The sequence below is a fragment of the Glycine max genome, chromosome 4 (assembly GCF_000004515.6).
Source record: "Glycine max cultivar Williams 82 chromosome 4, Glycine_max_v4.0, whole genome shotgun sequence".
Taxonomy (NCBI): Eukaryota; Viridiplantae; Streptophyta; class Magnoliopsida; order Fabales; family Fabaceae; genus Glycine; species Glycine max.
This window is the reverse complement of record NC_016091.4, coordinates 9,425,534-9,497,622: the sequence shown is the minus strand read 5'-3', so window position 1 is coordinate 9,497,622 and position 72,089 is coordinate 9,425,534. Positions and strand designations below refer to the sequence as shown.

General features: G+C 32.0%; 4 protein-coding genes across 4 annotated transcripts; all 4 read left to right on the top strand.

The window, feature by feature from the left end:
• The first annotated feature begins 2,141 nt into the window (after positions 1-2,141).
• LOC100784921 (mRNA-binding protein puf3) lies at positions 2,142-5,896 on the top strand. Its single transcript, XM_003523772.5, has 5 exons — positions 2,142-3,597; positions 3,717-3,879; positions 4,709-4,872; positions 5,235-5,490; positions 5,585-5,896. The coding sequence occupies exons 1-5, from the start codon at positions 2,324-2,326 to the stop codon at positions 5,687-5,689; spliced, it is 1,962 nt and encodes a 653-aa protein (XP_003523820.1). The 5' UTR covers positions 2,142-2,323; the 3' UTR covers positions 5,690-5,896.
• A 6,531-nt stretch (positions 5,897-12,427) lies between these two features.
• Positions 12,428-18,238, top strand: LOC100818222 (sugar transport protein 5). Its single transcript, XM_003522752.5, has 4 exons — positions 12,428-12,705; positions 14,077-14,393; positions 16,321-16,950; positions 17,419-18,238. The coding sequence occupies exons 1-4, from the start codon at positions 12,570-12,572 to the stop codon at positions 17,857-17,859; spliced, it is 1,524 nt and encodes a 507-aa protein (XP_003522800.1). The 5' UTR covers positions 12,428-12,569; the 3' UTR covers positions 17,860-18,238.
• Positions 18,239-21,356: 3,118 nt separating this feature from the next.
• On the top strand, positions 21,357-26,964 carry LOC100817692 (sugar transport protein 5-like). The gene is made up of 4 exons (NM_001255056.3): positions 21,357-21,603; positions 23,461-23,780; positions 24,943-25,572; positions 26,378-26,964. The coding sequence occupies exons 1-4, from the start codon at positions 21,465-21,467 to the stop codon at positions 26,816-26,818; spliced, it is 1,530 nt and encodes a 509-aa protein (NP_001241985.2). The 5' UTR covers positions 21,357-21,464; the 3' UTR covers positions 26,819-26,964.
• Positions 26,965-30,926: 3,962 nt separating this feature from the next.
• On the top strand, positions 30,927-35,730 carry LOC100817162 (sugar transport protein 5). Its single transcript, XM_003522750.5, has 4 exons — positions 30,927-31,333; positions 32,635-32,954; positions 34,266-34,895; positions 35,104-35,730. Exons 1-4 carry the CDS (start codon positions 31,195-31,197, stop codon positions 35,539-35,541), a joined length of 1,527 nt encoding a protein of 508 aa, XP_003522798.1. The 5' UTR covers positions 30,927-31,194; the 3' UTR covers positions 35,542-35,730.
• The last annotated feature ends 36,359 nt before the right edge of the window (positions 35,731-72,089 follow it).

The following is a 72,089-nucleotide window of genomic DNA, read 5'->3' as shown; positions in this document are numbered from 1 at the left end:
TAAGGAAGGTTCTTTAGGTTTTGAACCCCAATTCCAACTCTAATTCTCATAACATATCAAATCTCTACTCATGGTTACTTGTTTGCTTCTTGGATCATACAATTTATAGCCACCAATAGCATGGTAACTAATCAATATGACTTGCTCACCCTTGTCATCCAGTTTCCTTCTCAATTAGTCAGGAATATGTTTGTAGCAGATTGAACCAAACACTCTAAGGTGAGCTACACATGGTTTCACACCAGTCCAAGCTACTTCTAGTGTCATACCTGTAAGTCTCTTGGTTGGAGATCGATTCAAAATGTGCACTGTTGTTGATACAGCTTCATGCCAAAGATAATTTGGTAGGTTTTTAGACTTTAACATGCACCTTACCATGTTCATATTGGTTTTGTTTTTCCTCCTAGTTGTTCCATTATAAAGGGGTGTGTAAGGTGGTGTAATTTCATGAATCAACCCCTCACTATCACATAATTGCTGAAAACCTTGACAGATATATATAATTAACATTATAAAATAAACTATCAATGATAATATTGATTTCGTAGAATGAGTTTAACCTTTTCCTACTGATACAACTATAGGTCAAATACATCGAGGGACTAGCGAAGGATTTTCCAGCCCTATCCATAAAATAATCCACAATGAAAATTATATTTTTTTTAGAAAGAGGAAATAACAATCATGGACATAGATGATATTCAAAAAGAAAATAGAAAACAATGAAAATAATATTGTATCATATACAAAGGAATAAATGAGAGTTCTTTAACAGAAAGGTTATTAGAAAAATAATTTTAGCAAAGAAGAAGAAGGAAAAAAAAAAATAAAGAAGAAGAAGAATATACCTTAATTGTAAAAGTGGTCGAGGGGTGAATCGTATATAGTTAATAATAAATTATTTGAAATTTGAATTTTATCAAATAATTAATGCTTGTAAGTTTTTGTACTCGCATTTTTATTGTGCTATTGTGTCAAAAATTAATATGTTACAATGATTTTTAATTACAAATTTTGAATTTTATTTAATGAATGACACACTCCAAATAAAAAAATTAAAAACCAATTGAACAACATAACTAAAAATAAAAATATTTAATTGCTAAAAAATTACAATAATCTTGATTTTGAAAAAATATTCTCCCTCTCCTTTTTTTCATCAATTACCTCCTTGGCAATGACAGTTTCCAACCTCATATCCCGGGAAAGGCATGCTAGATTAATTAAACAACAATTAGTAAAAAAAAAAAAGAAATAAAATATACAAAAATGTGTACGAATGAGTTAAAATAAAAAAAAAATTAATTCTTTAAGACTTTGTGCCGTACTTATGCCATCCACACTCACAGCAAAAATCAACTATTCCTCCCTTCCACGCGGCAACCCTTCTTTAATTTCAATTTTCAATTTCTCAAGTATAACGGTAGATAATTGTATCTCCTTTATGCGTTGGTATAGATATTATACGGTCAATATTAATGGTATTTTAATGACAAAATCAATATAAATTTTGTGCAACTAATCTTGTTATTACATGACAAAATCAACTTATTAAATTAAGTGAGATCTATTTTAATCAATGCTTGACACTTATATTGACAAACAAAGTCAGTAAATGTGCTTTGTATAATATATTGATATTGATTGATTGATATTACTCATATAATTTTTTTTCTTCTTGACGATTTTTTACTTTCATTATATCTTATTATTTGAATAAATTAACCATTCCATTTTTCTTATTGTTATAAGTATATTCTTGTATATCATACTCTCCTTTATGGGATTACTTTTGCCACATTCAAACGCACGTTTTAATGAATTGGCAGATATTTGCAAACCATAAAGTTGTGATAGGAATTTTCTATTTTCCTTTTTTATATAAACTTTATGACTTTTGAGAGCAAACCAAAAGCTTTATGATTTACTAGTAGCATCAAATATTTATCAGTTTTAACAGAACAAAATAAGATTAAATTAAAGTAAATTCAAATAACTGAAAAGATAAAATAAAAAGAAAATATAAGATTGAAGTAATTTTTCCCTAATTTCACGATATCACCCTAGCATACAAATAGTGGTAGGAATGGAAGAGTGAAAGCTGTTGGCTGCTGATTTTGTTAAACCAGTGTCACCGAGTCAATACTCAATAGTGTCACAAACAATTTCACAATCAAAAACCCTCTCTCTCTCTCTCTCTTCACAAATCCCCATGGAATCAAAACCAGATTCATAGGCTACGCCAAGCTCATTGCCGCAACCGCCGTCCTTTCTAATTCCGTCCCACTTTTTCACGTGACAACAAACAAACAAACCCCGAATCATGGATTCCCCCATGCTGAAGATGTCAGACGACAACAACAAACGAAACGCAGCAGAGGACGCAGAAACAAGGTTCGTTGGGATTCCCACAACACCATCACCATTCCTTCACCCTGACCATGTGGCCGTTGGGTCCCCCATCACCAGGGTCCCTCTCGCTCCTTCTCCCGCACCACCACCTCCCTCTCCCTGCAGATTCTGGTTGGACCCTGCATACCCCGTTTGGGGCCATGATTTCTCCAGAATCAACTTCTTCGATGCAACCCAAACCGATAACATGCCTTTCGAACCCTACGCTTCTTATTTCAATGAAACAGGAACCCTCCCATATGTTAACAACACCCAAACCAACATGGGTCTGGACCCTTACGCTTTTTGTTTCAACGAAACAGGAACCTTCCCATCCCTTCCCTATCATCAGCATGTCAACAATGTGCCTTTATTCGATAAAGGTTACACTCTTGGCACCCCAGATGATCACGACAACCTCGTGTATCATCACCTCGTCGATCAGAGGAGGAGGCAGCTAGAGGGTACATCTGATAATAACTATCAGATTCTCCGTGATCGTTACATGGCGGCTTCACAGTCTCTCCACGATGGAGGAGGAGTCAAAAGTCCCATTAGGTTTTCTCAGATAACGCCTCAACATCAATATCCTCCCAATGCCAATATTACCCCATCACATTATTACGTTGCTGCAAAACAAAAAGCTGAACTTTCCCCTTTTCTATCTCCGAGGAGAATCGGGGGAGACCCTGCTACAGCGTTTAGGTATGACAACAATGACGTTTTTCTACAAGGGAGAGATGCAAAACACTACTTTGAGAATGGGTACGGTTCTTACAGAAGGAGTCCTCGCGATGATGATGCTGCTGCAATTCATGACGTGGGTGGGAGTGTTGTTCCTAAGAACTTTTATTCTGCTGCTGCTCCTTCTGGTCAAAGAAGTGGTGGTGGTGATTTCTCATCACTGCCCATGCTGCTGGATTTTTATTCTGTGCCTGATGCGCAGTGCTACATTTACAACCTGGCAAAGGATCAGAATGGTTGTCGTTTTCTGCAGCGGATGGTGGATGAGGGGACCTACCAGGATATATGTATCGTGTTTGAGGGAATCATTGGGAATGTTGTTGAACTCATGATAGACTCTTTCGGGAATTATCTTGTGCAGAAGCTGCTCGATGTTTGCACCGACGATCAACTCCTGCAGATTGTGCTCTTGTTGACCAATCACCCAACCCAGCTCGTTAGAATCTCTTTAAATACTCACGGGTATGTATATATTTCTTCCCATTTAATTAAAAGTTCGTGCTTTATATATATATATATGAACATAATAAAGCATTTTGATTTGTTTGTTTTGTTTGTTTACTGAGTTGTCACTGCAACAGCACACGCGTGGTGCAGAAGTTGATCGAGACCCTCACCTCCGATGAACAAGTTTCACTGGTGAAGTCTGCCATTCAACCGGGTTTTCTTGATCTTATTAAGGATTTGAATGGAAATCACGTCATTCAACGTTGCTTGCAATGCTTTAGCTGTCAAGATAATCAGGTATAACACTCATATCTTTTCGCTTTTTTACTCTCCTTTAAGTTTTTACGGTCCATTTTTTCTTCTTCTTACTTTACTTGTGTTTTGTTACTTGTTGAACATTTTGAATTATTAACATTATGACGCAAGTAATTGGCAATGCAGTATTCATGGGAATCAAAAAGTGGGAATAAGAGAAACTACTTTCTGAGACCATTCTATGTTACGCATTTCTGACCAACTGTGATCCTCGTGTTAAAGAAAATAAAAGTATTGTTAGACCACTCATATATCATAATACTAACCTTGACAGTGCCGCGTCTAGCATGGGAATTAGTTTTATACCCCCGTTCTCTTTGCTTGAGTATATCAAAAGAAGGAATAGGTAGGTAAGCTTTTTAACTATTCTTCATAAATGAAGCAAACTTACAATGTCATGTTAATTAATATGTCATATCCATGTCAACTTTTATTTTGATCAACAGTCTAGCACAAACTTGTATTTAATCTACATTGCAAGCAGTGGTCATCATTCATGTGATATTCATGTTGTAGAAACATGTTTCAACGATGATTTAATTCATGTTTAACTTCTTATAGTATGAACACTTGCATACTTATTAAACCAAACCAATGTCAACTTGATTAATTTTTTGCGTGATACTTCCTGCTCTATGCTTACTAACCTTATTTATATATTGTTTCTCGGATTTGCTTATTTACAACTTATGCTTTTACATGAAAAGTTAGCTCAGACGTATCACAAATTCTGTTATTTGTTTTCTCATGGACCTATTAGTTTAAACAAAATTGTGCAGTTGCTTATTGTTTCTCTTTATCATCATGGCAGTTTATTTTTGATGCTGCTGTGAAGTTTTGTGTTGAAATAGCTACTCATCGGCATGGATGTTGTGTATTGCAATGTTGCATTCATCACTCAACAGGAAAGAATCGGGATAAGCTGGTCACAGAAATATGCAAACATGGACTTCTCCTCGCTCAGGATGCATTTGGGTAATAATATACATCTGATATTATTGATATAATAATTTGTCAATTTACTTTTCATCCTTTTGTTTCATAAGGACAGTAAGTCTTTAAGTCATTATTCATAGAAAGTTATGTCATAGATATAATCTGTGGTAAATGATACATTGAGTTTCTTATTTAATTCATCTTCTCAGTGCTTAATTTTGAATTTGATAGTTTTTTTTTTTGCTAGTTACAAATATTTTGTTGGCTAGGTATTGGTCTCCATCTTGTGACATGATGTTGAAAATACTTATATATGTTTATTGATTATTACTTATTTACTTATTCTTATTTTGTTGCCTACGTTAGGAAGAGATTCACTATCTCACAAATTGTTCTTGCAGAAATTATGTTGTTCAGTATGTTATAGAATCGGATACCCCAGCTGTCTCAGTCAAACTGCTTAGCCAGTTCAAAGGAAGCTTTGTAATTTTGTCTACACAGAAATTCAGCAGTCATGTGGTCGAAAAATGCCTTAAGCATATCGGAAACAGCAGGCCAAGGATAGTTGGAGAGTTAACGTCTGTTCCTCGCTTTGAACAGTTGTTGCAAGACCCATATGCCAACTATGTCATTCGATCTGCTTTACTTTTTACAAAGGTTTGAAAAATAATGGATGGCTCTTCTTGCACAACTAGCATGCCTTGATAGTTAAAAGTTGTTACTAAGTATATAAAGGTTGTGTGTAACACAGGGCCCTCTGCATGCATCTTTGGCTGAAATCGTTCGTGCTCACAAAGGGTTGCGCACCAGTCCATATTGCAAGAGGATTTTCTCGGGAAGCTTGCTCAAAAAGTGATGCCTATGGTCATATATGTTGTTGTTCTCATTAGTATTTTTATATCTAAATCAGCTGCTAGTCTAAGTATGTATCTCTTGTATCTCTGTGTACGAACGAAAGGCAAGCCTTGTTTTTAGATGTTTACTACTTTATTAGGTGCAGCTTGCCTTGTATTATCTTGTTGTGCTATTGTTGTGTGTTATGTATGGCACTTTTCTTGTGGTGTTTTCACGTTTCTAGATCATCTATATGTTCTAGATTCTGGTTTTTAATAATGATTGTAGGATAAACTATTGATATTGCATTTTTTATATTCTAAATGCTAATGTAGATTTTGTTGCTATAATTCAGAATCAAAATGATTTTAATTTTCAAGCCTCTTTATGTATACAACCTGGGGAGTGTTTAAAACAGTTTTGGATAGCTTTTATTCGTGCTATAAGTTTTGGGATGGTTGTGTGATCCCTTTGGGGCATCCATGTCCTAGGGGCGGTTGCTTCATATTTATAGTAGTTAATATTAATATTCTGTAACCGTTATTTTCCTGAGTCAGTAGGGTAGCACACAGCTTAACACTTGTAATTTGTTTCGTGGGGTATTTCTTGCATACTGTTATTTATCATTAATATACGTATTATGCAGATAAAAAACAGTTCTAAACATGTCATATTTGATTAGTAGCTAGCCAATTTGTAACATGAGAATGTGATGCTACTTGAGTGTTTATATCCAGCTCAATTTTTTTAGAGGGTTTTATTAACATTAGTTCTAATATTAATAATACAGTAATAATAAATTGAGTACTGCCTATATCAACTCAATTAGGATAATCCCGTTGGATGATAGACAATTTTGGGGATTGAACTATAATCATCGACAATTTTACCTCAAATATAATACGGTAGTGGCTCTTAGAAGAAAAAAACTAAGGTGACTAATTAAATTTTTTTAGGGCATGTTCACGAGTAAGGCATTGGAAAGAAAAGAAAAGGAAGATAAATATAATTAACAAAGAGGACGGGTTATTCTATATATAAGTAATTCAGTGTGAAGTTGCTCCTCTTCAATATTGTTGAATATTTTGATGTTAATTCAAGGTTTATTCACATATTAACTCAGAGAAGACAATATTTATGCTAATTTATTATTTAAAATGTTATCAAATTGATTTTTTATTATTGAATAAAGAACTATAATTTGGATAAAAAAATTGATTTTTATTAAAAAAATTATCTTCTCTTTTTCTCCAAGCCCCTACTCATAAACATTTCTTCAGTTTCTATTAGTAATTCAAGCCTAATTCATTTGGAAGTTGGGTTGTTGGCAAGTAATTCATGCGTGAGCCCAGTAATCGTTATGTTACAGTGACGGTATCAAAACGAGTAATTCATGCTTGAACTCATTATGCTACAATGACAATATCAAAATAACTAATTCCTGTGTGAGGTTATTCTTTTTACACACAATAAAAATAAAAAATAATAATAATATAATCTATAGAAAGATTTTTTTTGAACTCCAAAATAATATATATATATATATATATAATGCTACTGGAGAGCCACTTGTTTTTTAGAAGGTATACTTTAACAAATTATAATTATAACTAATGCATTCGGGTGTATCTTGCTAACATAATCCTTTTAAAAAATAAGTGGGTATTAGCAAGTAACATTTTAGCTAATAAATATTCGTTTGTCATTTTATTTTATTTAATGAGATTGCTTGTATCTTTTTTGTCAACTTTGTTAGTTTGATCGATAAAAATAGATATTTTTATATCGATTTTCAGTGTAATTGACTTTAAAGAAGAAACTTTAATTTTGTATTGATTGTCAATGTAATCAATATAAAACTGAAATTCTTATTAAGATATGTTATCGATGGAAATAGACATTTTTACATTTGTTGTCAATATAATTGATGTAAAAATATTTATTTGCACAATTTTTTATGATCAAACTAACAAAGTTAATGGAAATGGTATGACTGTAGTATTTTTAAATAATTTAAGAATCTGATTGAACTTTTTGATAATTGAAAGACCCAATTAAAGTGTTTTAAGCAATTGGAGGACTTGTTTGTACTTTTTAATAATTAAGAGATACAATTGAATTTTTAATCATAATTAAGGAATTGATTATATAATTAAGCCTATTTAATGCTTATAAGCCAATTTTTATATTAGTAAGAATTAAAAATAAGCATAAAAAATAATAAGTCACTGATTAACTCAGATAAAACCTTTGTTTTTGCTAATACTTATCAGCTAGTTTAATGACTTATTCTATTTATCAAGTAGTTTATTAACTTCCAATAATTTTTTTCTTAATTTATCCGTTAGTTTTGTCATGTACAATTGTTATCTGAAATGAATAAACACATATTATTTTACAGGACCCGAGGATTATCAACAAAATTCCACTTATATATGGACTACGCACTTAACTAGTCTTGTATTTATTGTTTGGTACTACAATTTATTGTTTTTTCATAGCACGCTAGTTATGTTGGTCATGCCATATTTATTGTCTTAACTTTCAAGTAATTTTTGTTGTTGTTGAAGTAAAAAATCACGAATGTGATTAATTTTTTTGAAACATGATAATCACTGACTTAAAAGATTTATTTATAGTGTCCCACACAAATCTTTTAGTATACAATAAGAATTTCTCACCGGAACTTAGGTTATAGAATTCAAAAAAACAAAAAATTGACCTAGGAATAAAGAGGGAGAAGACTTAATAGAGACAAAGAAAAAATAAAGAGAAACAAAGAAGAAAAAAACAAAAACAAAGTCAATAACCTCATTTCCTTTTAAAATCATTTTTTTTAACTTCAAACCATTTTTTTTTCTCTTTTATCACTAATAATAAATCTATAATTGTCATTATTCCCCTCTTAATTTTCACTTTTATGGGCATTAATAGGAAATTTAAATTTCAAAATTTGAATTTAAATATTATAACTTCTCCATATAATTAAGTATATTTTAAGAAAAATATTTTGAAATAATTATTAAAATTACAACACCTATTTGCAAAAGCTTCCTGTTTCCGCCACATTTTTTTCCTATTTCCTGTTCAGGAACTATGTGTAAGTTGGCTCAAGGGTAGCTTCAGTTCGGAGAATAATGCAATTCGGATTTCAACTTTGATCCAACCCCATCGACGACTTGATTTATTTAGGCAATTAAATTTGGTTGATGCATTTTTTCTTCTTCTTCAAATATCTGTTGTCACAAACTTTTTCCAATTTCCATCCATAATGACAATAGTGGAACATTTTGAACAAAGAAATTGAATAATAAATTTTTGACTATGTTGTATGTACCCTTAATGGACTTTCCCTAGTGCCCGCACAAATCAGGCACTCCGCATATTAGTTGACCAATTGCTTTGACCGGTCAATTTGTATCTGTAGGGAGGCCTGTTGTTCAGCACAGAAAATTAAATTAAATTGAAAAACAATTTTTCCGAATTGAATCAAACTTGAGAATAATTCATCCAACTGAACCAACCTATTTGTTTAATTAAGTGCACTGTTGAAGATGGTTCAGCATTTTAACTCCGGGTTCAATTTGGTTTATAGTTTAGTTTGGTTCACAAATACTTTTTGAACAATCATATGGTTGATTTAGCAAAAAAAACTGAAATGAAAAATGTTTCTGTCCAAATTAAACTGCAAAACCGAATTAAACCGTGCTTTTTGTTCGATGCAGGTTGAAAATGGTTTAATTAATTTTTAGTTCAATTCCATTCACTAGTATATATTTTTTTCAACTTCTCTATCTCTGTATTTTTTATCTATCAGTATCAATGATTCATACGCCACACTCTAGGAATTAATATCAATGGTGGGTTTTTTTTTTTTTTACTAAAATGGAGAAGTTATTATTGATACGGGTGATTTAATAAAGTATTTATCTATGGGTGATTTTATCACATTAGATTTGGGTAGTCTCAATTAAAATAACACCACGGGTTTATCATTTAATGGATGATATCACCTTTGTTTCATGTTAAATATAAGGTATTATTTTGCAAGTTGACTCATTCTTTATATTTTTTTACTGCACAAGATGCGTCAGGAAACTTTGTACCACCCAGCAAGCATTAGTCAATAATTTTTCACCCAAGTGATGCCTAATAAATTTAAAAAATTATCCAATAAAAAACAAACAAATATGTCACTACTACATTTTCCTAATAAAATATCAACAAATAAAACTGAAAAAAGACAAATCAAACATGAGCTACCAAAATATAAATAAAGTAAAATATAAAATCAACTAAAGTATATACGGCATTTTAATAAAATTTAACAAATAAAATTTACAAATAAAACAAAATAACAATATAAAAAATAAACAGTAAAAATACGAAAAAAAAATTTATACATCATACAATTTTTTATTTCTAAAACTCAACAAATAAAAAATTAATAAAACGTTAAAATATTTAAACACAAATAAATTATATAATATAAATGGTAACGGTAGACAAAATTAAAAATAATAATTTCCTACATCGTATTATAATTTTTAATTTCTACAACATACAAGACAGCTTAAAAAAAGGAGCTAGCAAAACATAAAAAAATACACAAATATAACCTCAACTATATTATTTTCTAATACGTTTTCTTAAAATAATAACAACTTACTAAAGTATACAAAAATAAGATCCCTACCTCTTTCTAAAGCATACAAAAAAATTAAAATATTATTAAAACATAAAAAACAACAATTTCCTAATAAATTTTTAAAAATTAACATAAAAGACAAACAAATATTTTCCTAATACATTTTCCTAATCAAATATCAACAAATAAAACTGAAAAAAGACAAAAAAAAAAAACAGCTACCAAAATATAAATAAACAAAATATAAAATCATCTAAGTGACAAATTGTTGACTGACATCATCTGACCTGTTATGCAATGAAAAAAAAAAAGAGACAACTTATAGAATGATATCTCATGTATAATATAAAACATGGTGGTTTCAGGTTGTTGCGACAAGCCACTCCACTTGAAGGTGTAACATAAAATCAAATGATACCATCCAAATTTGATGTGACAAAAATCACTCATAACAACTAAATATTTTGTTGAATGACCCCTATCAATAATAACTTCTCCAAAATCATTTTGGTCAAAAACTCATAATGGTGCTGCATAAGTAAACAAGAGGTACCTTTCATTAATTTCCCTTTTAACTTTGCAATGATAATACCTGGAATATTGGAATTGTATCAAGACTGACTCTGTTCACACCACATAAATATCGTATGTCTGATCTCATAGCTAGCTCTCATGCTTTGAATCAAGTGAGAATAAGTGTTAGGTGAGTAGTTGTGAATTGCTAGTACCAGCAAAGCTTCTTACCACTCACACACAAAAAAAAAGAACGAAAAGAAAAGGAGAGTACGTGACCAAGTAAAACGCAAATAATACTATCGTCAATTGATAAGGCATGTGCGTTGACCCAAAGTTTTGATCCGTACTTAATGCATTCTTTAATAGATTTAGATAAATAATTCAAATATGTACCAAAAAAATTATAAAAGAAGCAAATGATTCAAATGAGCAAATGTTTGTATTACTCCCTCATATTTCGAATATAAGGAAAAATGTTAATTAAATTTTTATTCCTCAATTTTTTTTCATATTTAATCTTTAATTAATCGTTGAACAAAAATTTGATTGGTTAAGATGTCTTAACTTTTATTATAAGGTTTTTAGTCTCTTAATAAATTTTTAAACTTTTAAAAATTCAATTTTTATAAATCTTTGAACAAGCGTTTGAACCTCAACATTTATAATAATTTGGAGTTTTGTGTAAGTTTTAAAATTAAAAATATGCATCCATCGAAAAATAAAATAAAAATATGTAATAAACAAAAAAAAGAAAAGATGCTGAATAATTAATTTGCTTTTAATTTTTCATGCATTAATTCAAGATGTTTTGAATTCTTTATCATTAACAACAATGTACTTAATACTGTTGAGCTGGGTTGGTGGATTCCAAAAGCAGCAACATATTAAAATGTTAATATAAATTTAAAGATTAATTAAGATAAGAGAAAAAAGATCATATATGCTCAATTTTATATTATTATTTAATTACAAATAATTATATATGATAAACCATATCAATCATGATTTATGATTACATAACAGGATAAATTATGGAGTTAAAAAAAAAACAGTATAAATTATGGAGTATCATTATATGATCATTAAACGATCATAAGATAAATTCCTAAATTTGTAGTATCATTTTGCAAAAACTCAAATAGAAGGATATTCAACATACTTTTTCCTTGATAATGTATATATTGACGGGGGGATCTATAGAAACTTTATTTTATGAAATGTTTGATGGGGAATACTATATGACAGCAACAAGAAATTCCTTCACACTTAATCATGATATTTAGAAGGAACAGATTGTTCAATGCTACAATGATTTATTCTAATTAAGGTTAGTTAAAAGAATGTATCATATTCAACTACTACTAAAATAAATTAATTTAACCAAGATTGCAGTGGATTATTGCTAAGATAGTCAATATAGATAATGACATTAAAACGAGATTGGATCTAACCGAAAAGATTAGTGCATTTTTTTTATTAAAAAAAAAACGAAGAGATTAGTCTTCTATATATAATATGAACAACCAAGTTTCTAATCTTGGCTAAGAGAATTGTCCAGAAGAAGTAATACATGAAGGAAAAAAATTGACATGATTAGGATCGGAAAAGTAAAGGAAATTAATTTGTTTCTTCGATGTGGGGCCATTTCCTTTTGCGAAAAAGTCTATAAATTAATTAGTTGCCACGAGCTCTTAGTTTATGTGGTTCTCCTCTACACAAGTTAGACTGAACTGTCTAAATGGCCGGAGGGGGATTAGCCGTCGTTGATGCACCGCCCTGTGGCTTCGACGGCAAGATAACACTCTCAGTTGTCATCACTTGCATCGTTGCTGCATCCAGTGGACTCATTTTCGGATATGACATCGGTGTTTCAGGTTTTCTTTATATTCCTTCATTGTTCATCAATCTCTTTAGCAATATTCGCGCTCAACATTTTTTTCTTATCAAAACAACAAAGTCCGTCTTACATAACTACTTCCTTTTTCTCTAATTATCATTTTTTCAGAAATTTATCTATTTCTTTTCATAAGATTTTTTTTATAATTTTTAGATCCATTAATTATTTTTTCTCTTACATATTTTTACTTATTTATTCTCTTTTCAAACATTAATAAGAACAATTAAATAAATATTATTAACAGATTTAATATAATTAATTATTTTTTAAAAAACATATATTAATTAAAAAAATCGTATGATTAGGGACAGGATATACCAATACCAAATGTTAACACCACCAACTTACCAAGACAAAAGAAAAAAAAAAAAAACCGTCTTTTTGGGGTTTGTGCGATTAAAAAAACCGTTTTAACTAAGTAAGTATGTAACTGATGCTAATTTGTTTGCATTTCAAAGTGGAAATGGCTTAACACGCCTTTTTCAATAATTGAAGCTATGTATTACTATATATTGAAGCTATGTATTACTATATATTGAAAACCGTCTTTTTGGTGTTTAATCACAATAATTGAAGCTATGTATTACTATACATTGAAGAAGATGGCTTATTTATGACTCGTCAAGGCGTCAATTAAAAAAACAAAAAAAGTCCATGATGGAAAGCAACAGTCAGCAAATTCCAGATGGAAAATTATGCCGTCTCTAAAAAAATATCTATAGTACCAATCAATATTTATTTGGCACGTATTTAAATTTTTTAATTTTAAAAAAATTAATAACCTTTGATTACTCATAATGTGATAATTAATTACGGATCATATAGTCTATGGTCACTTCATAATTTTTTGGTCTTTTGTGATATGCATGCAGTAATTAGCTACTTAGCAGGGTGATGATAAAAGAATTATATTATTTATATAACATTTTAATACTTTTTACAAATATTATTTTAATTTTTCTTTCACACCCCTCTCTTTTGATGCTGCGGCAACTGCTGCACATGTGGATCCCCCTCCATTCTGATCATGCAAGCTTTGAGTGGTCCCCTTCATTTCTAAAGTAAACAACACATCTCTCACTCATTCTTACATGAATTAGTATTTTATTTTTTTTAATATAAATTAATGAGTTAGCATATTTAGGTATTAAAACTTATAATCCAGCTTAAAATTTAACGGATTTGATAACTTATGTTTGAAGATAAAAATTATTCAACTTAAACGAATTGTACTGAATTGAGTCAATTCACATTCACGGGATAACTCATACCCACTTACATCCCTACAAATATTAATCTTAACTATAGAATTGAAGGTTAATTTAACGAAAATATTATAAAATTCCAGGAGGTGTCACAACGATGGTACCGTTTCTTGAAAAATTCTTCCCATCAATACTGAGAAATGGAGCTGGTGCGAAGAACATGTACTGTGTGTATGACAGCCAATTGTTGACGTTATTCACGTCTTCTTTGTACCTTGCTGGGTTAGTGTCATCTCTTGCGGCTAGCCGAGTCACGGCGGCGTTGGGTCGGAGAAACACCATCATGTTGGGCGGTGTCATTTTTTTTGCTGGTGGCGCTCTTAATGGAGGTGCGGAAAATATTGCTATGCTCATTTTGGGTCGTATCCTTCTGGGCCTTGGGGTCGGTTTCACTAATCAAGTGAGTATATGTCTGAAAATATATTTATTTAGACTGAAATTAAAGAGTACTAATGTTATATATAGTAGTATAATAATATTTCATTCATCTTAAAATAATTATCGTCTTAGATTATTTTGTATAGATAAAATAATAAATAAATAAATAAATTAATAAATAAATAAATAAATAATTTTATAAAATCAACCTTGCATCATCATTATTGATGAATAAATAGTCATTTTTATCCCTAAAAATATATAATATTGATAAATCCGTCCCTAAAAGATAAAAATATAAAAATTAGTTTCTGAAAATGTAAAAAAATGAGACAAATCTATCTTACTGTTAACTTTCACCCGTTAGCGTTACGAAATTCTCATGAACAAAAATGTTGTGAAATAATTGTTCATGTTGTTGTAATAAGTACTGATTACTAATTTGTCATCACTAAGAATTTTTTTTTATCTCTTCTCCTTTTGATCATTATACTTGTAACAACTACTTATTATTCTTTTATCTTATATATTGTTCTTCATAAATCAAGGAATGTGCTTCTTATTCTTCCTCCCTTTTCTTTCTCCTTGAGTGTTTACTTTTATTTTTATATCATGATTATAATTATTATAATTAATTAAACTCTCAATTGCATTGTAGAAATTAACTTTAAATTTGACAATAAGATTGAAAGACAAAAGTCATGACTAAGGAAATTTCAGGAACTTTGTAGTAATTATTATGCTTATTATACTTCCTTAGTCATGACTTTTGTCTTTCAATGTTATTGTCAAATTTAAAGTTAATTTCTACAATGAATTGGAGAGTTTAATTAATTATAATAATTATAATAGTGAATATATCTATCACTAAGTTATGTCTTTGAAGGATAAAAATATCCATAAATTGTTTAATTTAAGGATGGATTTGTCAATATCTTAAATGAATGGAGGTGAGATAAAAAATAAGAAACACTCAAGGAGGAAGAAGAGAGAAGAACAAGTAACTTAGTGTTTCATTTATGGAGAACAATGTATAAAATGGAAGAATAAGAAGTAATTGTTGTAAGTCTAACGATCAAAAGAAGAAATGATAAATGAAAATGTATTGACAAATTAGTTCTATATGTTCACATTAGCAATTATTTCATGCCATTTTCGTCCCTGCGTGTCGCATAGACAAATTTCATAACGTTAACGGATAGTTAACAATGAGACAAGTTCGTCTCACTTTTTATATTTTTAGGAATTAATTTTTGTATTTTCCTCTTTCAAGGACGGATTTATCATCGCCACATGCTTTCATAGATAAAAAGACCATTTACCCTTAGTTCATTTCTAGATTTTGTAATTCATCATTAATATACAAGGAATATGAGTGAAAAAAATAATTAATGTTATATTTAAAAACTAAACAATTTTTTTTTCTCTTACACGATAATTATAATGGGATATAAATAGTAGTTTTTATTTATAATATTTTTATAATAATTTATTAAGAAAAAAAATTATACATGTAAAAAATTTTATCCAGGCATTCAATCATAACCATTATCTATGATAAATTTGTTTGACTTTTGAAATAATTATCTTAAAATAATTTAATAATAATTTATGATTGAATGATGATAAAAATTTACCTTATCAATTCATAAACATTAAACCCTAATTTATTTGACACTTTTCTTTCATATTTATTCAATTTTTTTTTATATAATTTTGTGTAAAAAAATTACACAATTTAACAATTATATTTCAAATACTAGTGCAACAGTTCTAGTTGGCTAGTGTAGAAGTGTGGTCAGTGCCAACCTTAAACATCAATACTCTGTTCATACACACAATAAAAACAACTTAAACACCATCACCGTGACAGTAAGCACCTTAATTTGTACTACTGTATTTCATATTTTTCATCAGTAACAGTATGATGTTGCATTAATTTGAAAAAGGCTGCGCCACTATACCTCTCTGAAATCGCACCACCAAAATGGCGAGGGGCTTTCAACACAGGCTTCCAATTTTTCCTAGGAGTTGGAGTGCTTGCCGCCGGCTGCATAAACTACGCCACCGCGAAGCACCCGTGGGGGTGGCGAATCTCCCTTGGCCTCGCCGTGGTGCCCGCAACCGTTATGACAGTTGGCGCATTCCTCATAACCGACACCCCCAGCAGCTTGGTTGAGCGCGGGAAAATAGACCAAGCCAGAAACGCCTTGAGCAAAGTCAGAGGGTCCAACATCGACGTTGAACCCGAGTTGGAAGAGCTAATTAATTGGTCGCATAATGCGAAATCTATGGTGCAGGAGTCCTTCATGACCATATTTGAGAGACGCTATCGACCCCACTTGGTCATGGCAATTGCTATCCCACTTTTTCAGCAGCTTACGGGCATCAACATCGTCGCATTCTATTCACCTAACCTCTTTCAGTCTGTGGGTATGGGACACGATGCTGCTTTACTTTCAACTGTAATACTTGGAATTGTCAACCTTGCTTCTCTCATCTTATCCACTGCTGTTGTTGATCGCTTTGGTCGAAGGTTCTTGTTCATTACTGGTGGCATTCTCATGCTTTTCTGTCAGGTAATTAATTAAGCGACTTTTTGACCTAACTGGTAAAAAAAAAAACAACAATTTACCTAGATGTAATATGAAAACAATTTTTATGACATGATTTTTTTTCGCTGTAAGAGATACCACTCTGAATATCATTTTCTGCCTTCAAATGTAAGAAGAGGTGTCATTTTCTACTTTTTATAATCAATGTAAAAAATCTAAAAATCTATTTTACATCCATTATATATATGGTTGATGTAAAAAGTAGAAAATGACAAACAAATATATTTTGTTACGGGATAAAAAAAAAAACAAAAAATGTCACTTATCTGCAAAACGTCTAACTAAACATTCTCATCTCCTACTTAATTAATCGTTTATTTTTTATCGTGATTTACCTCAGTTACATTCATGCAAGACACTCAGTATTTTATAAACTAGTTCAAGATCAGTGTTAAACTATTAATAATCATAATTTGTGTTGGCATGTTGAAGATTGCGGTGTCTGCTTTGCTAGCTATGGTGACTGGTGTTCATGGTACAAAGGACATATCAAAGGGTAACGCAATGTTGGTATTGGTCCTACTGTGCTTTTATGATGCAGGTTTTGGTTGGTCATGGGGCCCTCTCACCTGGCTAATTCCAAGTGAAATTTTCCCCTTGAAAATCAGAACCACCGGGCAAAGCATAGCAGTTGGGGTGCAGTTTATAGCACTATTTGCGTTATCCCAGACATTTTTGACAATGCTGTGCCACTTCAAGTTCGGCGCCTTCTTGTTCTATACTGTTTGGATTGCAGTGATGACTCTCTTTATTATGTTTTTCTTGCCCGAGACGAAAGGAATTCCATTGGAGTCAATGTACACCATATGGGGCAAACACTGGTTTTGGGGGAGGTTTGTTGGAGGAGCAGTTAAGCAAGATAATCTTCCATGACTACATTTTGGGCACTCCCTTCTTAACCTTCTGTTTGTAAGTCTCAAAAGATGATCATTAATCATTGGAACTCCCTGCTTACAACTACGATGTTTTATTTGGACTTGTACTTTACTTTTACCACAATAATACTATATCAGAATATCCTATGTACCAGTAGTAGTTTTTTGTAAGTTCGTATGTTAAAGTGTACTACATATCACTTTAATTTTAGTTTATCTAGCAAGTCTATTCTCCGAGTTAGTTAGTAGTTAGTTACACACAATTAGTAATAGCTACTCTCCTCACTGAACTCAGATTCAGATATAAAATTTCATCGATCATAAATACTTGAAATGTCGTCTTCTCAATACAACAATATACAAGTTATTCTCTCTTCTATGGCGACTTCTCTTTCTTTTTTTCTTTCTCAAGAGCAACATCGATCGTGCTCACTATCACCTTGACATGGTTTCAGAACTCTTTTCTCAGGGACTTTTTGTCGCTGTCTCTCTATCTGATCTTCCATTCTTCGAACCTTCCGATCCATACCCAACGTGGATCATGGCAGAGGCTATTGTTAACAAAGTCATTGATGCATCAAGTCTAGACTTCATGCATCCGAATGAAGAACCCTGGATTTGTGCTAGTAGTATTTGCTTTGTTAAATGGCGATAATTACCATCATTGGTCGAGGGCAATAAGCATGGAGCTAAAGTCCAAGAATAAAATGTCAGAAAATAATTTCTATAAATTCTCTTGAGCTGGAATCAATTGTCACCATTTGTTAGGGAATCATCCTTCAAATCGTAATAATTAGTTAAATTGGTTCTTACAATTAAAAAAAATGATCTTTTAAAATTGTACACTATCAATTAAATTTAATCCTTAAAATTATAATACACTATCAAATTGGTCCTTCAAATAAATAAAATAACAAAATAGTCCACAAATTATAAACTATCAATCAATTTAATCACTGAAATTATAATGATCAGTCAAATTGATTCCTAAAATTAAAAAAGTTCAATTGCATGTTTTCCCCCAACTATTAAAGTTTAAATTATACCCCTAAAATTTTTCTCAGGCACATTTTGATTCTAAACTTGCATGATTTCACAAATTTTATCCAAACTAGTTAACTATGAAATTTTCCCCCCTGTAATTTCAAAATTTCACACATTTTACTTCTAAGGTACAACTAAACAGTCTAAAAATGGTAAAATATTAAAGGTGTGATTTAAACCCTTCACCCTTTCCTTCTCCTTTCTCACCAAAGCCTATAAGTCATTTTTACTAATTAACTATTTAAGGGTGAGAATCGTGGATTTATTCTTGCCACAACCCGTCCTGAAATTTTAATCAGACCATTTATTTAAACTGAAACTCAACTAGATAAAAACCTGAAATATATGGAGTAATACCAGATCATATTAAACAAAATTTTGACTTGAAATACTAAATTTAACATTATGTATAGTTATCATAGAATAAAGTACAAAACGTAAATGAAGGTTTATTTTACAATATAAATTTTAAAATAAAATTATTTGATTATAAATATAATATCATGTTAACTATGAAATAAAAAAATTATTATTGATACACAATTGCTCAAAAAAATTATACTTTTTAAGAGAGTATTAGACATTAAACTAGATTAATACGACTTGAAATATAACATAAATCATCCTAATTAATTAAAAAATATACCAATCTATTTTCAAAACCTAAATTTATTTAACTATTTATTAAAAAAAGCCTAACTATTTCGGGACGAGTTAACGGGCCAGGTTGGGCCATATCACCCCTAACTATTTCTACTGCCATTGAGCTCACCAATATATTGTGCAGATTCTGTAAGACAGCCATGCTACTGTTTCTTTTCTGTTTTTTACTTTATTGTTGTTAGTGTTATTTCCTAATCCAAATCTGCATTACATCACACCTTGCTTAATATAGTGCTGTGTCTTTATCTTGAAAACTAACATTTAACAGTGACTATTTAAATAAAATGTCAATTTTAGTTAATTAATAATATTAACAATATTTATAATATTCTATTTAAAATTTTCCCTTCACATAACTATCGTAATTAAGTTTGTCTTTTTGTAGCTCTGACTTTGGAAGATAACGTTAGGTGACTGCTTGCTTAGCTATATGAGCAAATTAAAGCCCCTTATTAAAAAATTATTGTACTTGACCAAGTAAACACCTTTTTAAAAAAATAAAAAATAAAATTGATGCGTACTACGAGTTGGACCGTTTTCATTGATCCATTCGTAATTCATTATGGTAATGATATATTATCAGATCTTACACCAAACGATATTGGAGGACTGGGTAATGCAGTTTGGTCTGTCTACAGATTAAATTGTGATTGATAGTAATTTAATTTAATCGAGATTGATTATCAAATTAAGTAGCAAAGAGGTTACATTCGATAACATTCCATTAACGGTTGTCTTTTTTTCGTAAATATTTTTGTCAAAAAGTAATTTTTATCACCAATTTTTTTATTAGAAAATGGTTACGATCTAATTTAACACATCTTGCTAATAAAAAAAATTCACACTTGGACGCAAGCTAACTTGTAATGAAGTAGGCCAGCTATAACCTATCGTAATTAATTAAGTTTATCTTTTTTCCAAAATAAACATTCTTGTTTTTTAAGTAAACATAATTTCAAATACTTAATATAAATTAATTAATTTTTTATATATAAGTTAATTAAATAACGTATTTTTTTCTGTACAATTAAATAACGTATTTAAAATTTCATTATATAAGTATTTTTTTAATAAAAAAAATACGGACTTGATTAACACAGGTTGCATAGCTGCACAAGGGTTGAGTACTTGAATATGAAGTTGACTAACAGTTATTAATTTGAGTTGTGATTAGCCACATACAAATTAACCTGAATTGACATCCTTTATTTCCAGTTCAATTTAATAAACATAGGTGGTACTGTGCTTGCGAAGACTAATAGTAGCATATCCATCCCCATATCGAAACAATGAAGAGTTAACTACTTACTACCTGGCTAAAAAATGATAAGTAAAGATTGAACAGTTCATTGCTAATTAAGACATGACATATGGTGTGTTTGTCGTACTTATCTTATGTATAAAGTCAAGCTTAGCTAAAAGAATGTATCACAGTGAACAAATACTAAAATAAATAAATTTGATTAACTTTGGCGTGTAGATTAACAAGAGCCAGTAAGTCTAACGTAATTGATAAATGATTAAAATTTTTTAAGTATACAAATAGAGATTTAATTTCCTCAAATGTTAATCTCATAAATTTGGGTCATCAGAATACCTTCCTTCTAGGGGAAAAAAATACATCTGTATATAATATAATGACAATTTTTTTATAGGAAAAAAAATACATCTGTATACCTTCCTTCTAGCCGCATTTCTTTCATTAATTTGGGGCAACTTGCGTTAGACTGCGTCCAAACAACTCCACCCTTAGCCTATATAAATTAGTTGCCAGGCTCTCATTACTATGAGCACCATTGCGCAGAGTTAGACTGAGTAACACAAATATATAGCATAGCTGCTGCTTAGAAACTGAGGAGCAGATATACACAATACACAGAGAGGTTCACTTTCAAAATGGCCGGTGGGGTGGTTCCTGTCGATTCATCACCATTTTCCAATGGCTTTGCTGGCAAGATAACGCTCTCAGTTATCATCACTTGCATCGTTGCTGCATCCAGTGGACTCCTTTTTGGATATGACATCGGAATTTCAGGTTAATTTGTTTGTTTTTGTTCTTAATGATCACTTTCTACAGCTTCTTATTAGAGCATGATATTTGCTCTTAAGAAGTCTCCTACAAGTTCTCAACCATAATTTGACTCTCGTGATCTGACACATGGTTGAAAGTTATGAAGTAAAAGATATAGCAAAATTAGGAGATACCACGATCTTACTCTTAAATAACATTATTCATAGAATTTGAGAATCATTATATGGGAATTCTATAAAATTATTTATATTATAATTACACCTGAATCTTACTTATTTTAGAAATTATATCTACATTCCTTCCAAGATAAGTGTTTTATTATTTTTAATAAGGATGTCTTGCATTGTTTAGTTTGCATATGAAAATGATGGATAACTTGTAAGAACTTTTTGTAAATGATCATTGAGTCTTTGAGATTCATTATGATTACTTTCAAAACATAACTCATTTAATCTTTTTGGTTTTTTTTTAGTAAATACACCTTTTTTATCTTGTTTTTTTTCAATCTACACTATTTTGCAATTTAATTCCCAATATATATTACTTGGGACTTTCTCTCTCCTTTTTGTTTTTTTTTTTAATTTAAAATATTATATTATATAATTTTTTAATTGGTTTTAAAATTATTTATTTATTAAATTAAATTTTATAATTTTATTTTTTAATTTTTTAAAAGAAAATGATAAACAAAAAGGAGAGAAAGTGTTAAGTAGTATGTATTGAGAATTAAATTACAAAGTAGTATAGATAGGAAAGAGAAGGTGTATTTACGAAAAAAAACCTATTCTTTTTACTATAAAAAATATTATTCATTTGTAAGTAAAAAAATTCTGTAAATATTTCTATTTGTGTTTATTAAGTCTTAAAAATATATTTTGATCTTAATAAATCCTAAAGATTTAACTCATCTAAACTTTTTAGTACAAAAAATAGCATATGGTTGCAAATAAAAAAATAACATGTTTATTTTTTTTAATAAAAAAATAAGGGTGTTAATTAATAGTGTAAGTACACTTATGTTTTATGATTTTCTAGTAAATTTTTACTTAAGACTAATCTTTGCCCAAAAGGATCCACAAGGAAAAGAAAAATGACTTTTTTTATATATGGATGACAGTTATATTTTATTGGAAGTAATTTCTAAGCATGAGGCATTGGTGTTTAATCAAAATAGTTCACCCATCACGTATTTGTGGTATGTCATTTTTTATTATCATATTATAAGAATAAAGTATCAGTTAACTTTGTAATAAATCTTTATCCACAAGTCTGATTAATTAGTGAAATCTCACTTTTTAACTTCTAGTTATATCTTTTTTATTTATAAAATTTAAATTTAAGATGTTAATTAAAAGATTAGAAATTAGTTCCACTCAGAACAATTAACACACTATTGATCCAATTTATATTGCTTACCAAAGGAAAACCTAATTTTTAAAAACTAATAATAATAATACTTTATCCTCTTATCTTATGTAACTATATTTAATATCTTCATATATAAAATAATAAAAAAATTAAGAAGAAAATATTTTTAAAATATTCAAATTTATTCTTAAAAGTAAAAATAAAAAAATATTCTTAAAAAAGAAATTTCATCGTGGATAGTAATAGCAAATGCCAGCGGTCACACGAAGTCAAACAACCGTCCTTAAATTTGCACATTAACTGTATATGCATGTGTGCCCAGAAACTAAAGTCTAGCTTAACAAACCTTTAATTTTTAATTGCAGTTCGCGATTTTAAGAAGCAAATTAAACACTAGTATTTGCTTAAATTTATACAGTATTGAAGGTTTTAAATAAATTGGACGTGTAAAGCTCACCCATTTCTTTCAACGAACATGTCAAAAATTTCCAGGAGGTGTCACAACAATGGTACCATTTCTGGAAAAATTCTTTCCACATATATTAAGAAAGGCTGCTGCCACCGAAGTAAACATGTACTGTGTGTATGACAGTCAAGTGTTAACATTGTTTACATCTTCTCTGTACCTTGCCGGGTTAGTGTCATCTCTTGCAGCTAGTCGAGTCACGGCGGCATTGGGTCGGAGAAACACCATCATCTTGGGTGGTGTCATCTTTGTTGTTGGTGGTGCCCTTAATGGAGGTGCTGAAAATATTGCTATGCTCATTTTGGGTCGTATCCTACTCGGGTTTGGGGTCGGTTTCACTAATCAAGTGAGTCAAAGCATACATGTTTCATACACTATAATTACTTGTCAATAATTCACAAATCAATTATAAAAAAAAAAAATCATAAATCATACTTGGTGATTTGTATCTTTAGTATTAAACACATGTTATGGATATAGAAATTTTATGTTAGGAAGACAATACTCGTATACATAAACTTGTGGAAGGCAAATACTCTATGGATTAATATTATATAATATATCAAATTAATTATGTCATAATCTGTTAATGGGTGCAATTACCCCAAAACTCACCGTCTAGACCCACCCTGGTACCAGGTCCCATGGGTAAAGGGATAGGAAGTCCCGCCATAAAAATATGTGGGGCAAAAAATATCGCACTACGATTCTGGGAAGCCTTATTAAACGAAAACACATTCCTACTGATTTTATTATTCTCACACATTTTTTTATATAATAAGTACTTTTTATTCAATTTTTCTCCATCACATAACTTATTTAAATTTTTTTTTTATCATTTTCCTAATTGTAAATATAATAATAGAAAATGGTTGTAAAAAATGTAGTTTCTCTATTCATATTCACACGTACCCTACCAAATAACTGAAATAAGCAAGAGCTCGTCAGCATTTAGTGTTTTACTTTGAATATTCCAACAAGTAGGCCAGTTAATTTCCATTCTATATTGAAATAAAATATAGAACCACCACAATCATCCAAACGTAAACGAACTATATAATAATTAAGTAGTCTCATCCTTCACTTTATAACAACCAAAATATTAAAAACGAGTGATATATATAAGGACATCTAATAACTTTCAAAACTAATACCATCTTCAAAAACCATTTTCCAAAAAAAAACAGGAACAACGTATTGAGTCCAACCTTCTATCCCATCATTGTCTTTATAGCGTACATACACATGCACAAACTAAATTACTCCGCAAATAAAGAAAGTCAAAACTAGAAAAGTAAATGAGAACACGTTTTCCGCTTCATTTATTATTTGTTTTTGTAATCATAAGCTTTAATCTTTTCGATGGGTTATTAAGCTAGGTCTTGTCATAAAAATTCAGCATTGCCAACTCAGCAATACTCATGGGTATTTCATTTGGATTCTTTTTTGTTTATTTTAATGTAGTCATTTTTAATGATTACTAATTAATTTGATGACGTTGGGCAAAGGCTGCGCCGTTGTACCTTTCTGAAATCGCACCACCGAAATGGCGAGGAGCATTCAACACAGGGTTCCAATTCTTCCTATCACTTGGAGTGCTGGTTGCAGGTTGCATCAACTTCGGAACCGCAAAGAAAACTTGGGGGTGGCGTGTCTCTCTGGGCCTTGCAGTGGTGCCTGCAGCAGTTATGACAATTGGTGCTTTCCTCATAACCGACACCCCCAACAGCTTGGTTGAGCGTGGCAAAATAGAGCAAGCCAGAAAAGCCCTACGCAAAGCAAGAGGATCCTCCATCGATGTTGAACCCGAATTGGAAGAACTCATTAAGTGGTCACAAATTGCTAAATCTGTGGAGCAGGAACCCTTCAAGACCATATTTGAGAGGCAGTATCGACCCCACTTGGCCATGGCAATTGCTATCCCATTTTTTCAGCAGATGACAGGGATTAACATCGTTGCATTCTATTCACCTAACCTCTTTCAGTCTGTGGGTTTGGGACACGATGCCGCTTTACTTTCTGCCGTTATACTTGGAGCAGTCAACCTTGTTTCTCTCCTCGTCTCTACCGCTATTGTTGATCGCTTTGGTCGAAGGTTTTTGTTCATAACCGGTGGCATATGCATGTTTGTTTGCCAGGTAAGCAAAAATCATTTAACTTCTTTAAGTCCATTCATAGGAGTTTGTTCTTTAACAACGGTATTTTTAAGAGTTATACTACTTGTCATTCTTATTAATCGAATCACATGTTATATCCTAATTTAGTATATTGACTGATTTATTTTATTTTATTTATTTATTCTATACATTACATGTAAGAATTAGGATAAATATATTGGGCCGTCTACATGCTAATTAACACCTAATAATAAAGAAAAAATATATAGGTATTATAAATGATATGAAGTAAAGCGATAATATTAATTTCGAACATCTCAAATTCATAAACACTTTATCAATATTTTTTATATCTTTCTCTTTTTATTATATCATATTATTATTTTATCAAAAAAAAAATATTTTTTATACTAAAATGTTGACACCTTGAATCACAAAGAAAGAGAAGAAAAATAAGTAATTAAGAAAATTTATGTATAATATGATAAGAAGAAAGATAAAAAAAAAAAAAAAAAGATGTTGATTGGATGTTAATAAATTTGATATGTTTAAATATTACCGTTCTTCTTAGAACATTTGTTTTTTTCTTTTTATTTTTCTTAAGATGTTTACATTTAAGTGTCAAAATTATTTTTCTATTATATGATAGGAAGAGAAATAGAGAAAATAATAAATATTATTGGAATATTTAAAATAATTGGACGCGGAAATATCATTATTTTAAGAATTGAGTTTAATGTTGAGGTAAATTATTTATTGAAATTATTTGACACGTGGCTGGTACAAATGATGACAATTTTTTTGTGACTACTGCTATGAATTGAAGATTGCGGTGTCGGTTCTGCTAGCAGCGGTGACTGGTGTTCATGGTACAAAGGACGTGTCGAAGGGCAGTGCAATTGTGGTGTTGGTGTTACTCTGTTTCTACTCGGCAGGTTTTGGTTGGTCGTGGGGGCCTCTGACGTGGCTAATTCCGAGTGAAATTTTCCCCTTAAAAATCAGAACCACTGGACAAAGCATAGCTGTTGGTGTACAGTTCATAATTGTGTTTATATTATCCCAGACATTCTTGTCAATGCTATGCCACTTTAAGTTTGGTGCCTTCTTGTTCTACGGGGGTTGGATTGTAATCATGACAATCTTTGTTATATTCTTCGTGCCAGAGACTAAAGGAATTCCTTTGGAGTCAATGGACACCATATGGGGTAAACACTGGTTTTGGCGCCGGTTTGTTAAAGGAGAAGTTGCCCAAGAAAATCTTCCCTGAACTAAATAACAAGTTAGGTGCTGTTGTTTGTAAGAAATAGTACGTTGAAAAATACTAGCTTTCCCCTCCTATATACCCTACAAGTTTTTCTGTATATGTAGAAAAATTAACATGTTATCTATATAGTACTTATAACTATTTGTATGGCAGTGGCCTAGTCAGCGAAGCTTAATGTATCTGTTCTTTACTGCAACAACTTCTTTGAAGGTACAGGGATATGACCATTTCATTAATCCACTAGATCTCTTAATAAGTAGTGGTGGGGGATTGATATAAATGTATAATTAATTAGGACTTAGATTTTATGACTCTCATTATATTTGTGTGTGAACTTCACAATGTAATTCTATAGCTGTCGGGGAATACATTACATCATTAATTAGCTGCGTGGTGAGATCTATTATATGAATCTAAAATAGGTTTGACTTTTTAATTAATGATATAAAAAAATTAACATGTTTAAAAATATTGTCGATATATTTTATAAGTGGAGGAGACCCTAGCCCCCGGCTTTTAGCTTTAACTCCTCAGTTCCATGTTCGGTCTGTCCTGTTGTAAAGCTCTCAAATCAACAAATTAGCTAGATAGCATTTTTGGAGTTGATTGGGTTTTGGGGTGAGTTTTAGAATTACCTTCTATGTTGCAAGTTGTGCTGTCTAGTATGCTGCCCTCTTCCCGTCGTTGTTGAATCTATTACTATGTTAGTGTGATAGTGTCTCTTTTGAACAAATGACAACATTTTTTATCTATATTTTTTGTTTGACATTTAATCATTTTCTTCACCTATTTGGCATCACCCCTTACAAATATAGATAATTAAGGATCATAAGCTCACATTGCTGTGGAAGAATCTCTATAATTATCACGTTTTAGGCAAGTAATCTTAATAAGCATGAGGAGAGATGTGGTAATAAGATATGTTAAAGTTTCATATCGAATAAAGATAGTGTTAAAATAAAATTATATAAGTGAAAAGTAATCTTCACCTTACAAACTGATTTAATAGAGTTAAATTAAGCTCATGAAAAACCCACTTTCTCATATGACATGGTATGAGAGCTTCGTTGTTATCGTATTTTATTTTATGTGGCTTTTTTAGTTTCTTTCATCTCACGTATGTGTCTCAATGGTTGCTCTGGTCTTTCTTTTTTTTTAACTGATATTTCACTGACTTGTTTGTCTCGATATACTTCATCAATTCCAATTTCCATAAAATGACGTTCCTAATTTTGAATACGTGATGGCTCTTATCTTAAATTAATTAAGGGAATATTGTAGGATCTGATTGTGTTTTATTGCTTTCGGAAGTGTTATGTAGTGTCAAGTGTCAACTAATCCATATGATGTTTTATTATTGTTATTTTGTTTTTTTTCTGATTATTATTTCCACGTAGACAACTGGATGTGATGTTCTTGTTGTTATAGTGTTATAGCTTTATTCATTGTGAGTTGACTTTCGTATTCAATAATTCATGGGTTGATTAGGATAGAGTTTCCTTTTTTATTCATTTTGATCATGAAATGGCTGTACAAAGATGCGTATATTATTCATTTTTTTAAGGAAGAAGGAAATAAAACAGGAAGAAACTTCTTGTTGTTTTCTTATTTAAAAAAAAAGGTTAACTTAAATAAATTCTTTTACAATCAAAGATAAAAATAACAGGATTTCCAATAATAAAGTGAATTGATTAGATATATGACATTTTTGTCCCTTCAAAAAAAAATTAAAGACACAAGAATTGTGAGTACTCTTTTATTGATAAATTGTGACTACCTTGTGTACTCAAAAACAATAATTTCATTCATATATAATAAAATTCTTCAACAATGACAACCGTTAAAATAATAATACAATCTTAATTTAGCTAGATTTAAATTTAACTAATACTAATAAAGTTACAGTAGTGAAATATTTTAATAAAGAAAATGGAAAATTGAATGTAACATCTTTTAATACATAGGTTTTAAGATTCATGTTTTGATAACTTGAGGTCTTGAAACTCCTCACCAAAGTAAAAGTGTTAAATCAAAATTAAAATTGCTTAAAAAATTATTTAGGTGTACATCTTGATGAACTTTATATTTTAGGATATATGAATTTTGACGGTTCAGAAATCTTAAAATTAATAAAAAAAAATTAAGAATAATACTACATAATTTTTTTATAAAAGAATTATGTAATTTTCATTTTTCATTACTCCAAGAGATATGTAAGAGTAGGAACCACTTCTGTTGAGACAAAAAATAATTGAATAAATTAAATCTTTATGAATCAATTAGTTGTGATTAATTATTGAGTACTATAGGGCGCGGAAGAGATAAATGTTTTAAAATTAATTTATAATTTATTAATTAGAGGTGACCATTATTTAATGGATGTCATAAGTTACTAACAAATTTCCTACTACTTTATCAAATCCAAAAGTTAGTTTCAAAAGTCTTCTACTTTTTCAATTGGCCTAGTTTTTTCAATATTTTCTTAAAAAAACCTTGGCTATGACTCTGTTTTCTAAATATTTTTGTCAGATCACCACCATCCTCATTGTGACAATGTAATTAAATCACAATTTATTATTATTGAATGTATGAGTTAACTAATATTTAGTTATTTAAACTTATTAATGATTTCAAATTTAAACTTTTGTATGTAATTAGTTAAATGTTTAAAGGAAAAATTCTATCGTCAATAAGAGTTATATTATACTTAATTCGAGTAGGATTAGCTCTAAGAAGAATATGCCTGAACTTGTAAAAAAAAATCGTGATTGATTCTCAAATTAGGTTGCAAAGAGGTTGTACTTGATAACATCCATCAATTGTTGTTAATTAATTTTCGTAAATAATTTTGTCAAAAAATTATTTTTATCATCAATCTTTTTTTAGAAAATGATTTTGATCTAATTTGACACATCTTGTTTATAAAAAAATGACTTATCTTGATCGCAAGGCAACATACAGTGGATTAGGCCAGCTGTATATAACCTTAATTTAAGTTATAGTAATAATTAAGTCTACCTTTTTTTCAAAATAAATATTCATATTTTTCAGGTAGAATATAATTTTAAATATTTAAATTTAATTACTTTAAATTTTTATATAAGTTAAGACCAAATAATTTATTTTGAATTTCATATATAAACAAATTTATAAAAATATGGACTTGAACAACACAGCTGGCATAGGGTTTTTTTTTTTTTACTGAAGCTGGCATAGGGCTTTCTGTTTTTGTACTGAAGCTACCATAGGATGAGAGACGCTGAGTACCTTATTTGACCAACAATTTATTAATTTGAATTGTGATTAGAAGCCACGTACAAACCCGAATTGGCATCCCTAATTTGCGGTTCAATTCCTCGAAAAAAAAAATTGCGATTTAGTTTAATAAACACTGTTGTACTGTGCTATATATAGAAGACTTTTATACTACATGGCTAATAAATGATAAAGTAAATATTGAAAAATTAATTATTATCACGTGGCATATCGTGTATCTGCCTATTTGTGTATATAGTCAACTTGTTGGTTATATAATTCTCATATTTTAAAAATAGTGATTTTATCTTTTTATTTGGAACGTGTTAGATTTTATTTTTAGTAAAGTCCGTACAAAGCTAAAGACAAAATTCACTATATTTATTAATACAAGAAACAAAAACTGTCATTTTTAAACAATAATACACAAGATAAAAAAATTTATATAAGTTTTATAATAAAAAAATATTTTGTAGATGTATAAATTATATTATAATTAAAATTTGTAGTAAATAAATTTGAACATAATAATTATATATTAGATTTATGATAAACAATTTAATTATATTATGATACAAGATTATTTTTCACTATTGATAATATTTTCCAATAATATTTAAATTCAATTAAGAAATAAAGATGAGAATGATAAATTAAAAGTAACATGAAACCAAGAAAAAAATCATTAAAATGCTCTCTTAAAAAAACATTTAAAAATACCCTAATTCCCAAATTTACTAAAAAAACACTAGCTGAAAAAATAACTCAACGCTCTTCGAATATAATTATTCTAATTAATATATATAAAAGATGTTGAAATTAAAACCAACTCAAAGTAACTTAGAACACATTTCATCCTGAATTTAGTTAACGTTGCCGTGTATAATTAACTTAATCAGTATATAATAATAATAATAAATTTATAGTCATCACCGTTCGATCCACTTGCAAAAGACAGCGTCCATACAACATGGTTAGGCCTATAAATCAATTGGCACTTGCCACTCTCTTGAAATTATATAAGAGTGGTATTGCACAGAGAGAAATAATACACATATAGCAGAGTTAGAAGCTGAGCAGCTATCAGAAATATCCACAACACAGCTGAGAAGTTCATTTTCAAAATGGCCGGTGGGGTGGTTCCTGTGGATGCATCACCGATTGGAAATGGCTTCGTTGGCAAGATAACGCTCTCAGTTATCATCACTTGCATCGTTGCTGCATCCAGTGGACTCCTTTTCGGATATGACCTCGGAATTTCAGGTTCATTTGTTTTCCCTCCTTTTCTTATTCTTCTTACAGCTTGCATATATCATATGTTTCTTATGAAAGCAAACGCAAACTTGGCTTTAATTTGTGATCATAATTCCTTTCTAAAGCTTCTTATATATACAAGCATGATATTTGCTTTTAAATTCTCAAGGATAAATTGACTTCGGTGATTTTAGACATATGGCTGAAAATCAAGAAGAACAAGATATAGCAAAAATAGGAGATAACACCGATTTTACTCTTAAATTACATTATTATTCATAAGACATGTCTTTTTTTAAAAAAATAAATAAATAAAGGGTGTTAATCTAAAAAAGTAACATAAAATTAAATATGTAAATATAATTTTTGAATCAAGTATAAAATTCAAATGTAATTATCGCTAAATTCAAAGAGATCAGTTTCCACTAAATTTTTACTGGAGACTTGTCTTTGCCCAAAAGGAACCTATTGTTTCTAAAAATAGAGAAGAAAATTTGCATTTTTCAACCATGAACATCGATGCTTAATTATACCTACCAAAGACAAGCCTAGCCTAATATTACTGTTATAATAATAATAATGATAATAATAATAATAATAATACTGTTTTCTCTTACAATATGTTTTATTAATTATTATTTTATAAAAAATTAAATATATTTAATATTTGAAAATAAAATATATTAACTATAAGAAGGATTTAAAAGAAGGTATTTTAAAAATATTGAAAAAAATTCTTAAACAAGTAAGCGTAAAAAATACTTTTAAAAGAGAAATTCCGTCGTAGATAGTAATAGTAAATGTCAAATGGTCACACGAAGTCGAAAGGCCGTCTTTGTGTGGTTCACACGGGGTTTGAATTTCAAAGTATTGCAATCATCTTTAAGTGTATATATTGAAAAATAAAGCCTTACATCGGCAAAAATGAATATAAGAAAGTTATATATAAGTTGGGTTTCTGAGTTTAAGAATATTTTTAAAAAATTAGACCAGTCCTTACATTTGTATATAATTTACTGAAGTCTGCATTCGTCACATTGGGTTTGTGCTGAATTAAGCATAGTATTATAATCCACCCAATGCCTAGCAACATGTATTGATCCAAAAAAAAAAAAAAAAAAGTGAATTGAGTCTATGAGACTCGAGTACAAAGGAGCAAAAGCGCCTAGATAAGAAGTCTTGAGATATTTTTTAGAACAAGAGACGTTTAACAAACATTTGCATAGATATATGTAGTATTGAAGGATCCGATTAAATTTGATGTGTAAAGCTCACCCTTTCCTTTCAATAAAAATGTTAACAAATTACAGGAGGTGTCACAACAATGGTACCATTTCTGGAAAAATTCTTCCCAGATATATTGAGAAAAGTTGCTGGTACTGAAGTGAACATGTACTGTGTGTATGATAGTCAAGTGTTGACATTGTTCACATCTTCTCTATACCTTGCTGGGTTAGTGTCATCTCTCGCAGCTAGTCGAGTCACAGCAGCATGGGGTCGGCGAAACACCATCTTAATTGGTGGCGTTACATTTCTTATTGGTGGTGCCCTTAATGGAGGTGCTGAAAATATTGGCATGCTCATTTTGGGTCGTGTGCTACTTGGTTTTGGGGTCGGTTTCACTAATCAAGTGAGTCAAACCACTACATTTTTTAAATTCCATACACTACTAGTACTACTGCTTTTTATTAACGAAATGCTTATCATTACCAATTCATACACCTGAAAATCGTATGTGTAGCCCTAAGTTTCTTTATGTTTTAATTGGATGATTAAAGATTTTGAGAAGAATGAAGTGGAGTAAAAAGAAGTAGAAGAGAATAGAAAATGAATAGAAACGGGTAGATTTTTAAGTAGATTTGGTTTGAGAGAAATAAAGAAGTAGAAGAGAAAAAAAAGTTAGTGTGTGTTATAAATATATATTTTCCCCTAATAATATATTAATTTACATAGTCTAAAATAAAAGAATATATGTCATTTTAGTTTTTTTAATGAATCTTTCTAACACATAATTTAGGCAATTGCATTTTTTCTCCTCAAATTTTCACAAATTTTGTCTATGCAAAATACCTGATTTTTTTCTCACAGTAAAAAATGTAACGATTATGATATTTTGTGATGGCTTTTTCTTTAAACGATCAATATTAAGATAATTTTGTGATGAATTTTATTGACTGTAGAGCGTTTTTAATTAACTTGGGAACGAAATTCATGATATTTTATAAATTGGGAATAAAATTAAAAAAAATATTGTGAACAAAACTTATCACATGGTGAAAGTTTAGGGAAAAAATAAGCATGTATTTTATGATCTCTTCTTATTTTTTCTGAATTATATAAAATGGATTTTAACAATATATTTTCTCTATTCATATTCATAATAGAAAATACTTAGCATATATATATATATATATATATATATATATATTATTTTTTATCTCCCTTTTACCTCATTTTTTTATTTAAATCTTGTCTCTTCTGTCTCACTATTTATAATATTATCACTTTCTTTTTCAATCTTTCTCGCCTTCTTCCCCACACTCCAAAATAAGTGTCTGTTTATCAATTATCAAGTTCATACCCTACCATATATATCCGCGTTCAGTGTTTTACTTTGACTGCTAACAAGTAGGCCATTATTTTTCCATTTTATATTGGGAAAAAAATATCCCACATATAGAGCCGGCACAATCATGCAACCGTAAGCTAACTATGATTGATGTAGTATTGTCCTCAAAATTTATTACAACCAAAAAGTCCAACCTTCCATCACATCATTATCTTTATAGCGTAATAGTAAAGAACACATGCACGAAATTAAATTACTCCGCAAGTCAAGAAAATAAAAACTAGAAAAACAAAGATGGTCATGCCACCTTATTAATTTATTAACTAGTATATGATATGATATTGACATGTTGCATTAATCAATTTGGAAAAGGCTGCACCGTTGTATCTCTCTGAAATCGCACCACCGAAATGGCGAGGAGCATTCAACACAGGCTTCCAATTCTTCTTAGGAGTTGGAGCGCTTATCGCTGGCTGCATAAACTTCGCAACCGCGAAACACACGTGGGGATGGCGAGTCTCTCTTGGCCTTGCAGTGGTGCCTGCATCAGTTATGACAATTGGTGCATTGCTCATAACTGACACCCCCAGCAGCTTGGTTGAACGTGGCAAAATAGAGCAAGCCAGAAAAGCCCTACGCAAAGCAAGAGGGTCCTCCATTGATGTGGAACCTGAATTGGAAGAACTCATTAAGTGGTCACAAATTGCTAAATCTATGAAGCAGGAGCCCTTCAAGACCATATTTGAGAGGCAGTATCGACCACACTTGGTCATGGCAATTGCTATCCCATTTTTTCAGCAGATGACAGGGATTAACATCGTCGCATTCTATGCTCCTAACATCTTCCAGTCTGTGGGTTTGGGACACGATGCGGCTTTACTTTCTGCCATTATACTTGGAGCAGTAAACCTTGTTTCTCTCCTCGTCTCCACTGCTATTGTTGATCGCTTTGGTCGAAGGTTCTTGTTCGTAACCGGTGGCATATGCATGCTTGTTTGCCAGGTGAACAAAATTATTTAATTATCTTCTTTACATTATGTGTCTAATCAATCTCTCTTAGAGAAATTATTGGGATCACCGCTGACGTGATGGTCCAGGATGACAGTATAATTTCTCATAAAGAAAGATAAATCTTAATAACATATTTTCTATTTCACTCTTTGACACGTGTATGGCACTAATGATAATTTTTGTGATGGCTACCGTGAAGATTGCGGTGTCAATTTTGCTAGCAGTGGTGACTGGTGTTCATGGTACAAAGGACATGTCTAACGGCAGTGCAATTGTGGTGTTGGTGCTACTCTGTTGCTACACAGCAGGTTTTGGTTGGTCGTGGGGACCTCTGACGTGGCTAATACCAAGTGAAATTTTCCCCTTAAAAATCAGAACCACTGGACAAAGCATTGCTGTTGGTGTGCAGTTCATAATCATATTTATATTATCCCAGACATTCTTGTCTATGCTATGCCACTTTAAGTTTGCCTCTTTCGTGTTCTACGCGGGTTGGATTATAGTGATGACAATCTTTGTTATATTCTTCGTGCCAGAGACTAAAGGAATTCCTTTGGAGTCAATGTACACCATATGGGGCAAACACTGGTTTTGGCGTCGGTATGTGAAAGATGTTGAGCAAGAAAATCTTCCATGAACTATAAATATCACTTTGTTTGTAAGAAACCACTAAAAATTATTGACTTTCCCTTCCTACAGATATATAAGGTGTTGAGTATATGTAGAAAATCTCTACCATAATAAACTCTTATAGTTATAACTATTTGTATGGCACTCCTATAAGGGAAGTTTAATGTATGTCAGTTGTGCCTCTATTTTTCTTTAATGCGAGTCTGCAACAACTTTGTAGGGTTATGAGCATTTCATCGTTTCACACCTGATGCATATGTTTCGCGTCAATCGAATTTTTCTAAATTTAGGTAGAGTTGTAAGTCAAAAGACAAGATGCATTTAAATGCAAAGTAAAATATTACATATTCCTATATAAAACTTATTTGAATGGACGCATTGGAAGTTGTTTTTGTTTCAACTTTCAAAATAATTTATTGATTATAATTTGTGACAATTTTTATTATAAATAGAGAAGAGAATTAGTGGAGAAAATACACATAAAGAGAGAGTGTGTGAGAAGAGAGATTGTAAAACAAAGTCACTTTGTTGAGAGAAAAGTATCTTTGTGTGAGAGTGTTATCGTTTCTTATAATCATTGAGTGTAATACTCGGATTTGTATAGTGACACATTATTTGGGATGAGTTACAATCTCGTAATTAGTTTTGTGATAGAAAAATACTTTTGACACGATTTTGTGGATGTGGGTAAGAGGTATCGAACCATGTTAAATTTTTGTGTTTATTATTATTTTTTTACGGTGTAATCTTAGTTGTGTTCTCAAGATCCTTTGTGGGTGTAAATAATTTTGTTTGTGGAAGCGTTGATTACCCAACAGTGGTATCAGAGCTAAGGCCAAGAGCACACAAAGGTTCAAGATACCGTTGTTTGATGAAAAAATAAATTTTATGATTTGACAGAGTACTATTCAAGACCTTTTGGTGCAGCAAGGTCTTGATCAAGCGTTAGAAGATGAAAGGCCAGCTTTTATAAATGAAACCGAGTGGACTAAGATCCCAAGAAGGACTGTAAGCATGATTCGATTAACCCTTGTTCCCGAGATAAAACACAACGTGTTGAAGGAAACAATACCGAAGGCATTGTGGGAGAAGCTCGAGAATATCTATGTGTCAAAGTCGCTAACCAATTGTCTTTAGTTGAAGATAGAATTGTATCAACTCAAAATGGAGATGGAAGGAGATCCCCATGACCACATCAACAAGTTCAATCAGCTAGTAAGTCAATTGTTGAATGTAGATAATAAATTCTCTAATGAGGAGCAGGCATTGTTGTTGTTGGATTCACTACTAAGGTCCTTCAAAGTTTCGGCTCAAATGTTGCTTGTGGGAAGATTGATGCAATCCTACCCCGCAAGGGCATTGGATAGAAAACTCCAAGTAGATTGGGCCAAAGATGCAAGAGAAGGCCCTAGGGTTCTTATGAGCCTTAGGGTAGATTTCAGGCCCATGGGCTAAGTATGAGCCCACTTATCTTTGTAAATATTAGATTAAGGTTTCATTATTTTTGGGCCTTGTATTTAGGGCTTCATAATGTAGGTAGGGTACCCTAGAAATATAGGATTTTTCAGCCCTTGTATTTTAGGGCACCTAGACTAGTTTTTGTATTAGGGGTAGTTTTGTAATTTCACATGCACTAAGTGGATATTTGATGTGTGTGGTTGAAAATAAATTTAATTGAATTGGTAGAAGCCCAATCCAATTAAATTTTAGAGGGGGAGGTGAGCGTTTGCTTACTACACCCCATTGCCACATCATATAGTCACACTTTGTGCATGTCCTTCATGCTTTTCATGCCTCATGACACCTAAGCACACTTAGTGGAGAATCTTGGAATTGATCTTGGATTAGTGGGCTGAACCATAACTAAAATTCACTAATCATAATTAGTTAAATTTTGGCTCCAAAGTTTGGCTCCACAAATTCAATTTCAAATTCAAGTGAAATTTGAATTTCCCTCCAATTTTGTGTGACACTTAGGCTATAAATAGAGGTCATGTGTGTGCATTTTTTTCAACTTTGATGATTTGAATATTAAACTTCAGATTTCAAAGCTCATTTAGAGCACAAAATTTCGTGCTCTTCTCTCCCTCTCCCTTCATTCATCTCCTTCTTCCTCCAAGCTCTTATCCATGGTCTCCTATGGTGGTGAGCTTCTTCTAGACTCATCTTCTCCTTGAAGTGGCGTCTCCTCTCTCTCTTCCTTCTCCATTCCGCTGCCATTTATCTTCCAAGAAGCAAAGGAATCCATTGATGAAGAAGATCCTAGGCCTACAAGCTCCAATGGAGCTTGCACCATGTGGTATCAAGAGCATCTTCATCTAGGTGTTGAGGGAAAAAGCCCAGAGTTTCAAGAACCTCGGGATTTGAGGTCAAATCCTTTTCAAGGGGGAGGGAATGATGCAATCCTACCCCGCAAGGGCATTGGATAGAAAACTCCAAGTAGATTGGGCCAAAGATGCAAGAGAAGGCCCTAGGGTTCTTATGAGCCTTAGGGTAGATTTCAGGCCCATGGGCTAAGTATGAGCCCACTTATCTTTGTAAATATTAGATTAAGGTTTCATTATTTTTGGGCCTTGTATTTAGGGCTCCATAATGTAGGTAGGGTACCCTAGAAATATAGGATTTTTCAGCCCTTGTATTTTAGGGCACCTAGACTAGTTTTTGTATTAGGGGTAGTTTTGTAATTTCACATGCACTAAGTGGATATTTGATGTGTGTGGTTGGAAATAAATTTAATTGAATTGGTAGAAGCCCAATCCAATTAAATTTTAGAGGGGGAGGTGAGCGTTTGCTTACTACACCCCATTGCCACATCATATAGTCACACTTTGTGCATGTCCTTCATGCTTTTCATGCCTCATGACACCTAAGCACACTTAGTGGAGAATCTTGGAATTGATCTTGGATTAGTGGGCTGAACCATAACTAAAATTCACTAATCATAATTAGTTAAATTTTGGCTCCAAAGTTTGGCTCCACAAATTCAATTTCAAATTCAAGTGAAATTTGAATTTCCCTCCAATTTTGTGTGACACTTAGGCTATAAATAGAGGTCATGTGTGTGCATTTTTTTCAACTTTGATGATTTGAATATTAAACTTCAGATTTCAAAGCTCATTTAGAGCACAAAATTTCGTGCTCTTCTCTCCCTCTCCCTTCATTCATCTCCTTCTTCCTCCAAGCTCTTATCCATGGTCTCCTATGGTGGTGAGCTTCTTCTAGACTCATCTTCTCCTTGAAGTGGCGTCTCCTCTCTCTCTTCCTTCTCCATTCCGCTGCCATTTATCTTCCAAGAAGCAAAGGAATCCATTGATGAAGAAGATCCTAGGCCTACAAGCTCCAATGGAGCTTACATTATGTGGTATCAAGAGCATCTTCATCTAGGTGTTGAGGAAAAAAGCCAAGAGTTTCAAGAACCTCGGGATTTGAGGTCAAATCCTTTTCAAGGGGGAGGGAATGATGCAATCCTACCCCGCAAGGGCATTGGATAGAAAACTCCAAGTAGATTGGGCCAAAGATGCAAGAGAAGGCCCTAGGGTTCTTATGAGCCTTAGGGTAGATTTCAGGCCCATGGGCTAAGTATGAGCCCACTTATCTTTGTAAATATTAGATTAAGGTTTCATTATTTTTGGGCCTTGTATTTAGGGCTCCATAATGTAGGTAGGGTACCCTAGAAATATAGGATTTTTCAGCCCTTGTATTTTAGGGCACCTAGACTAGTTTTTGTATTAGGGGTAGTTTTGTAATTTCACATGCACTAAGTGGATATTTGATGTGTGTGGTTGGAAATAAATTTAATTGAATTGGTAGAAGCCCAATCCAATTAAATTTTAGAGGGGGAGGTGAGCGTTTGCTTACTACACCCCATTGCCACATCATATAGTCACACTTTGTGCATGTCCTTCATGCTTTTCATGCCTCATGACACCTAAGCACACTTAGTGGAGAATCTTGGAATTGATCTTGGATTAGTGGGCTGAACCATAACTAAAATTCACTAATCATAATTAGTTAAATTTTGGCTCCAAAGTTTGGCTCCACAAATTCAATTTCAAATTCAAGTGAAATTTGAATTTCCCTCCAATTTTGTGTGACACTTAGGCTATAAATAGAGGTCATGTGTGTGCATTTTTTTCAACTTTGATGATTTGAATATTAAACTTCAGATTTCAAAGCTCATTTAGAGCACAAAATTTCGTGCTCTTCTCTCCCTCTCCCTTCATTCATCTCCTTCTTCCTCCAAGCTCTTATCCATGGTCTCCTATGGTGGTGAGCTTCTTCTAGACTCATCTTCTCCTTGAAGTGGCGTCTCCTCTCTCTCTTCCTTCTCCATTCCGCTGCCATTTATCTTCCAAGAAGCAAAGGAATCCATTGATGAAGAAGATCCTAGGCCTACAAGCTCCAATGGAGCTTACATTATGTGGTATCAAGAGCATCTTCATCTAGGTGTTGAGGAAAAAAGCCAAGAGTTTCAAGAACCTCGGGATTTGAGGTCAAATCCTTTTCAAGGGGGAGGGAATGATGCAATCCTACCCCGCAAGGGCATTGGATAGAAAACTCCAAGTAGATTGGGCCAAAGATGCAAGAGAAGGCCCTAGGGTTCTTATGAGCCTTAGGGTAGATTTCAGGCCCATGGGCTAAGTATGAGCCCACTTATCTTTGTAAATATTAGATTAAGGTTTCATTATTTTTGGGCCTTGTATTTAGGGCTCCATAATGTAGGTAGGGTACCCTAGAAATATAGGATTTTTCAGCCCTTGTATTTTAGGGCACCTAGACTAGTTTTTGTATTAGGGGTAGTTTTGTAATTTCACATGCACTAAGTGGATATTTGATGTGTGTGGTTGGAAATAAATTTAATTGAATTGGTAGAAGCCCAATCCAATTAAATTTTAGAGGGGGAGGTGAGCGTTTGCTTACTACACCCCATTGCCACATCATATAGTCACACTTTGTGCATGTCCTTCATGCTTTTCATGCCTCATGACACCTAAGCACACTTAGTGGAGAATCTTGGAATTGATCTTGGATTAGTGGGCTGAACCATAACTAAAATTCACTAATCATAATTAGTTAAATTTTGGCTCCAAAGTTTGGCTCCACAAATTCAATTTCAAATTCAAGTGAAATTTGAATTTCCCTCCAATTTTGTGTGACACTTAGGCTATAAATAGAGGTCATGTGTGTGCATTTTTTTCAACTTTGATGATTTGAATATTAAACTTCAGATTTCAAAGCTCATTTAGAGCACAAAATTTCGTGCTCTTCTCTCCCTCTCCCTTCATTCATCTCCTTCTTCCTCCAAGCTCTTATCCATGGTCTCCTATGGTGGTGAGCTTCTTCTAGACTCATCTTCTCCTTGAAGTGGCGTCTCCTCTCTCTCTTCCTTCTCCATTCCGCTGCCATTTATCTTCCAAGAAGCAAAGGAATCCATTGATGAAGAAGATCCTAGGCCTACAAGCTCCAATGGAGCTTACATTATGTGGTATCAAGAGCATCTTCATCTAGGTGTTGAGGAAAAAAGCCAAGAGTTTCAAGAACCTCGGGATTTGAGGTCAAATCCTTTTCAAGGGGGAGGGAATGATGCAATCCTACCCCGCAAGGGCATTGGATAGAAAACTCCAAGTAGATTGGGCCAAAGATGCAAGAGAAGGCCCTAGGGTTCTTATGAGCCTTAGGGTAGATTTCAGGCCCATGGGCTAAGTATGAGCCCACTTATCTTTGTAAATATTAGATTAAGGTTTCATTATTTTTGGGCCTTGTATTTAGGGCTCCATAATGTAGGTAGGGTACCCTAGAAATATAGGATTTTTCAGCCCTTGTATTTTAGGGCACCTAGACTAGTTTTTGTATTAGGGGTAGTTTTGTAATTTCACATGCACTAAGTGGATATTTGATGTGTGTGGTTGGAAATAAATTTAATTGAATTGGTAGAAGCCCAATCCAATTAAATTTTAGAGGGGGAGGTGAGCGTTTGCTTACTACACCCCATTGCCACATCATATAGTCACACTTTGTGCATGTCCTTCATGCTTTTCATGCCTCATGACACCTAAGCACACTTAGTGGAGAATCTTGGAATTGATCTTGGATTAGTGGGCTGAACCATAACTAAAATTCACTAATCATAATTAGTTAAATTTTGGCTCCAAAGTTTGGCTCCACAAATTCAATTTCAAATTCAAGTGAAATTTGAATTTCCCTCCAATTTTGTGTGACACTTAGGCTATAAATAGAGGTCATGTGTGTGCATTTTTTTCAACTTTGATGATTTGAATATTAAACTTCAGATTTCAAAGCTCATTTAGAGCACAAAATTTCGTGTTCTTCTCTCCCTCTCCCTTCATTCATCTCCTTCTTCCTCCAAGCTCTTATCCATGGTCTCCTATGGTGGTGAGCTTCTTCTAGACTCATCTTCTCCTTGAAGTGGCGTCTCCTCTCTCTCTTCCTTCTCCATTCCGCTGCCATTTATCTTCCAAGAAGCAAAGGAATCCATTGATGAAGAAGATTGGATAGAAAACTCCAAGTAGATTGGGCCAAAGATGCAAGAGAAGGCCCTAGGGTTCTTATGAGCCTTAGGGTAGATTTCAGGCCCATGGGCTAAGTATGAGCCCACTTATCTTTGTAAATATTAGATTAAGGTTTCATTATTTTTGGGCCTTGTATTTAGGGCTCCATAATGTAGGTAGGGTACCCTAGAAATATAGGATTTTTCAGCCCTTGTATTTTAGGGCACCTAGACTAGTTTTTGTATTAGGGGTAGTTTTGTAATTTCACATGCACTAAGTGGATATTTGATGTGTGTGGTTGGAAATAAATTTAATTGAATTGGTAGAAGCCCAATCCAATTAAATTTTAGAGGGGGAGGTGAGCGTTTGCTTACTACACCCCATTGCCACATCATATAGTCACACTTTGTGCATGTCCTTCATGCTTTTCATGCCTCATGACACCTAAGCACACTTAGTGGAGAATCTTGGAATTGATCTTGGATTAGTGGGCTGAACCATAACTAAAATTCACTAATCATAATTAGTTAAATTTTGGCTCCAAAGTTTGGCTCCACAAATTCAATTTCAAATTCAAGTGAAATTTGAATTTCCCTCCAATTTTGTGTGACACTTAGGCTATAAATAGAGGTCATGTGTGTGCATTTTTTTCAACTTTGATGATTTGAATATTAAACTTCAGATTTCAAAGCTCATTTAGAGCACAAAATTTCGTGCTCTTCTCTCCCTCTCCCTTCATTCATCTCCTTCTTCCTCCAAGCTCTTATCCATGGTCTCCTATGGTGGTGAGCTTCTTCTAGACTCATCTTCTCCTTGAAGTGGCGTCTCCTCTCTCTCTTCCTTCTCCATTCCGCTGCCATTTATCTTCCAAGAAGCAAAGGAATCCATTGATGAAGAAGATCCTAGGCCTACAAGCTCCAATGGAGCTTACATTATGTGGTATCAAGAGCATCTTCATCTAGGTGTTGAGGAAAAAAGCCAAGAGTTTCAAGAACCTCGGGATTTGAGGTCAAATCCTTTTCAAGGGGGAGGGAATGATGCAATCCTACCCCGCAAGGGCATTGGATAGAAAACTCCAAGTAGATTGGGCCAAAGATGCAAGAGAAGGCCCTAGGGTTCTTATGAGCCTTAGGGTAGATTTCAGGCCCATGGGCTAAGTATGAGCCCACTTATCTTTGTAAATATTAGATTAAGGTTTCATTATTTTTGGGCCTTGTATTTAGGGCTCCATAATGTAGGTAGGGTACCCTAGAAATATAGGATTTTTCAGCCCTTGTATTTTAGGGCACCTAGACTAGTTTTTGTATTAGGGGTAGTTTTGTAATTTCACATGCACTAAGTGGATATTTGATGTGTGTGGTTGGAAATAAATTTAATTGAATTGGTAGAAGCCCAATCCAATTAAATTTTAGAGGGGGAGGTGAGCGTTTGCTTACTACACCCCATTGCCACATCATATAGTCACACTTTGTGCATGTCCTTCATGCTTTTCATGCCTCATGACACCTAAGCACACTTAGTGGAGAATCTTGGAATTGATCTTGGATTAGTGGGCTGAACCATAACTAAAATTCACTAATCATAATTAGTTAAATTTTGGCTCCAAAGTTTGGCTCCACAAATTCAATTTCAAATTCAAGTGAAATTTGAATTTCCCTCCAATTTTGTGTGACACTTAGGCTATAAATAGAGGTCATGTGTGTGCATTTTTTTCAACTTTGATGATTTGAATATTAAACTTCAGATTTCAAAGCTCATTTAGAGCACAAAATTTCGTGCTCTTCTCTCCCTCTCCCTTCATTCATCTCCTTCTTCCTCCAAGCTCTTATCCATGGTCTCCTATGGTGGTGAGCTTCTTCTAGACTCATCTTCTCCTTGAAGTGGCGTCTCCTCTCTCTCTTCCTTCTCCATTCCGCTGCCATTTATCTTCCAAGAAGCAAAGGAATCCATTGATGAAGAAGATCCTAGGCCTACAAGCTCCAATGGAGCTTACATTATGTGGTATCAAGAGCATCTTCATCTAGGTGTTGAGGAAAAAAGCCAAGAGTTTCAAGAACCTCGGGATTTGAGGTCAAATCCTTTTCAAGGGGGAGGGAATGATGCAATCCTACCCCGCAAGGGCATTGGATAGAAAACTCCAAGTAGATTGGGCCAAAGATGCAAGAGAAGGCCCTAGGGTTCTTATGAGCCTTAGGGTAGATTTCAGGCCCATGGGCTAAGTATGAGCCCACTTATCTTTGTAAATATTAGATTAAGGTTTCATTATTTTTGGGCCTTGTATTTAGGGCTCCATAATGTAGGTAGGGTACCCTAGAAATATAGGATTTTTCAGCCCTTGTATTTTAGGGCACCTAGACTAGTTTTTGTATTAGGGGTAGTTTTGTAATTTCACATGCACTAAGTGGATATTTGATGTGTGTGGTTGGAAATAAATTTAATTGAATTGGTAGAAGCCCAATCCAATTAAATTTTAGAGGGGGAGGTGAGCGTTTGCTTACTACACCCCATTGCCACATCATATAGTCACACTTTGTGCATGTCCTTCATGCTTTTCATGCCTCATGACACCTAAGCACACTTAGTGGAGAATCTTGGAATTGATCTTGGATTAGTGGGCTGAACCATAACTAAAATTCACTAATCATAATTAGTTAAATTTTGGCTCCAAAGTTTGGCTCCACAAATTCAATTTCAAATTCAAGTGAAATTTGAATTTCCCTCCAATTTTGTGTGACACTTAGGCTATAAATAGAGGTCATGTGTGTGCATTTTTTTCAACTTTGATGATTTGAATATTAAACTTCAGATTTCAAAGCTCATTTAGAGCACAAAATTTCGTGCTCTTCTCTCCCTCTCCCTTCATTCATCTCCTTCTTCCTCCAAGCTCTTATCCATGGCCTCCTATGGTGGTGAGCTTCTTCTAGACTCATCTTCTCCTTGAAGTGGCGTCTCCTCTCTCTTTCCCTTTCTCCATTCCGCTGCCATTCATCTTCCAAGAAGCAAAGGAATCCATTGATGAAGAAGATCTTAGGCCTACAAGCTCCAATGGAGCTTGCATCAAAGATCATCTTTGAAGTTGGATGAGGTGACCGCCGCTCTTAGGGAAAATGAGAGAATGATGAAAACTGAAAATATGATGATGAACACAATGCAATAGTTGTGGTGGAGTCTGAGCGAGGGAGAAATCATTCAAGGAGACATGATGGGCCAAGAGGAAGATCAAAATCGCAATCGCGTCCGCACGATATATGAGTAACATTTAATGTTACTATTCTAGTGAGAATGGTCATGTGCAAGTGAGGTGCAAACAAATGAATGAGAACTTGAAGAAATTAAAAGATATGAACAAAGATGGCACCAACTTCCAAACTAATGTAGTAAAAAGTGTTGAAGATTAAGATGATGTGTTTTTTTGCAACAAATGATGAGGTTGCTAAAACAAAATGGGTGATGGATTTTGCTGCCTCAAAGCACATTTGTAGAGATTGAGGGGTGTTTGATACTTTGAAAATCGATGGAGAATTCGACCATTTTAAGTTAGGGAATGGGAGAAAAATTAAGGTTGAAGGGATAGGGATCATGACGATGAAACTCCATGATGGCGTTATCCGGACTTTCTCAAATGTGAGGTTTATACCTTTTGTTGTTGTCAATATGATTTCTATGGGGCGGATGACATCACAAGGTGATAACTTCTAAATATGAGTTATTTTTTATAATAAAAATATAATGGAAATATCCTTAAAATGTTTATTTAGCAGTTATTTATGCTTAATTGTTAATAAATGATGTTTTTTCATTCATGACTTGTAGATATGAAAAGGAGGGATTAAAAGACAAAAAGATGCAGAAAATAGAAAAAATATGAAAATGGCTCAACCCAAGACGCGCTTAGAATGCAACATGTGCCCAATGCGAATACAGGTACCATTGCTAAGCGAGAAGAGGCACGCTAAGCATGAAAACACGCACTGGCGCTAAGCGAGAAGAGTCACACTAAACCCGAAAACAGACACTTGCGCTAAGTGAGTAGCGCGGGCTTAACTCGAGTATGCAAGCCCAAGTCCACTCCAGCAACTATAAAAAGGGAGTCAAGCCAAGGAGAAAAGACACACCGAGTCTCAGAGCACTCTAATACACACCTAAAGCCTGAGAACTCTCCCTTAGGAAATTATTTCTTCTCTTTCATTATTTTCTATTCCCTTTTCCATCCCTTCTCCTCCATCAGTTTTTATACTCATTTTCAAGTGTAAGGTTCTTATGGGCTAAACCCTTAGTTAAGGTCTAGCAGACCTAAAAAGCTAAAAGATATATTGTATGTTTCATATCTATCAATGCAAACAGGTGTTTCCTTAACTATTATCCATTTTTATTTTAATTTCATGTATCATTCATCCTTACATCATCTTTAGGGGTTAGGTACTCGACAGAGGGTAATCCTTAATAGAAATACAAGAAAGGTCTTACATGCATCAATTTTAGGGATTAGTCGCTTAACAGAGGGTAATTTCTAATAGAACTAAAAGGAAGAGGTATCTTAATAAGATCATTGCTAGACATAGAGTGAATGCGGTATGCCCATGCATCAAAGCAAATTTTATCTATTGAGTCTTTGCAAAAACATTTGGGTGATAGATATGTAAAATATGTTTGTCATCGTGAGACATCAGAGCAAGTATTCTAATAGATGTGGGTAGGAAAAATTTACCTGATTGGTAGAGAAAAATATAAAATATACATCTTAGACAAATAAGGCATGTTAGGTCCTAACATTCTCATCTCATTGAATTCCCTATTATTTCTTGTCTTCTATTATTAGCTATTATTTTCCTATTCTTTTAAACTCTTATGTCATACCTCATCTCATCTTCTATTTATATAAATTGGAAATTATCCAACACAAGTACAGAACAAAGTCCATGTGACAATCGACACTTGGACTTCCGATTCTTTACTACTTTGACATCTTGGTACACTTGTCAAATGGTCAACAAGGGTACAAGTATGTTGGTTCAAAGTAGAGATGCAAGGTGTACAAAGGGAGACATTTGGTGTTGCGAGGACAGAAAAATAAAGATAATTTTTGCTATTTGGATGGACAAGCCTTGAAGAGCAACCATGATAGCAAAGTGAAGAAGAAAGTGAAGTTTTCTAATGTTGTAGAAGTGTTTGGAGAGACTTCCGTTGGAGGGAAAGTTTGTTCACTTTCAAATTGATCAAATGATATTTCTCTTTTGGCTTGAGGGGGAAAATTGTAGAGTTTCAAGCCAAAGAGATAAGATACATTTAATGCATAGTGAATATTGAATTTTTATCACTAAGGTATGGATGGTTTAAATGTAAAGTAGAAGATTGTATTTTACTATATGAAATTTATTTGAATGGATGCATTGAAAATCATTTTTGTTTCAACTTCCAAGTGAGCTTATTTATTATAGTTTATGGTAATTTTCACTATAAATAGAGAAGAGAATTAGTGGAGAAAATACACATGAAGAGAGAGTGTGTGTGTGAGAAGAAAGATTGTGAAACAAAGTCACTTTATTGATAGAAAAGTACTTTTGTATAAGAGTATTATCATTTCTTGTAACCATTGAATAGGATACTCCGGTTTGTAGAGTGATACAATATTTGGAATGAGTTACAATCTTGTAATCATTTTTGTTATAGAAAAATATTTTTTGAGACGATTTCGTGAACGTAAGCAAGAGGTGTCGAATCACGTTAAATTCTTGTGTTTGTTATTATTTTCTTATGGTGTAATCTTTGTTGTGTTCTTATTATCCTTTGTGGGTATGTGTAATTTTATTTGTAAGAGCGTTAATTAATCAATAATTGATTATGTTAGTATCAGCAAAATCTGGTTGAGGAATTCAGGCTTTAATGCAGGAGGGGGCAAAAACACCAGTTTGGGTTCCTTTTCCAAACTATTTATCAAAAGGGGGATGTTTTCAAACTATTTACTAAGAGGGTCTGTTTTTATTTGCATTGCGTCAAAGGCAGGGGCACAATTTAACGGAGAGCTAACATGTGACATTGAGTTGTTGTGCCAAAAGCTTTGCGCAATGGGTTGCTACAACTGCAGTGGCACAACCACTTTTGGTCAGCATAGGCACAGGGTGTAGGGCGCAGGTGCTGCACAGGCACAGTGGCGCAAGTACGCACGTGAGGGTGGTGCGCCAACCTTCCTGGCACAATACTCCTTACTCCTTCCCCCGCTTATAAATTGAAAATACATGTTGTTCCCTCACTTCCCTCACTTGCAGCAAACACCCCCCTCATCCAGCAGCTTCCTTCTTCTCGATAAGTATTTTGTTGCTCCCTTCCATCCCAACTTGCTCTCTCTCTCTTGTAGTTTGTTCTCTCTCATAATAATTTTATTTCATATTTTTTATTATTGCTAATGACACTTACATGTATTAAAATATGTGATATTATGTTTATATTTAAAATATTTAATGAGTACATTTAATGACATTAAATGGCACTTACATGTTTTAAAATAATTATGATTTGGGTTTAGAAATTTATTTAGAATATTAGCTTTTTACAATTTTTTGTAATATATGATATTGTGATTTTTTTTTAAGCTGTCATGTAACTTAATTATTATATGTGGGATTGTAAATGAAATTTTTAAATTGTTTGTGATATTTGTTGTTATTAATAAGGTTTTAAATAAATTTAATTATGTTTGTAATATGCAGTGTATTTGATATGGCAAGTTCATCATCCTCCTCATCCAGTGGGAAGAAATAAAACCTATAGAAGAAATAAATTTAATTATGTTTGTAATATGCAGTGTATTAAAATAAATTTCATTTTTATAATAAAACCTACAAAAGAAATAATTTTCATTAACAATAATAACATAAAAAAATAATACAAATTAATAAAAAAATTAATAAATATATTACTAACTTTTACCCCATAGAATGCACCAGAAAGTGTGTTTGAATGGAAAGGGAACGAGGGTTTATATAGGCATGTATTGCACCGATAATAATGGCACAATACGTTGTACTTAGATAATTTGAGCAAAGGGTTACTCCAACTGACATGGCATCAGCTGGTCACACGCTGCCGAAAGCAGTCAACACTACACACGCTGACATAGCTTCTCTAAAAGTGGTTGCGCCACTGCAGCTGTAGTAACCCATTGCACCTGTAGCAACTCATTGCACAAAACTTTTAGTACAAATAGCTCAATATCACATGTTAATTTTCCGTTGAATTGTGCTCCTGCCTTTGACATAACGTAAATAAAAACATATCCCTCCGTAAATAGTTTAAAAATAATCTCTTTCTAGTAAATAGTTTAAAAAAGGACCCCAAATTCATGTTTTTGGCTACAGGAGGGTGCCCACTTTTAAAATGTCCCGGCAATATTTATACACATGTTAATTTTTTTACATCAATAAAAGTCAAGCCTATTTTATATTCAAATAATAAGATCCCACGGCGCAGCCAATGATATAGCGTATTCGTGATAGCTAGCTATAAGATGTGAACTGAAATTTGCGTATGCACGTTTAACTGAACATTGTCTATATGACACAAGTTCGCTCTGTCACGTTATAAAGGTTTCAATCAAGAAATTATATACCATTTTCAAGTGCATTATTTTTCCTTAGCTAAATATTTTGGAGTTGTTTTCAAGAGCATTATCTTTCCTTAGCTGCTTTCAACTTCTAGCTTCAAAGTTTAGGTTCAAATTAAATAAGTATTCCTAAAAAAATTCCATCGTGGATATACTAAGGCTGCGCAGTCAGCGTGGTTCAAGAGCATTAATATAATTACTTGTTTGGCACTAGGTCTAGTACGTCTATTTTTCTTTACTGCGACAACTCATTTGAAGATACAGGGTTTAGGGTAATGATGTCTTCATTGTTTCACGTCTTGTGCATAAATTAATTAATTAAGTTTGCGTCAATCAACTTTAAATTCATTAACATGTTGTACACACACGCTCACAGGAGTTGCAGTCCAATGATGATATAGTGTATTCCTGACAGCTATAAAGAGATGTGAAATATGTGTAAAGACGTTTTAATAGAATAAAATTTTCCAGTTCCATATAGGATAGAAGCTCGATCCGTCACATTGTAAAGGTTTCAATCAATAAATTAGATAGCATTTTCAATAGCATTATTTTGCCTAAGCTTAATATTTCGGAGTTGTTTTTCAGCAGTCATTTTAATGTGATAATTAATTATTAATTATATAAGCATAACGATCGATGCTTATAAGAGTATATGTTTGTTCTTAAACCACGAAGTCGTGGTAATAGTTTCTTACTAATGAAAAATTGTAAGGGTCAATAAAAAATATCACAACTGTTAATTAATAACAATTCAAGCCAATAAAGTATTAAATATGTAAAACAATGTAACGAAATGTTGATTTCAATCTATAATTTTAGGTCCTAAACGTTAATTTAAATCTTACCCGGCCCAAAAGTCCAATACGATAGAATGAGTTGCTGACAAGTATAGGGTTGTGTGTAAAAGGGTATTACTATTGGATTAGAATGCAAAGCTAGTCTTCTATATGTGCGCATAAAAGGGTATTACTATTGCTACTGTCACTTTTATTAATTGCATTATTTACGTGGGTGTATTTTACATATATTTCAAAATTATTTCTTGAAAATTGTATATCGGCATTGTGTTTTTATTGTGCAATTAGGAGTAAAAAAATATACAATTTATATTATATAAGTGTACAATAGAATTGTGTTTTTATTGTCTATTTTTTTCACCCCCAATTGCACAATGAAAATATAATTTTGTTGTGCAATTTTTCATCACTCCAAGATAGCATAACAGAATTATAATTTTGTTGTGTTATTTGATTTTACTTCCAAATAATACAACGAAATCATATTCTGCTTTGTAATTTTACTTTCATCCCCACTATACAACAACATCATGAATCCGTTGTGAGTCAACATAAAGGAAGTATGATTTCGTTGTGTTATTAATCCAATAATATAATGGGTGTTGTTTTTCAAAACAAAAAAAATAACGATGGAAGTGTGATTCAATTGTATTCTAGGTTGAAAATTACAATGAGTGTATAAAAAATGGAAAAAAAATACATGAAAAAGGGGAGAAGGTGGTGAGAATAATAGGGGAAGATGGAAGGTAAAGGGTGGGGAAAATGTGCAGATCAACACTTTTGTCTATTTCTACTACTTTTCAAAAAATGAGTGGGAATAGCAAAAGTGGTAGTGAGAATAGCAATTCTAGTACATAAAATTTTCAATACAAACTTGGGAAGAAGCTCAATCTGTACGTCACTTCACTACTTTGGTGGTCCACGTCATACGTGATACACTATACACCATTTTTTTCAGTCCTCAAATCAATCAAGGTGCAAAGTTTTATTATACACCCTCATGTATTATAACTTTTCCCATCTTCATCTTCTTTTTAATCATCTCCCTCTTCTGCAACCTCCATGATGCCTTTGCCACTCTTTGTCGTACACTCCCATCGGAGGCAACTACCGATGGCGGCGACGTATCTTTTCTCTTTTAATGTCTTCACATCTCCTTCAGATTCATCACTTCCACTTCACAACATTGACCATGAATTCTTCCTGTAATTGCAAGCTCTTAGCCTTTAACCACTCCGAAACCATGCCATTCATGATGACATTCGCGACAGCATCAACACCGTCATCTTGACCGCTCGCAATGTGATCCTAGTAATTGCTGATCTTGGTCTCCGACAACTTTGAAACGACACTTCCAGCGACATCAAGTGACTTATCAACAACAACACCGGCATGTAAAAAATCGAAAACTTTTTCAACAATTTGGTTCTTCTGTTCATAAAAATAAAACCTTATTGTTTGGATGCAAGTTTTTTCCAATGGATATGCATTTTTCAACAAGGTTCTGAATAATGAAGGGAGAATAATGTCCTCCATCGTCTCCTACCTCAATTTCATTAGTTACCGCAGTGAGGGAGACAAATGTGAATTTGAATCCCTAATTTATGGTTTAGATGTTTGATACGCTCAGTTTCTGCTTGACGCCATACCATTCTTTTCAAATTCTTGATTTACATTGATTTGGCGAGATAAGAAAAAGGAATGAAAAATATGATGCACTGTAATGGGGTGGGTTTTAAATGCATGGGTTTTTTTGTTGATTGAATAAGAATAAGAATTGAGTTTTGATTTTCAGAGATAGTGGATGAGTTTTGATTTTCAAAGAGAGAGAAAGTGAAGGTGCGAGTAGTGGCTTGGAGGTTCCGTCAGAGGTTGCCGGAGAGTACGGGTGATGGTACACGACAAATAGCGGCAAGGGCACCATGAAGGTTATAGGAAGAGAAGGAAAGGATTACAAAGAAGATGAAGAAAGGGAAAGTTATAATATAGGAGGGTATATAATAAATTGCACCTTGATTGATCTGAGAGTTGAAAATAATGGTGTATAATGAAGTGGTCCACTAGAGCAATGGTCATTAAGTAAATAATTTACCCAGACCAAGACATGCATTTCGGGACCTGGGGTAGCATTCTTCGGGCAGTTGCCTCTTGCACCCTCAATTTTGTTTCGTACACTTTTTTAAGCTTCTAAAACACTTATTCAGTAAAATTATATATATATATATATATATATATATATATATATATTAGTTTAACCATAGGTAGAGATTTTTTATTTGCTACCCAACTAATTATCTCTCATCGGGTCAATTCACTTTGGGGTAAAGTAGTACCTCCAGACTCCATACCCAAATTAGGGATCGAATCCCAGACTTTAATTAAGGAACTCAAGTGTCAAATTATTTGTGTCAACAAATTTTGATAATTATATTATTTTTTTAGAATGTAATTTTTTTATATAAATTTATATTCTGGAAAGATTTTTCCAAAATGTAATTTTTCATTTCAAATTAGGTGTAGGAAGCAATTTGAAAGGTATAGAAATAAGAAAGTAATTGCCCATTCTACATTAGTTGGATTTGTAAAGGTAAATAGTTAGGTTGGGCCAATAATCAAAATAATGATATCAAATTTTAACATGAGAATACACAAAATCGAGATACCTAGTTACCTACACAAGATGATTCCTTAATCTCAACCTTTATCTTCCTTCCCTTAAAAAAAGTCTTTAGGAGTTTTTTTTTCTTTCTAAAATATATTTTTTATTCTTATAAAATATCCAAAGTTCATATTTAGTTTTGCAAAATTTTTGGTCATTTTTTCGTCCCCTGTAAATTATAATGTGCTACTTTTTTGCTCGAAATTAGATTCGGATTCATTCAAACCTATGTGTATGCGTGCCCACCCAAAACTAGACACGTGTCCTACTTTTTCTTTCCATTTCTCTTTTTCTCTTTAAGTCGGCGATCCTAGCCTCTCTTCCTTCTCTCCATTCGCCCTTCGCCTTCTCCATTTCTACTCCATTGTACCTTTTTTGCTTGTGCCCCTCATCCTCCCACCTCCATGACAACCTCGACAACGAGTGGTTCGCCTTCCCCTCACTCTTCCTTCGAATATGGGACTCCAACGATGAATTCCCCCTCATTAAGGCCACCTTCCACCTTCCTCATTGGCTTGACCTTGACACCGTGCACCACTACCTTTTCCTCTGCAGCAGATGCCTCCGCATCATGCCACCTAACTACCTCCTTCAAATTCATCTTCGTTCAGCCACCAACCACTCCTCATTCCTTCATCGCCAACATCGTTTCATCTAACAAAGCTTTTGTGGTCTAGTTAGCTAGCAACGACGCCATTGTGGACTCTTTCAAGTCCTTCTAGTTCCTCCGCTCCGACAACCTTTGGTCAAGCTTTGACCACCACACTGATTCCCTTATGTCCTCTCAGAATTTTAGTGTTGGTATAGTTCTAACTTCTAAAAGTTACTCTTTTTTTTTTTTTTTTGCTATGTTTGTTGAATCTGAATGTTATTCTTTTAGTCTTAGTTCAAATGGGAATTTGACCTTAAAGTGGAACAATAACACAATGTATTTGAACCAAAGGAACTCTTTTGTGAATGTGAGTTTGGATTCTCCTATGTTGGTGTTGATGAATTGGCGAGTACACCAATGTGTCCCAAGTAGTAAAGTTAAAACAGAAGTCCGAGTGTCGAATCCACAGGAACTTTGCTTATGCTTAGGTAGATGAATATTTTATTAATAAAAGAAGTTAAAGAAAATTGACTTGAAAAGGTTATGAGAAAAATAGTAATTTAAATTGGCAAAAAATTAAATCAGACAAGAGGAGAAATTAAACAAGAATTTAAATTAATTAATTAAAGACAGAAAAGATAAGAAAATCCAATATTATTGTAGAAGGAAATTCAGAAAATGAGAATGTTGGAAACTTAGCCTACCAGAGTTACTCTTTGATGTAATGTGAATGATTTTTCTCTATTTATAATTATTTTAATTTACACCTGCATCTATTAGTATACTTTAAATTTGGTCCCTAGCATGAAAGAGCCTAATTTATCTATTTTCTCTTCCAAATCTCTTTGCAGAGCTAAAATAGTAAATTACATTAAGAATATAGATGTATAACAGGCTAAACAAATATCAACATATTCCTAATGATGACTTTATTTAGATACACTTTCCCAGTTCTATTAGAACATAACGTTTCGTAACGTTACTCCTAAAACTTACCATGCAAATGGATGATCAAGTCACAAGCAATAATATTAAGCACGGGAAAAAATAATACAAATATAATATTCATAAATAAATAATAAGAGAAATTACATCAAGAGTAGTTGGCTGTCAAGTTTCCAACAAAGGGGGTTTAGCCTCACATTGTCATTGAGACTTTACAATTGCAAGAGGGGAATATTTAGTAAAGGAAAAAAGATAAGAAAGGGAATGGAGGGAAAGAATAACTCTGAATGCTTGCTTCTCCTTCTTTTAGTCTTTGTCTTCTATAAGGAATTGTATTCTCTTGAAATTTCTGTGTTCTTCTTTTATAGGTGCAGATTAACGAATTTTTTACACCAAGTCTGTCTTTACTTTCCTAAATTAACCATGCTTTTCTTAATTATTCTGTTTTCTTTAATTATTCATGCCTTTCTAAATTATCCTACTTTTTTTAGCTTTATTTTACTCATTAAGTATCATAAATTCATCACTTTTAATATTTTTTGCACAAAAACTTAAATGATGTTAATTTAACAATTATTTTCTTAAAAAAGAAAAATTAAGAGAGAAAAATTACAAATTTTTATATAATTTAACCCCCAAAACATACTCATAATTAACACTTCTGAGTTAGTCTTGTCGCCAATTGGGCTTTTGTAATTTTCTTATGTGAAATTGAGCATTGTTGCACTTAGAGCCAATTTAATGGTAATTTGTGTTGTGGTGTTTGAGAATTGGAATGGGCAAAAATCTGAGTTGTTGAATATGTGGAAAATTGTTTTGATTTGTGATTTTGGGGCTGTGTTTTAATGGGTTTCGATGGTTCCACAATTTTTTTTTTATATTTTTTCTAAACTTTATGGCGATTTCTAACCTCCACAAATGACATTTTGATTTTTTTTTAAAATTTATTCTGCAATTTATGGGGGGTTTTAACCTCCATAAATCATATTTTAAAGTTTAAGTTAAAAAAATATAATGTAGGTTTAAATTTATTCAAACCAAATCTTGAGCTAAAAAGTTTTACATTATAAATTTGTAAAGAGGAAAAATAAAAATAAATTATAGAGATTAAAAATAAACTTTAAATATTTTATAAGGATAAAAAATATATTTTATATTTTTTTATAAGAAAGATCTTGCCAGAGTTCGGATGTTCAAATTTCGTTGGTTATTCCTTACTGAAAACAAACTATATTGTACGTTAATCTTCTGGTTTTCTTCATTTTACGAATTTTATACCTTTATTTTTTTAATTGTGCAAATATGATTCATCTAGTAACTTTGCATTAACTGTTTAATAAAAATGTTGATATCGTAGTGAATTTGAGTGTCATGCCAGTATTTCTGTGAGATATTACTTCCTTAAAAAGTTCACACATGTCGAAAAAAATAAGTATTTCAGGAGAAAAGTATTTGTTAGGAAAAAAATTTACTAAAATATTTTATTCTCTTTCTTAATTTTAATAAATAAATTATTAAATTTTTCAAGAAAAACTAGGATAAATGTTCCAATATCTCATTGAAAAATAAAAACATAAGTTAATTTGAAATTTTTTTTCACGATGGACATTTTAGGACGAAGGTAGTAGATATTCCTTTTTTGACTAGTTAAATGTTAAGTTAATAAATAGATCAAAATTTTACGATAAAAATAGTGAGATCAAATTGCAAAAATGAATCGGAAGACGAAATTCATGAAATTAAAATATTAAAGAACAAAAATGCAATTAAAAAAATGATATTTAAAGCAACCCTTGACGTTTAGATTCAACAAGCGATGCGGCCATTAATTGTATGCTAATAAAAATGGCACTTTTTTTAGTCGTTTTCTTTTGGGTTCCTAGTACGGTTGGCATAAATATAGAGCTTACTAGTATATTATTTTGTTGGATAAATTATGTACTCCTCATACTTAAATTATTTTAGTATTTTAATTTCTGCAATAAGTACAAAATAAATATTCATTTTATATAATTAAAATTTATAATAAATATTTTTAAATATATAATTTATATATATAAGTGAATTTCTAATAAATAAATACTTTTAAGTATATAAATTATATTTTAAATTTATAATAAACAATTTATATCATGATACTAGATTTTTTATACTTAGAAAAGAAAACAAAAGACCATAGAGCAACGTTGCGCATGAGGGAGCATCCTGTAACATCATCTTTGAGAATTAAGTTTTTTTTATATAAGGTTTTTTTAAATTTGATATTTTCTTAAAAATATTTAAATTCAATTTTAAAATGAAGAAAAAAGGATAAGTTGAAAGAAATTATTAAGAGGTAAGTAAAATTTATACAAATGCTCTCTTTAGAAAAAACTCTAGTTAAATAATAGTTTGAAAAGTAATATCATTAACATATTATTCTAATTTATATAGACGGAGAATTGTCTTTCTACTTATTTTACAAATTTCAACGCTTTTTAAAGACACAAAATACAATTTATTTAGGGGAAAAAAATTATGCACTGATATTATAAAATAGAGCAATAGAGGTATAGGTACCGAGAGCGCTTGATAATATAAAAAGAAAAATATAAAATGCATGATAATATAAAAATAAAAAAGAAAAGGAAAAATATAATATAAATCAGGAAAGGTGACAGAACCTTCTAATTAGATTATATTATATTTAGCAGAAGGAAGGATCAAATTAGATAGATATATGGTACTCCTCATGTGGACACTATAAGTTATAACATTTAAATATATATATATATATATATATATATATATATATATATATATATATATATATATATATATATATATATATATATATATATATATATATATATATAGAATATGATGAATCTAGACTCTCTTTTTTTTCAAGAAATTCTTTATAGGTTTTCTGGATATTAAGTCGAGTACTGAAGATCACTAACAGCCCACACTCTTTGGGTCTTACAAAGATCTTATTTTCCTCCTCGAAGCATCAGTCTAACCATAAAGGACTTCTATATTTTATAAACAAACATCAAGGGCATACCTTTTCAGGCTTATAAATCCCAGGTTTTTGAAAGAAAAAAAGAAAAAAAGTTGTCCGGGTTCTAAATCATATTCGCATTTTCTAAATGAAATAACCAAGGCCCCTTGAGGGTACCTTCGAAGAACTTAGCCATTCATGGTAAAGATCATACTTACAATAAGAAAGAAAAAGGAGGGAGAGGGGGCAATCCAAAGAACACTGAATATTATTAATAGTAGAGTGTATTACAAGTTCTTTCTATTTCTTCTCCTTCTGCTTACAACTGAGCTCTAAAGCTCTTTATATAGAGAAGATAAGAAAGAAGAAGACAAAAGACCCCTTTAGTCAAGAACAATAAGATTACTATTCTTTTACTTTATCAGAGGGTCTACTTTTTCAAAAGCTGGAAAAGAGTGAAAGCATAAGATGCTGCCAACAAATAAAGGAAAGATTCTAGCCTTAAATTATAGTTGTGTTTTGGCAGGATGTGTCTATGCCTTATCTTGAATTTTTTGAAGACTTTGTAATGGTAACACCTTCTTCTTCTTGGATGTTTCAAGAAAATGAACAAAAAAGTCTGATGAATCTTCCATAGAAAGATCAATGGATGGGAATGGAGGAGTTTATTGTTTGTGGCAACCACTAGCCTCATATATTTCTTTATCTTTCTTTTCTTTTTGAAAAAATTGTACTAATTTATTGTTGTGTTCTACCGAAAAAGGTATGAAAATCTTTCCATTGTATGCAAGTAGAAAAAGTTTTGTGTCAAAGGTCTCCCTTATTAGATCAAAATCCCATATATCGGATTCTGAGAAAAACCATTGATAACCTTGTGTCTGTGCTCTCATAAGGCTGTATCAGTATTCTATATTGCCTTACAGATCTCAGTTCTCATATTCATTATTAAACAGACAAGGAAAATCCCTGTGGTCTTCTGGCAATAGTTTCATAACATGAGTGAGATAATTTTGTGAGGTAAAATTACTCGGGCAGGTTACAATTTTGATGGAGATATAGTTCATCATTTCAGCCTGTATAAGGTTTATGGCTTCATTTATAGAGGGATTAAACCCTTCAAATCTGTCAGAGGGAGGGATTAAAATTGATTCTAGACAGCCATAATTGAGAAGACTTTTTGTGGTAATTGTTAAGTCTTCGAATCCGAAGGATTTGAATTGGTCTAGGTCTAATCTGGCTTTTTTGAAAAGGAATTTTATTTTACAAGGACAATTAATTTTATCCTCAATAAATAGAGTTTTATTAGTACACACAAATTTCTGGTTGAAGTCGGCATGGACACTATGTAAAGAGCAGGAATTTGGGTTTGGCTGGTGTGAACCTTGAACAATAATCTTTAGATTTTCTTGAAATGATCAAGGTTCAAATGGTTTGTTGGTCTAGGAACATTTGGGTCAACAGAGTCTTCGTAAGTTGTTTTGATTTGGTCAGCATTTATGACTACAGGCGTGGACTCAGGTTTGAGGGCTTCTTTTATTTTATTTATATCGGTAGTATTTAATTCAAGGGTTTTTTCAGTTTCTTCTTTTGAATAAAATCCTTTGTAGATTGGGCTTTGAATACCCTCCTTTGCTAAACAAAGGTCTTTGAAGTTGGTATAAACACCTTTATGGGATCTTGATAACAGGACAAAAGTTGTATATCCTTTCCCGAAAGGAGAGACTTTGGTAAGGAGAGGAACTCCTTGATTATCTGCTATGCAGAAATTGTATAGAACACAAATTATACATTTTTTAATAGAACAAACAAATTGTTCATTGTTGTTTGTATGCTTTGGAATATTCCAAATGTTGTCAATAAGACAATTAAATTTATCATTGACAGCTTCCCTACCAAGGTAGTGAAACTCATTTGTAAGTACTGGTAATTCTTTATTACCAAACTTCATTTTATGTTTTATATTTTGATAAGAAACCTTAGAGGCTTTCATTTTGTCGGATACTTGCAAAACGAGAAAGAATATCAGCAACAACATTCTTAACTCCTTTTATATGTTCAAAATTTATTTTTAATCCATTATGATAAACATATTATTGGAATAAAAGCCATCATTTGTGAGGTTTTTATCAGTATTTATCTATTGACTACCATAAGTTACTATTGTTTCAAAACCAGTTCTTATGGTGATTTCGCTTTTATTGATCAGAAAGAGAGTTTAAATGCTTCTAAAGCGTTTATCACAACATTGACCTCATAATATGTAGAAGTAGAATATATTTGTGGTTTCGTATGATATTTTCTTGAGGCATACCTACAAATCTCTTCATCATGAATTTTTTCATATTTATTTTTCTTTTTGTTTAGGATGGCTCCCCATCCTAGCTCACAACCATCACATTCTATGACTAGATAATCAGAATCTAAAGGAAGTGATAAATAAGGTAAATCGTTGACCATTTCTTTTATTTTCTGGACCAGTTTTATATCTTCTGTATTAAATTTCCTTTGTCCACTTAAAGAGGTTTTATTATAAAGGGGAGATGTATATTTCCCCAAGTTTTTAATAAAATTTCTTGCATAGTTAAGTAACCCGAGAAAGGCTCTTAGAGTTTTTATATCTTCCATTTTGTCTAGAAAAGCAAGAAGTTTTTGGGAAATATGAGGCTGAAGCCTTATTTTTCCATTCCCTATCTCTGTTCCTAAGAATGAAATATGGGTCTTAAAATTTCCATTTTCGAATTTTAAATAATCAAGCCAAATTTTTCAAGTGTAAATAATGTTCTTCCTTTGTTTTTGAAAAAACAAGTACATCATCAATATATGTACATGTGAATTCTTTATAATTTCCAAAAGTATTATTCATTTTTCTTTGGAAAATTTGCGGCACATTTTTTAATCCAAAAGGTATTACCTTCCATTCAAATGATCCTTCTGAACAAGAAAAAGAAGTCCACTTTATTGAGTAAGGATGCATTTTTACTTGATGGAATCCTAATTTTAAATCAAATTTTGAAAACCATTTGGCCTTCTGTATTTTATTTATTAACACATCTTTGGAGGGAATAGTATAACCATCTATGTGAGTATTATCATTAAGTCTTTTGTAGGTATAGACCATCGTAGTCTTTCCTCTTTTTTGTTTTGAATGCTTATTAACAATAAAAGCTGAACTTCTATGAGGACTAGTAATGGGTTCTATCACCTTTAAATCTAAAAGGGCTTTTATATGAGTTTTATACTCTTCTTGTTCAAAATTCCCATATTGAATATCTCTGGTTTTAATAATCAGATCTGGATTTATAATGTCTAATTTACATATAACAGGATCTTTTTCCCAGTATTTAGTGGGGTCTTCTCCTATTATACTTGGTTTATTTAAACCATCTATAATCTGTTGTATATTGTCAAAGGTTATGGTTTTGTTGATCTTAATAGAATTGTAATCAGATTCTACTATAGATAAATTATATTCTAATTTAATTTCTGTTTTTATGCTATTTAAGATAGTTTCTTGATAAGTATCTTTCATTACTTTCATTATGTGTTGAATTCTAACAGTCAAATTATTCATCACTGGGTCAATTTGGTCGTCATTCCAACTGTCTTTGATTTTTTGTCCTAATTTACCAGGGAGTTTTAGGAATATTTTTTCTCCCAAAGATCCATCCATAAACTCTCCTGCTATAGAGGCATACATTAGGTAGTCTTGGATAAATTCTTTTATTTTACCAAAGAGAAATATAAAGTGTTTGATACCTAAGAGCGCTTGATAATATAAAAAGAAAAATATAAAGCTCTTGATAATATAAAAGTAAATAAGAAAAGGAAAAATATAATATAAATTAGGAAAGATGGCAGGGCCTTTATAATAACTAATTTAAAAATGTATTACAGGAAAAATATAAAGCGCTTTATATTAACCACAAACAACAAACTCCTCCATTCACATCCACGGGATATTATTGATAGTAGAGTGTATTAGAGGAAAAATATAAAGTGCTTTATAATAACCACGAACAACAAACTCCTCCATTCTCATCCACTGAATATTATTGATAGTAGAGTGTATCATAGAAAAAATATAATATAAATCAGGAAAGGTGACATAGCCTTTATAATAACCATGGACAACAAACTCCTTCATTCTCATCCATTGAATATTATTGATAGTAGAGTGTATTATAGGAAAAATATAATATAAATCAGAAAAGGTGACAGAGTCTTTACAATAACCACATATAACAAACTTCTCCATTCTCATCCACTGAATATTATTGATAGTAGAGTGTATTATAGGAAAAATATAAAACGCTTTATAATAACTAATTTAAAAATTATATTAATCATAATTTGTGATTGAATGATAGTAAAAAAATATTTTACATTATTGGTACATAATCATTAATTTTATAGTTTCTTCTATATTATAAATTTGAACCCATATCTTTGAAAATATTTTTAAGAATTATTCTTCAACATAAACATTTTTAGGAATTATTCTTGAACGAGAATATTTTTTAGAAATTATTTCCTTTGACATCCATTGATACCTCATAAAAAACGTAACCCAATCTTAATTCTGATATTCTAAAATTAAGGACATAAGAAATATAAAAAAGAAATAGGTGGAATAAGAAAACGTCATCACTACATTATATATTTGCACATAAATATTGTGCTCCAACAAATAATAGCGCCCAATGGTAGTGATCATATATTGAAAGTTCAGTTTCACTCAAAAATTATGCACCTAAAAATAAAATTGTTACAAAATTGAGATTGACAATGAAAAGAAGAAGAAGATAATTTCAGTTTTGTAACAGTTTTGAAGGGTTTGTATAATGATTTTGGGTAATTTTAGATAGCTAGGAATGAAGGAGTTAAAAAAATTGTAATACAGACATCAAAATGAAATATTTTAAATTATGAGAACTAGAAGAAAAATTTGTAACTACATAAACAAAAAATATAATTAAACTTTCTTTTTGTATAATTTATTCAAAAGTTTAAATTGATCTTTGTATACAAATTAGCGTTATCATCTGATTTTTTTTATAAAAAAAATAGAAATTATATATAATCAAAAAAAGCACACTTTAATAATTGCTATATGAGGATGGATACGAGATAGTGCTTATTTAAAAACTATCTTATCAATTAATATTTTTGCCAAAAATGTTATTTAAATGTCGTTATCTAAAATCATTTTTGGCGTAAAGAAACTTAGTAGGCTGTAATACATGCAAGGAGTGTTAAGATATTGTGAAAAATATTGATGAGATATTTTGATAAAATTAAAAATATTTATGTGACTAAGAAAATTCTATATTCTAGAGGTTCATCCACTACTAGAAAAAACATATTTAATGACGATTTTCTGATACATTTAAAGATGATTTTGGATCATCGATCTTTGAAACCAACGTTATAGAAAATCAAGACTTTTTATGACGGTTCCTAAAAAGTTATCTTTAAAAAACTATTATTCTAAGATAGTTTTCAAGCAAAAAACCGTCTTAGAATGATATCATTCTAAGATGATTTTCAAGTTAAAACAATCTTAGAATGATAGTTTTTTCAAGATAATTTTGACTTCAAAACCGTCTTAGAAGGATATCATTCTAATATGATTTTAACTTGAAAATCGTCTTAGAATGTCTTTTTTTTTAAATAAAAAATAAAAAACAAAACGAGAATTTTGGAACGGTTTCCTAAAAACCTTCTTAAAAATAAACTTTCTAAGACGATTTTCTGAAAAACCGTCTTAGAATCCTGAGGATTCTACCAAAAACCGTCTTAGAAAGTTTTTCTAAGATAGTTTTGTGAGGAACAAAAGTTCTAATATAAGATGATAATGATAGGATGAAGCTGTCAAACTTACAATAATTCCATGTGCTCTTCTATAATAACTACTTGTTATAGCCCTGAATCGCTCCTGTCCAGCTGTATCCCACTCAACAAAACATAATAAATGAATCTAACAAGGTGAACGCAGAAATTAGGGTAAATTACACCTATGACCCAACAAATCAAAAATGGAGAAGTGAGAAAAGTTGAGTAGTTTTCTTTAAAACATAATAATATAAATGAACTAGTAGGTAAAAGACATTGATTCATGTCCTGTGAATACTCACAATTAGTAGCCTGACAGTTTTCCCTTCCAGCTCCACTGTTCTGATTTTTTGAAGAAAAAAATAAAATAAAAATAATTAGTCTTAACTGTTGGGCCATAAATACAAGTAACAAAAGAAGAAGAAGAGTGATAATTACGAAATCAAATCCAATGGTCCTTACGTAGCTGTCGACATAGGAGTCATCCTGAAACGAAACAAAGAAACAAAGGAAGTGGAGAACAAGAACAAGAGAGATGAAAGTGAACGGAATGATGACTCACAGCAAATCCGACAAGCATGCAATTTTTTCCAACGGAAGAGTCTCCGATTAGGAGAAGCTTGAACAAGTAATCGCTTAAATCAAACCAAACCAAACCAAAACCCCAAATTAAATTAGTAACACTTCCTCTCACTCTCAATCAAGCTCAAACAAAACACTTCTGAACACTTACTATTTGTTACTCATTAGAACTCAACTACAATTAATATTTTCTCTTTCAAATTCCAAAATTCTGCCCCTTCTCATGCAAAGTTACATATGTAATGGTACACGACGCTCGCCGCCATCAGAGAGCCACAAGATAATAGATCTAAGGGTGGAGGAGCACAGTGGCGACGCGTAGCTAGCAAATCTTTCTCTGTTGTCGCCCAATCGCATCAGCAATAGCGCAAGCACTGTCATCGACCCCCCATGGTTGTTACATTTTCGGCGAGGCCGAATCCTGGAAACTCCCGTCGTTGAAATACAAAGGCGTTGTGCCGTGACCAAACGGTTGCGGGGGAGCACAAATTTATGAGAAGCACCAGTGTGTGTGGCTCTACACTTTCAATGAGGAAGACGAAGTCGCCAGAGCCTAAAACATTGTCGCGCAACGCTTTCGTGGCTACGACACTTTCACAAACTTTAAGCCTCCTACCGTCGCAGTTGCCACCAATAACACTTAGTCCGAGTTCCTCAACTCGTATTCCAAGTTTGACATCATCGATAGACTCCACAAGCACACCTACAGCGACAAGCTCTAACATAGCACGCACGGTGGTAGGCATTGTCGTGATGGTACCGTGTCGAGCGGCATCTACGATGCAAAAGCGCATGAGCAGCTGTTTGAGAAAACGGTTACGTCGAGCGACGTCTTCATAGGTGAGAGAGAGAAAGAGAGGGAGATGGACGAAACAGAGGAATTTCTTTTCCATACGCTACAAGAAAGAAGAAAAAAAATGAAAAAAAAAGATATCACATGTAGCTAGCAGAATGTGAATAGACCACGACGGTTGAAGTGCAAAAACTTTGTTGAACGTAATCAATGACGATGGTTTTGTTAAAACCAACGTCGTTTTTTCATTTTAATTACAATTTTGCCACCGTATTTTCTTCGACAATGGTTTTTTAGAAATCATCGTCGGTGGACTATCGTGGAATACTATTATTTTAGTAGTGATCAATATTTCTATATATAGATTAATTATAATTATTGACTTTAAATTTATGTATTAATTCTCTCAAGCTTATTCATAAATATGATACTATTTCATCATATTTAGTTTCAATACCATACATTATAACTTTTGGATATAGAATTAGCAATTGAGTGAATTACTAAATTTAGTCTCTGAAATATATATCCTATCTTTGAAAAACTAGTAGAAACTAAAAAGTTAGCTCATAATCAAAAGTTAAAAGTTGAAAAACTAATTTATTAAATTATAAATGTTTATAAAATTAGTTGGTGAAGTAATTGAAAAATATAAAATAAGAGAAAATAATAAAATAAAAATTTATTTAAAAAGGATAACTAGAAAATTAGATAAATATATTGAGAAATGTCGCAACCTACCTTACGACGTGACGACGAAAGCAAATAAAAGAAAGCATGTTCGTCTCCTAGGGAGAAAACGAGTGAGAGTCGTCACCAACATTTATTTAAGGAAAAAGTTAGAAAAACCAAAAAAGGTTTGTGAAATTTGAAAAGAAGGGTTCAGGAGTTGTTTACGCATAGGGAAGGTATTAGCACCCTACGTGCCTGTCACGAAGAACGACAGCCTTTAATCGAGTGTGGAATAAAAATAACGTGACTACAAAATTAATTATTTTTCTAAGAGCGGTGAATTTCTTTTCTCTTACTATATTATTTTTATTTATTTAATACTTTTTTGAATCGACAAAGATGTTGTCATTGCTCCTACGTATCGTCAAGTACAATGAGGAAATCAGACCTACATAGTTCTTTAAGTCTAAATGTTTGTGTGTTGAATTGATTTTATATTTTTTTTTGAAAGATTTATTTTAATTGCAAAGAAAGAGTCGTTAAGGTGTTGGACCTTGAAACAACGTTTTAGATTTTGAAAAGCGGATGGAGTCGTTAAGGTGTTGGACCTTGAAACGATCTCAAGTGATATTTGAGTAGAAAAGATATAATATCAAGAAAGATACATAAGGGTACAAAGATTGCATCAAAATCTTAAGAAAAACTAATCGACTGTTGCATAGGGTACAAGGCTTGCAAGAGAAATAATGTAGGAAACGATCCACGGTTTGATTCAGAAGTGCCTCAGCTTTTTTTTCTTCTTCTTCTTCTCTTTCTCCTTTTTGCATTTTTTCTCTCTTTCTTCAGTTCTCAGACCCTTAAACTCTTCCCATGTATGGCTATTTATAGGAAAATGCCATTTGGTGCAGGGGAAGCTCGCCCAGGCGAGTGGCTTGCTTAGGGCTAAAGAAATTTCATGGCTCAAGCGAGCCAGATGCTAGCCTGGGCGAGTTTAGGTCCAAAAAAGTCTATGAAATGACCATTTTGCCCCTTCCTTGTGGCTTCTTTTTGGAACTGACAAACAACCATCAAAACCCTGCGCGACCCCTTGGTCTTGTGCTGTAATCGATGCCAAACACCATAATTTGATTAGCAATGATCAAAATATCATATCCGAATGATAAAAACATTATACCCAGATGAAATTAGGGTTTGACAATTGCCTTTCTTTACTTATCTTTTATTGAAAATAAAAGATAAGTAAAGATAATGACACTAATTTCATTCGAGCGATCTAGCTATTCAAAACCAGACGTCAGACAAAAAAAATGAAACCAAAAAAACAAAAGGACATTGAAGTCCTGTAACACCAAACAGAGGACCTTGAAGTCCTATAAAACATAAAATGGAGGACATTGGAGTCTTATAGGACATAAAAACAGAGGACATTGACATTGAAGTATTGTAAAGCGTAAAAATAGAAGACATTGAAGTCTTTGAAAAATATAAAAGTAGAAGACATGGAAGTCTTTGAAAAACATAAAAGCAGAAGATATTGTAGTCTTTGAAAAGCATAAAGACAAAGGACATTGAGTCCTATGAAAACATAAAGATAGAGGATGTTGAGTCCTATGGAAGATAAAGGCGGAGGACATTGAGTCTTATGAAAGCATAAAGACAGAGGATGTTGAGTCCTATGAAAACATAGAGGCGAGGACGTTGAATCCTACGAAAGCGTAAAAGACAGAGGACGTTGAATCCTATGAAGCATAAAGGTGAGGACGTTGAGTTTTATGAAAACATAAAGACAGAGGACGTTGAGTCCTATGAAAAATAAAGGCGAGGATGTTGAGTCCTATGGAAATATAAAGGCGAGATGTTGAGTCCTATGAAAAATAAAGGTGAGGATGTTGAGTCCTATGGAAAGATAAAGGTGAGGATGTTGAGTCCTATGGAAAGATAAAGGCGAGGATGTTGAGTCTTATGAAAAATAATGGTGAGGACGTTGAGTCCTATGGAAAGATAAAGGTTAGGATGTTGAGTCCTATGAAAAATAAAGGCGAGGATGTTGAGTCCTATGGAAAGATAAAGTGAGGACATTGAGTCCTATGAAAGATAAAGGCGAGGACGTTGAGTCCTATGAAAGCATAAAGATAGAGGACGTTGAGTCCTATGAAAAATAAAGGTGAGGACGTTGAGTCCTATGGAAACATAAAGACAGAGGACATTGAGTCCAAGGAAACATAAAGACGGAGGACTTTGAGTCCTATGAAACATAAAGGCGAGGATGTTGATTCCTATGAAACGTAAAGACGAGGGCATTGAGTCCTATGCAAACATAAAGATAGAGGACGTTGAGTCCTATGAAAAATAAAGGCGAGAACGTTGAGTCCAATGGAAACATAAAAGCAAAGACGTTGAGTCCTATGAAGCATAAAGACGAGGACGTTGAGTCCTATGCAAACATAAAGACCGAGGATGTTGAGTCCTATGAAAAATAGAGGCAAGGACATTGAGTCCTATGGAAACATAAAGGCGAGCACGTTGAGTCCTATGAAAAATAAAAGTGAGGATGTTGAGTCATATGGAAAGATAAAGGTGAGGACGTTGAGTTCTATGAAAGGTAAAGGCGAGGACGTTGAATCCTATTAAAAGATAAAGGCGAGGACATTGAGTCTTATGAAAGATGCCAATAGGTACTAGTACCCAAAGGCTCAACCGTATAACAAAGCAAGAGGTTAACTCTTTAAAAGGGTCACGCATCCCAAACTCAAAAGATAGGACACTGGATTTTGGAAGCTAGCATATAAAGAGAAATATATGCACTTATAGCTTGATATGGAGCATGAGTTATGGAATGCAGAGGCGTGCAAATTTCATCTTGAAATGCAGTAAATGTAGGCTTTGTATCTAGCAATGCAAAAGGTTTTGAATCATGAAAACTGTGCAATGCTCATGACATTCTTTCCCTCTTTTGTGATTTTTTTGTTTTTTTTTTTGTGAAAAACACAGCTTGACCGCCTCTTTCTGAAGGACGTGATAATTCATGCAATCTCATCCTATCTTTTGCAGATCCCTTCGGAGACTCCCTCAGAGTGTTTTTTTTTTTTACTTAATCACTTGACAATTTTGGATGATGGCAGTGGAGCCATTTGACTTTTTATTCAATCAACTGAAATATTGATCTTAGGATTCGTACATTTTTGTTTAAAAACCTCGATTATTCTACACAGCAAGAAAATATAAGGCTTTGAGACCGATCGCGTGCACCATTGAAGGATGGCGATGGATTGTTACACTTTGTTATATGATCAAGTGAAACTTTCCTGATTTAAGGTCATAGAGTGATGCCAAGGGCTTGTTGATCCCAGTGAAACTTGATGACATGGGCTGATCATGAAAGAATTTATATAACGAAGGCTACCCTTGGATTCAAAAAGAATCCTAAGGAGTTTGCATGAGGGACTTACATCAAATGTACCCTACTATCACAATTATCTTTCTTTTCACTCGCCTTTGGCGGATTTGCTTTCTACTTTTTTTTTTCTTAACATCATTGTTGCCCAACCTAGAGCTTGGTAAACCTCATGCATGTGTTGTTTGCATTGCTCTTCCCACCAGTTTAGCGGTGGTTCCTGCTTAGGATTTTGATTTATTTTATTTTTTTATTAGTTTTTTCAAGAAAACAATTATACTTTGGCTCGGAGGGGGTAACAAGGGATAAATTAGTGTTTGGGATGAAGAAACACGGTCATGTGTCATTTTAAATCTTGACTAGAAACTCTTACAGTTTGGATTTTGGGACAAAACCTCTGATAAACACTTTCCTGATTGTTTTTTTTTTTTTACTTTTGCCTAGGCCACCCTTTTTGGTTTTCAACCTATCGGGTGAGGACTTCTTGTCTGCCCCTAGGTTCGCTTAAAGCTCATGCATGGTGCCTGTCATTTCCCTAGTGTAAGGTTCAGAGGTATATGTTGTTGTCGTTTGGCATGACCTTGCAGCAAGAAGAAATAAAAGAAACTATCCAGGTTATTGAAAAAGAAATTTCAAGGACAAGAAAATATTTAAAGGATTTTCAATTGACAGATTAAGTCAGATGACTCTTGTTCTTTACAACTCATTTTTCTTTCGAGAAAGACAACTTTTAAGAATGATAAGATAAGGTCACATGAATGTCTATACTTCTTATTTTTGATTTGGAAGCACAGTCAATCAAATGTCTATTCAACTTTACTCGTCGTTTACGACACGGTGCAGGGGAAGCTTGCCCAGGCGAGCGGGTTGCTTAAAGCTGAAGGTATCAGCTCGCCCAGGCGAGTGGCTTGCTTAGGGCTGAAAAAATTTCATGGCCCAAGAGAGTCAGATGCTAGCCTGAGTGAGTTTAGGTCTAAAAAATTTAGGAAATGACCATTTTGCCCCTTCCTTGTGGCTATTATTTTTAGAACTGACAAACAACCATCAAAATCCTGTGCTACCCCTTGGCCTTGCACTGTAACTAGTGCCAAACACCGTAATTCGATTAGCAATGATCAAAACATCATATCTGAATGATAAAAACATTATATCCAGATGAAATTAGGGTCTGACAAGGATAAAAATGAAAGAAAATAAAAAAAATTAAAAATTAACATTTTAAAAAATATTACTTCAAGTGACAATTACTAAAAATAACTTATTTACTGAACAGTAAAACAAATTTTTTAGATAGTAAAAAAATTAAAAATTAACCAAAATACCTTACCGAACATAATCATAGTTGATGAAATCAAACATTAATTAAAATTAATAAAATGATAAAATAATTTATAAAATTATATATTATCAATTAATCAAATCCTTGAACTTGTATTGAATACCCAAATCCTTGAAATCAATTAAAGGAGTACAAATGTTCCTAGAATTTTAAATTGCTCATGAGTTTGGTCCTTGAAATTGTAATAGTTGATCAAATTAATCTCTAAAATGAAAAACACTTAATTGCCATTGCTTTCTGCCCACTAACTTTAAAATTTCATGAGTTATACCTTCACAAGGATTTTCCTCCCACGTTTTGACCACTTATATAGTTTTGCGAATATTGTCCTAACATTATGATTGGCATGACAATTGACCCGACAGTATAATATATTTAATTACACTTTTTTTCATTCAATTTCAAATTTTTATGTATTTTATCCTAAAAGAGTAATCAAGCCTTTAAAAAAATTGTATTTTTTTAAAAGTGTTGGAGAGAGAATTTTAACCTTTAATAAATTACTCTGTTTATGAGTGGATGTATGATGTTGGTAATAGTGGTCATGATGTGATCTTATATTTAACAATTTTTTTTATAGTTTTATTAAAGAATGATGTTTGTTCATTAGCAACAAATTACTATTTATAGTCTTTTTTATATTTAATAATTTTTTTTAATAATTGCTCTCTCTTTTTAATAAACTAATCTTAAATATAATTAAATTAATTATTGATAAATTTAATATTACTAATTAACTACACTAAATATTTTTTTTATTTTTATAATATAGTTAAAATAAATCTTATAAATAAGACAAAGTTATTAAAAAAAGGATTAATGATTATACGTATTAAATATTTTACATTATTAATCAATTAAAAATTAATATTGATATATGATTTTGAGACGTTTGATTATAAAAGTCACTAATTTTATTATATAAGAAAGTTTTTTTTTTTTGAGGTAGCAAAATGATATGATATTTATGTATGGTAGTTTGTAATATGATGAAAGATTTTGATTTAAGATTATGAAAGTTATTGGTAACATTAAATATATTTAACAGAAATTACTTGTACTTTCTTAATTAGTTTCTTGAAGGAATATATTAGCACTCTCCTTTTTATTGAAAATCGGTTGAGAGTGGGATTTTTTTTTTTTTTTGTTTTCTACATATATCTTTCTTGAAAAACAATTTTATTCAAAACACAATTAGAGACTAAATTAAATATTTTAAATAAAAATTCAAATATTAATTTGACATGTTATGAAGGACTGATCGGTTTTTTTAACTAATGTACATTATGTCTCTTAATAATTCTCAATCTGTATTACTTTTTAAATTAATTTCCAAAATACATTATTTTTTTTAGTTAAGAAGTCGGGTTGAGTCAACTTGACTTTTCACTTGAGTTTTTTTAAATGTTATTTCAATAAATTTAATTTTAGTTATTTTAATATAAAAATGATAATATATTTGGTTTAATAATTTATTTATATTACAATACATCATAAATAAAATATATAAATAAAATATATGAAGAATAATATTTGCCTAAGAAAAAATTGAAGATAAATATATGTTGGAATTTTTTTTTTGTTTAGAAGTCAGTTATGTGCGGTCAAGAATCATTGTATATTGTATTTTATTTATAATGTATTCTGATATAAATAAATTATTAAACAAATAATATCATTATTTTTAAAAAAATAAATATTATAAAAATATTAAAATTAATAAAATAACATTTAAAAAGAAAAATCAGGTGAAAAGTCGGGTTGATCCAGTCCGATTTTTTAACTAAAAAATAAAGTAATGTAGTTTAGAAATTAATTTAAAAAGTAGTGTAAATTGAAAATTATTTGAAGAGAT

Excerpts from the sequence above, each read along its gene's own strand:
- LOC100818222 (XM_003522752.5), top strand. The coding sequence starts at position 12,570 with ATGGCCGGAGGGGGATTAGCCGTCGTTGATGCACCGCCCTGTGGCTTC. Across the intron at positions 12,706-14,076 it reads ATATGACATCGGTGTTTCAG|GAGGTGTCACAACGATGGTA; the intron begins GTTTTCTTTATA and ends ATAAAATTCCAG. Across the intron at positions 14,394-16,320 it reads GGGTCGGTTTCACTAATCAA|GCTGCGCCACTATACCTCTC; the intron begins GTGAGTATATGT and ends AATTTGAAAAAG.
- LOC100784921 (XM_003523772.5), top strand. The coding sequence starts at position 2,324 with ATGGATTCCCCCATGCTGAAGATGTCAGACGACAACAACAAACGAAAC. Across the intron at positions 3,880-4,708 it reads TTAGCTGTCAAGATAATCAG|TTTATTTTTGATGCTGCTGT; the intron begins GTATAACACTCA and ends TCATCATGGCAG. Across the intron at positions 4,873-5,234 it reads CTCGCTCAGGATGCATTTGG|AAATTATGTTGTTCAGTATG; the intron begins GTAATAATATAC and ends TTGTTCTTGCAG.
- LOC100817692 (NM_001255056.3), top strand. The coding sequence starts at position 21,465 with ATGGCCGGTGGGGTGGTTCCTGTCGATTCATCACCATTTTCCAATGGC. Across the intron at positions 21,604-23,460 it reads ATATGACATCGGAATTTCAG|GAGGTGTCACAACAATGGTA; the intron begins GTTAATTTGTTT and ends AAAAATTTCCAG. Across the intron at positions 23,781-24,942 it reads GGGTCGGTTTCACTAATCAA|GCTGCGCCGTTGTACCTTTC; the intron begins GTGAGTCAAAGC and ends CGTTGGGCAAAG.
- LOC100817162 (XM_003522750.5), top strand. The coding sequence starts at position 31,195 with ATGGCCGGTGGGGTGGTTCCTGTGGATGCATCACCGATTGGAAATGGC. Across the intron at positions 31,334-32,634 it reads ATATGACCTCGGAATTTCAG|GAGGTGTCACAACAATGGTA; the intron begins GTTCATTTGTTT and ends AACAAATTACAG. Across the intron at positions 32,955-34,265 it reads GGGTCGGTTTCACTAATCAA|GCTGCACCGTTGTATCTCTC; the intron begins GTGAGTCAAACC and ends AATTTGGAAAAG.